Source organism: Vespula vulgaris, chromosome 10 (assembly GCF_905475345.1).
Source record: "Vespula vulgaris chromosome 10, iyVesVulg1.1, whole genome shotgun sequence".
Classification (NCBI taxonomy): Eukaryota; Metazoa; Arthropoda; class Insecta; order Hymenoptera; family Vespidae; genus Vespula; species Vespula vulgaris.
Window position 1 is genome coordinate 2778681 of NC_066595.1, and position 68963 is coordinate 2847643.

At 33.5% G+C, this 68963-nt stretch overlaps 10 protein-coding genes and 2 long non-coding RNA genes across 25 annotated transcripts in view; 7 read left to right on the top strand and 5 right to left on the bottom strand.

Annotated features, from left to right (window-relative positions):
- Positions 1-1795: 1795 nt before the first annotated feature.
- On the top strand, positions 1796-6542 carry LOC127067185 (uncharacterized). The gene is made up of 8 exons (XM_051001819.1): positions 1796-2029; positions 2858-2974; positions 4582-4779; positions 5250-5357; positions 5462-5678; positions 5782-6022; positions 6092-6288; positions 6366-6542. Exons 1-8 carry the CDS (start codon positions 2027-2029, stop codon positions 6506-6508), a joined length of 1224 nt encoding a protein of 407 aa, XP_050857776.1. The 5' UTR covers positions 1796-2026; the 3' UTR covers positions 6509-6542.
- A 277-nt stretch (positions 6543-6819) lies between these two features.
- LOC127067186 (putative E3 ubiquitin-protein ligase UBR7) lies at positions 6820-8875 on the bottom strand. Of its 2 annotated transcripts, none has more exons than XM_051001820.1 (7): positions 8515-8875; positions 8137-8328; positions 7910-8059; positions 7684-7792; positions 7456-7622; positions 7195-7354; positions 6820-7122 (listed from the first exon to the last, which is right to left on the bottom strand). In XM_051001820.1, the coding sequence occupies exons 1-7, from the start codon at positions 8653-8655 to the stop codon at positions 6971-6973; spliced, it is 1071 nt and encodes a 356-aa protein (XP_050857777.1). In that variant the 5' UTR covers positions 8656-8875; the 3' UTR covers positions 6820-6970. The 2 variants fall into 2 exon arrangements, with proteins under 2 accessions (XP_050857777.1, XP_050857779.1); XM_051001822.1 differs by having other exon boundaries at positions 8137-8344.
- Positions 8876-9028: 153 nt separating this feature from the next.
- On the bottom strand, positions 9029-15050 carry LOC127067177 (DNA-directed RNA polymerase, mitochondrial). 2 transcript variants are annotated; one of them, XM_051001799.1, is made up of 18 exons: positions 14728-15050; positions 14307-14420; positions 14061-14221; positions 13671-13879; positions 13155-13576; positions 12715-13067; positions 12324-12593; positions 11907-12254; positions 11642-11812; positions 11397-11525; positions 11129-11329; positions 10738-11013; positions 10398-10643; positions 10157-10316; positions 9833-10076; positions 9561-9732; positions 9409-9497; positions 9029-9332 (listed from the first exon to the last, which is right to left on the bottom strand). In XM_051001799.1, exons 1-18 carry the CDS (start codon positions 14852-14854, stop codon positions 9206-9208), a joined length of 3819 nt encoding a protein of 1272 aa, XP_050857756.1. In that variant the 5' UTR covers positions 14855-15050; the 3' UTR covers positions 9029-9205. The 2 variants fall into 2 exon arrangements, with proteins under 2 accessions (XP_050857756.1, XP_050857757.1); XM_051001800.1 differs by lacking the exons at positions 14307-14420; positions 14728-15050 and having other exon boundaries at positions 13671-13835; positions 14061-14297.
- A 236-nt stretch (positions 15051-15286) lies between these two features.
- LOC127067179 (tRNA-dihydrouridine(16/17) synthase [NAD(P)(+)]-like) lies at positions 15287-21986 on the top strand. Of its 2 annotated transcripts, XM_051001812.1 has the most exons (9): positions 15287-15471; positions 19758-20015; positions 20112-20271; positions 20411-20606; positions 20679-20927; positions 21073-21218; positions 21312-21409; positions 21516-21653; positions 21785-21986. In XM_051001812.1, exons 2-9 carry the CDS (start codon positions 19758-19760, stop codon positions 21899-21901), a joined length of 1362 nt encoding a protein of 453 aa, XP_050857769.1. In that variant the 5' UTR covers positions 15287-15471; the 3' UTR covers positions 21902-21986. The 2 variants fall into 2 exon arrangements, 1 of the variants encoding a protein (XP_050857769.1); XR_007782566.1 differs by lacking the exons at positions 15287-15471; positions 20112-20271; positions 20411-20606; ... (3 more) ...; positions 21516-21653; positions 21785-21986 and adding an exon at positions 15725-19589 and having other exon boundaries at positions 19758-19906.
- LOC127067191 (uncharacterized) lies at positions 21415-22135 on the bottom strand. 2 transcript variants are annotated; one of them, XR_007782568.1, is made up of 3 exons: positions 21994-22135; positions 21775-21874; positions 21415-21709 (listed from the first exon to the last, which is right to left on the bottom strand). It is a non-coding gene; the product is annotated as an uncharacterized LOC127067191 (long non-coding RNA). The 2 variants fall into 2 exon arrangements; XR_007782567.1 differs by lacking the exon at positions 21994-22135 and having other exon boundaries at positions 21415-21668.
- A 74-nt stretch (positions 22136-22209) lies between these two features.
- On the top strand, positions 22210-28107 carry LOC127067182 (actin nucleation-promoting factor WASL-like). The gene is made up of 7 exons (XM_051001816.1): positions 22210-22729; positions 23180-23460; positions 23552-23845; positions 23982-24264; positions 24340-24699; positions 24828-25081; positions 25204-28107. Exons 1-6 carry the CDS (start codon positions 22634-22636, stop codon positions 25074-25076), a joined length of 1563 nt encoding a protein of 520 aa, XP_050857773.1. The 5' UTR covers positions 22210-22633; the 3' UTR covers positions 25077-25081; positions 25204-28107.
- Positions 28108-28254: 147 nt separating this feature from the next.
- On the bottom strand, positions 28255-29128 carry LOC127067189 (ninjurin-A-like). The gene is made up of 2 exons (XM_051001825.1): positions 28811-29128; positions 28255-28628 (listed from the first exon to the last, which is right to left on the bottom strand). Exons 1-2 carry the CDS (start codon positions 29126-29128, stop codon positions 28431-28433), a joined length of 516 nt encoding a protein of 171 aa, XP_050857782.1. The 3' UTR covers positions 28255-28430.
- Positions 29129-29877: 749 nt separating this feature from the next.
- Positions 29878-32843, top strand: LOC127067181 (argininosuccinate lyase). 2 transcript variants are annotated; one of them, XM_051001815.1, is made up of 11 exons: positions 29878-30166; positions 30398-30508; positions 30583-30669; positions 30782-30865; positions 30956-31087; positions 31202-31302; positions 31424-31617; positions 31704-31903; positions 32008-32232; positions 32354-32460; positions 32548-32843. In XM_051001815.1, the coding sequence occupies exons 1-11, from the start codon at positions 30032-30034 to the stop codon at positions 32723-32725; spliced, it is 1554 nt and encodes a 517-aa protein (XP_050857772.1). In that variant the 5' UTR covers positions 29878-30031; the 3' UTR covers positions 32726-32843. The 2 variants fall into 2 exon arrangements, with proteins under 2 accessions (XP_050857772.1, XP_050857771.1); XM_051001814.1 differs by having other exon boundaries at positions 29940-30166; positions 30571-30669.
- A 141-nt stretch (positions 32844-32984) lies between these two features.
- On the top strand, positions 32985-34629 carry LOC127067188 (very-long-chain 3-oxoacyl-CoA reductase-like). Its single transcript, XM_051001824.1, has one exon. It carries the CDS (start codon positions 33120-33122, stop codon positions 34044-34046), a length of 927 nt encoding a protein of 308 aa, XP_050857781.1. The 5' UTR covers positions 32985-33119; the 3' UTR covers positions 34047-34629.
- Positions 34630-35928: 1299 nt separating this feature from the next.
- LOC127066726 (uncharacterized) lies at positions 35929-45784 on the top strand. 6 transcript variants are annotated; one of them, XR_007782483.1, is made up of 4 exons: positions 35929-36085; positions 36151-36754; positions 37201-37423; positions 37489-37720. It is a non-coding gene; the product is annotated as an uncharacterized LOC127066726 (long non-coding RNA). The 6 variants fall into 6 exon arrangements; XR_007782482.1 differs by lacking the exons at positions 37201-37423; positions 37489-37720 and adding an exon at positions 43668-45784; XR_007782487.1 differs by lacking the exons at positions 37201-37423; positions 37489-37720 and adding an exon at positions 44114-45784.
- Positions 45785-61922: 16138 nt separating this feature from the next.
- On the top strand, positions 61923-66386 carry LOC127067375 (lanC-like protein 2). 3 transcript variants are annotated; one of them, XM_051002221.1, is made up of 10 exons: positions 61923-62136; positions 62214-62393; positions 62489-62640; positions 62713-62860; positions 62959-63099; positions 63177-63359; positions 63507-63653; positions 63778-63880; positions 63962-64169; positions 65114-65377. In XM_051002221.1, the coding sequence occupies exons 1-9, from the start codon at positions 62050-62052 to the stop codon at positions 64036-64038; spliced, it is 1218 nt and encodes a 405-aa protein (XP_050858178.1). In that variant the 5' UTR covers positions 61923-62049; the 3' UTR covers positions 64039-64169; positions 65114-65377. The 3 variants fall into 3 exon arrangements, with proteins under 3 accessions (XP_050858178.1, XP_050858177.1, XP_050858179.1); XM_051002220.1 differs by lacking the exon at positions 65114-65377 and adding an exon at positions 64367-65079; XM_051002222.1 differs by lacking the exons at positions 61923-62136; positions 62214-62393; positions 62489-62640; ... (3 more) ...; positions 63507-63653; positions 63778-63880 and adding an exon at positions 65935-66386 and having other exon boundaries at positions 64030-64169; positions 65114-65378.
- Positions 66387-67424: 1038 nt separating this feature from the next.
- The window catches only part of LOC127067374 (FACT complex subunit spt16), a 5787-nt gene continuing 4248 nt past the window's right edge, over positions 67425-68963 (bottom strand). Inside the window, exons 15-21 of one of the 2 annotated variants that reach the window (XM_051002217.1) lie at positions 68855-68963; positions 68695-68773; positions 68442-68610; positions 68264-68350; positions 68061-68126; positions 67861-67986; positions 67425-67770 (exon numbers count right to left, since the gene is read on the bottom strand). The exon at positions 68855-68963 is cut by the window's right edge and continues 75 nt beyond it. In XM_051002217.1, coding sequence (XP_050858174.1) covers positions 67764-67770; positions 67861-67986; positions 68061-68126; positions 68264-68350; positions 68442-68610; positions 68695-68773; positions 68855-68963 — 643 coding nt within the window. In that variant the 3' untranslated portion in view covers positions 67425-67763. The remainder of the gene's footprint in view (positions 67771-67860; positions 67987-68060; positions 68127-68263; positions 68351-68441; positions 68611-68694; positions 68774-68854) is intronic. The other variant, XM_051002219.1, reaches the window with a different exon arrangement.

Genomic DNA, 68963 nt, shown 5'->3' on the forward strand with positions numbered 1-68963 from the left:
CTCGAATCTTCGATAGAGAGAAATCAACGATTACATTCAATTATTACAATCGATTTCTAAACTCTTTCTTAGGAGAAAGAGAAAGAGAAAGAGAAAGAGAAAGAAAGAAAATAAAAAAGAAAACGAGAAGCTCTATCAATCGTAATCGATCTCTTAGTTACATAAAGCTCATTCGAATCTTGGACGTTTAAGAAAAAAGAGAGAGACCAGCGATTAGATTTAATTATTAGAATTTATTTCTAAGCTCTTTCTCGAGAGAAGGAAAGAAAGAGACAAAGAAAACGGACGAGAAGCTTTATCAATCCTAATCGATCTTGAAACTACGTAAAACTCATTCGAATCTTGGACGTTTAACAAGACGGATCAACGATTAGATTTAATTATTATAGTATTGATTTCTAAACTCTTTCTTGAGAGAAGGAGATAGAGAGAAAGAAAATAAATAGTACATTTCGAAGATAATAATAATATTAATTAATTAGGTTCTGATCGAACTTAATGATAACCCCGCTTTAGAAATTTATTCTATTTCTACATACTACTTTCGTAATTTGCCTGACGACGCTTTTCTTGGCGCGTAATTTCAACGCGTCTGTTCGATTAGACGTATGTACGTCGAAGCCGAACAAGTTTTAGTATCACGATGAATCAGAGTAATGAATAAATCGATGGATAAATGACAAGAAAATAGTTGTCGATTGACAGAACGTATCGAAGCAATACGAGCGAACTCTCTCTTTCTCTCTTTTTCTCTTTCATCTATCGTATGCATACCTAACGTGAAGGTTTCAGTAGTCATGCTCTAACTTTAGTCAGACAGAGCGGAACTCCTTACCTAAATTCATGATAAATATCGAAATAAATAAATGTATTGTTTCATAGGATACGTATTACGTGTACCAGGTCTTTTTTTTCATTTTTTTTCTAATCGATTTTGTAATATAATGTTTAGACGTTAAAACGAACAATGAAACTTTAATGATACGTACAACCAATATTAATCATAAATTATTCGAAGAAGACAAAACTTTGGAACAATAGATAACTTATTAAGATGTAAATCATGCGGTAAAAAATACCAGGTACGAAGAGTAATAAATACATATATAATATATATATATATATATATATATATATATATATATATATGCATATATTGAAATAATGTTGTGAACATAATTATAGAATTTCTCGGAAGTGACACGCGTAGAGATGAAAATAAAAGAGAAAAAAAAAAAAGACAAAAAGAAATCTCTAATCCGATAAGTTCGATAATAATCTATAGGAGGTTTGATTAGGTAATTCAATATTACGTGATGGTTCACCACAATGGCTAATAGAAGGAACGAGATTCTAATTTCTATCCAATTTAATATCAATACGAAATACGAGATAACGGAAATTTGGCGGGAATATGACGTAGACGCGCAATTTCAAAATGAAATTGCGGAGGAAAGGATAACGAGAAAGGGGTTGAGTGAATTTCGAGTTTGTCCTCCGTTGACATCAATATGAATAATTGAATGATTAAAAAGAACGAAAGAAGTAATTAATTAATTAACAATTAATATTAACAAATTCATCGTTATTTAATATGTTTTGTCATTTTTGTTCTATTTTTATCGATTATTTTCTGTTTATTTTCGCAAAAGAATTTTGCAAAGATCATATTCTCTGACTTCTTAGAGCACGAACGCATGCACGTGTAAATATCAAGGTTATCCCAACGAGCAAGTATAGACAGAATTCTTTTTTCTTACCTGGCCGGATTGTTCGTGCCACTAGTAAGTAGTAGCGGCGTGGAAGTCGGTGTAAGTCGATAGAACTTATAGTTAGATTACACGCTTAGTAGTCTTCCTGAGAGAGTAGAAGAAGCCAGTGGTCGACAGTCGCGAAACGATCATTGTCGTCGTTCTTCCTCCATCTGAAACTTACTCGATTTGTTTCTTTTAAAGTATCAAAAAAGTTTAGTTACACTGATAAATATAAGGATTTTTCCTTACTACACTTCGGAATTCTTTTCCAAATGGTAAATATATAAATAAATGGCTTATCGCTTATGAATTTTTTCATTCTACGAATATCACCAGGATCGATGTCTTTTTAACGCTACGAGCTTTTCATTTTTATTATTATTTTTTTTGATAAAAATATATAAATCGTTATAAACGTTCATCTAATTAAAATTGCTCAAAAAAGATCAAATGTGTTAAACGCTCGTTCGTAGTTTCGAGACTACTGTCCTGCTTACTGGATATCTAAGAAGCCTGAAAAATCGATTGTATCGATCCCTTCGCATTTATATGTGTCGTCTGTATATATATTCCTTGAGAATTTCAATTTGAAATTTGAAATTCAAAATTTCAATTTAATAATTCGATCAATAAAATTTGATAGGTCTAAAAGAAGACACATGAAAATCTCATTTTTTGATATTTTTGGAAATGTGAAACTCGTGGGATAGAGAGAAAGTAATCAAGGGTATTATCGTCAGGCAAAACGTACGACGTAACTGTTCTCATTAATTGTAAAAAATTAAGAAAAGCAAAGAGAACTTAGATCAATAACAGCGACAGGTTGCGTGTTTATCAACATACATTCTCATTTGTGTGTATAGTATATCGGATTATCCATGAAGTATTATATTCTACGTCATCTCTTTATCTCAAAGCCAGACGCAATATTTTATTTAAAAAAGCAATTAGTAAAATACAACTTCTATTTAGTTTAATAATTATTATACGACATGAAATTTAACATACGATTGAAAAATTAACATACGATAATGAAACTAATACATCGCGAGGACGTTGATAAGAACGTTTTCAAAGATGTTCTCGTTTCAAATTAATTTCAGATCTCAGAGATGCAGCAACCACGTGAAAACGGTAAGGAGACAAAAGGTATTGGTAGAAGAAACGTTGTACCGATTATTCACGTTAAAGGAACTTATTATGATATTGGATTCGACATCGTAAGTTCTTTACATTTTTCTTCGATATAATATATGTATATATGCTAATTATGTTCAATAATCGTGTTTGACTTCTTTTACAACATTGACATCATTTCTAGTTTTGTTTTTTTTTTTATTATACAGCTGATAAATACGAATGAATGCACGTATATACGTACATTAATAGTGTTTTCCAGACTCTTAGATTGCAATGAATAAATCGTTGACCCGCTATAACATATAATTAAATTCTATGTTAATCATACAAGATAACTACTTTCGCACATTACGACCGCAAAGTCCGAGTTATAGATATTGCCGTTATATAAATATGAAAAATTAAATATTTTAAAAGAAAGAAAGAAAGGAAGAAAGGAAGAAAGGAAACGTGAATTCGAACGAAATAACTCCTTCATCGTCATGTCTTGCACACGCTTTACATTAATACAAGGAAAAAAAATTCTTTTTTTTTTTTAAGATCCAATTTCGAATTTCATCAAAGTTATTTCTTTACACCTGATTGATTATTTCATTTTATCCCCATCATTAATTGATTAGACGCAATCTGCGTTGCATAAATTATTACATAACTATAAATTACAAGGTGTATTAAATTTTTCCTTATCAGGTATGGCAAGTAATAGTACAATATCAAGCAAATATGTGATACGAACGATCGAGTAAGTTGTGAAAAGCGAAATGACTTGTTGCGCGTCACACGTAGAGAATTAATCGTCCGTGAAAAATTGATTGTCGTTCAGATGATAAATAATAAAAACTGATCAGAAGATAAACGATTTGGTTCAATTGAAAAAGAAATAAACCTTCGATAAGATGAAAACGTGTGTGTATGTATGCGTGAAATAAATTCCAGACTTCCACGATTTCATTTCAATCTCACAATATTTTTATTACAATCTCTTTTGCTTTTATCAAAGAACGGGAAAAAACTTTTATACTATGTATAACTAATTTAAGAGATGTCTTTGATAAACTCACATGTTCGCTCTTAATTAACGATAAGAATTGTTATTCTTCTATGACATAATTTAATGACAGTCCTTATTGTGCATCTGTATTAGAATTACACAACACAATTCTTCCATTGAAATAGACCATCTTTTATTTATTTTTTTTTACAACACAATTTATTGCAGAAGGTGATTAGATAGCACTAAATCACTACTATTAAATAACACTTCTCTGTAGATATTTTACGATGCAAGAACATTAGATAACATACGTAATATTGAAAAAAAAAAAAAATGAAAATACCGGATTTACAAGAAATCATAAGAATTTAAATAGCGAATGTATTTAGAACATTGTATGATCGATCAATGATCTTTTTACATAATTAACGTACACAATAATTTAGATGTTAACTTAGTATTCCATTAATAGAAACTATAATACTTTGCTGTAATTTTCAATTTTCATAAGTTCGACGTGAAATATTGAAAATACATAAAGGTATCATTATGTTAATATTACTAATATTAAGATAATAATACGTTATGTTAAAGATTAAACGATATACATTAATTTGGTTTAAAACCAATTTATATTAATCTTTCGGTTTTCTTTCATTTTTTTGTTTCATTTGTTTTCTCCTTTTTTTCTAGGGACGTACGTTCGCTAAATTAATTCAAGATTACATCGAAGCTTACCGACCGCTCAATGAAAGTTATATGAAACTGTATGATACCGATGAAGGTAGGAAGGTTTACGAAGAAACTTTACAATGTGTAAAAAAACAATTTCCTCAATATATCAGAGAAATTCAGGGAACCGCGGACGGTGCCAATGTTCCTTTCAACAAGGTGATTTTACATAAAAAATTCAACTTTTTATATTAATTTACCTAGTTATATTTCATAGTGGTTTGAATAATTTACTAAAGTATTTTCGTTCTTTTATTATTTAATAGTTATTATTTTTTACCTATCAGTAAATTATATACATATACGTGTGTGTGTGTGTGTATAGTTATGTGTGTTAAGTGTGTGTGTATATATATATATATATATATATATATATATATATATATAGTTTTCTGATAATTTAGTAACTTGTATTAAAAATAGATATATTTTTAATTTGACCGTTTAAATTGAAGACTTTGACTTTGACGAAGTATTACGTAGATACAATTAGCTACAGTCTATCTAATCGACAATGTAATTGCGCTTACCTTTTTAGTTTCTTATTGTGTTTTACGTATATTGTTTTGTATTTCTCGTTATCTTACTAAGAATTTAAAATATTTATGCTAATTATTTACCATTTGTAGTTATTCCTAATGCATCTAGATGATATTTTGCCAAACGTCGTTGGTGAAACATCTGGAAATACACTGCCTGTCGGATGTTCAACGATCATTTGTAATCAACCAGGACAAGTAAGAAATTATTATTATTTTTTTTTTCTCAATAATTTTTCGTATATTATCTTCGATGTTTCTTGCTAAAATGATATTGAAAATTGACTTATAAAAATAAACAGCAAATCCTTGGACATAACGAGGATGCCTTGAGCGAAACCTTGAACCATTGGTACCTCGTAGACGCTCATGTTATCGAAGATGGTTACAGAGAAGAGAAATTTATTTCATTGAGTTATGCTGGTTTTTTACCAGGATATACCATGGGTTATAACCATCATGGTTTAATTTTCACTATTAATACTCTCAGCGCGGCTACTCTTAGATCTGGCAAAACACGTAAGAGTATAATGTATTCAAAGTTGCAATATCTTATATTTCAAATGTGATGCGAAAATAAAAAATGTGCAAATTTTTTATAATTTAATAATACTCATTATAGCACGTTATTTCATTACTCGCGCACTACTCGGTGTTGAAAATTATGTGGAAGCTCAACAAATTTTAAGAAATGAAGGTTACGGCGCAGCAGAAGGATTTTCGGTAAATATGACTTTTCTCATGCAAGAAGGAGATAGAATGTTTCATAACGCTGAAGTTGGACCTGCCGAAGCTAATGAAACTCAATCGCAGCTTGCTATATTAACTGCAAGTCCGGGTGAACATATCTTTCACTGTAACAAGTAAGGATTTCTCGTCGAAATCTTTATAAAATAATGAATACCATCAGATTCAATAATGATTTATTTTAGATACTTACGATTGAAAATTCCGGAGGTAAAAGGTTTGATAATAGAAAGTAGTATACATAGAATGGAAGCAATTTGTAAACACCCACCACCTAAGTGTCTTCAAGATGTATTAGAAATTCTTAGCGATCAAACGGATTCTGAATACAGAGTTTATCAAGATATAAATCCTGACGATTATATAAAAACGATTGCTACCGGTAAATTTTTTTGATATTAGATTTTCATAATTACGCATTTAATAGTTTTTCTTTATTCTTTCTCTGCTCTATTTCAGGAATTTTTGATTGTATTGAAAAAACATGGTCTATTTATACAGATAAACCAAATTGTAACGAACCGATAGTAGTCTTACCTTTGCAATTACATATTAACAATGGTTTTATATGTTCAAAATCAATTTGTAAAACTACAAAATAATGGCGTGAACGATAAGAAAATTAATTGACAAAGATGTCCAATGCTATATTCATTATTTATTAATCTTGCCATTTCTTCGTTTGTTCTATGGCATATTTCATTTGTAGAATATCACTTTTTATGTATTTTTTATCTATGTCTAGAAACTTTATAAATTTTAAAAGAATAATCTTTTTATTATTAGTTATTCTGCGATTTTATTATTGATTTTCTCAACGTTCGATGAGTATAATTAAAAATAACATAGATAAAATCATACTACGCTTATTGGTATGATAATATCTTTACCCTTCAAAATAAAGAAAATAAAATTTAGTATAAAAAAAGAAAAATTATTATTTATTAATTATATTTCTTTTAACAGATCTTCTGACATCAATTATATTTTTTAAAGATCTCTTACGTTTAATTAGAATGTTAAAAATCTTATTGACTTAATCTTTACAAGAGAAAATTTTTATTTTAACGACAATACGTTGGGACTACAACTTTCGGACGTTTCTTTGACTCCATTTCTGAAAAAAATTCTTTAATATCTTCCTCTCGAACGACTTTTTTATTTTCCGCAAATTTTTGTAAATACTCCTTTAGTCTTTCTTTTAAATTGTTGTATTCTGTTAATATTACATTATATACAAGCTATTGCTATATAAAATATAATGATAAATACAATAAATTTTACTTACCTTCAATCGCAGTTAATTGCTGTACATGATCCAAAGATGCCAAAGCTTTCATACCTTTTTCATATTGTGATTCATGCTTAGTTATTTTACCTGCTTCCTCATAAGCCTGCACACTATCCTTTAGATCCAATAAAAATAATATATCTTGTTCTTTATACATCTGTTAAAAAGATTATATGTATTATAAAAACCATTATGCATATTTCAATAATTTACTAATTTTTTTGTAATAGAGCATTTAAATAAAATAAAGAACGATACCTTTTTACACGATTCACAACTACATAGAGAAGTTCTCCATCCTTCTAACCAAAAACAACTACCTGCTACACCTGATAAATTTTTTGGTGGCATTGTACAACCATTTGGAAGGTTTTCAACGTTCAATATTTCTTCTCCATTTTCAGAAGATATAGTATTTTGCATTGCTAAAATAATATTTTTGGTTATTAAATATAGGTTATAAAATATTAATAATTATTAACTCACTTGAATATTTTGTAGCATATCTCCAAAGAAAGTCATGCTTTTTCATACATCCAGCACATATCACTTCTTCATACGAATCATCCCCAGGTACATCTTTGCTCCCAAGATGCTGAATAGTATAAATATCAAATTAGTATTATAGGTAGATACATAAAAATTTTGTAACCATAAATACTATGAGTAATTATATTTATGATTAGAAAACAATGCATTTACGATATCTAACCTTAGAATGATACCAATCTTCACATATTATACATTGTAACATTTCATCATTGTTTTCATTTTCAAGATCCGGATATGGTCTTGCACAAGTACAATAAACACCATCAAAATTTTGATTATACATATTTTCAATATTTATTGTACTTTTGGACTATAAAAAGAAAATATGGTTATTATCTATTTTTTATAGTCTTTTTATCGTTACGTAATCCATTATAAATTTTTTACCTTTTCCAGATTGCATTCTTTATTTCCAAATTTAGAATTTCCACAATCACATCTAAAATTTCTTTTAGTATACAATTCAACGAGCTCATGTCCTTCGTGACAATGAAAACTGCATGCAAGACAAACACCTGCACGTATATTCTTTTGCGAACAGCATGTTTTGCAGGCATATAGTGCCTGTCTAATATATCCCTGTAATCTCGAACTTCTGTAATGTGGCGTATTTTTCAATACTCCATCTTTTTTTTTAAATAATGCAATTCTAAGATGTTGTATAACAACAAGACATCGAAATACATAATGTGTGACGTGTAAATAATATAACGCAATATTCCTACGACTCTTCAAATATTAATTTGATAAGTATAATTATCATACCTTGTTATAAGTACAATTTCTATCATCGGATGCACCTAGGACTGCATAAGCATCTTCTTCCAGTTGACTTTCTTCCTGGAGAACGTCTAGCATTGTTACGGAATTATCTTCTTCTGAATTCTCAACGAATTTATCGGCCATTTTAGATATTAGGTTATTAAATGCGTATTATATAAATTGTTATGAACTGGTAGATTATTAATTTAATAATACTTGAATAATATATAGAATTAAATTTTAAAAACATCTAGCGCAAAGCATCACTGACAAATTTAAATCAACTTTGTCATTATTTGCAATTAACTAAGCACCAAACACCATCAACATAAACCTCTAAATATTTTTGAACGTATAGAGTATAAAGTCTATGTAAATATTGTACCAAGATTCAACGCCATCTACATCTTTCTAAATACTACATTTCTAAATGTATACAAACATTCAATAAAAACAATATATTTTCAAACAACATGAAAACCAATAATATAGAACAAAAATTTGTTGATTTTTCTTTTTATAGCATTAAATTTATTAATTTTACAGTATTTTTTTTTTAAGTCTATCGAATAATATATTTTACATGATTTTTTGTCATAATGATCTATAATTATACGAAAATAGTAAAACTACTAACGTATTATTAATAAAATATATTTTATATTCAGATTTAGCTATGAGTGGATTCAGATAATTAACTAAAAAAATATACAGATTTTAAAACATTATCAAGTTGGAACGAACCTTTCTTTGGTACAGAATTGAAATTATTTTTTATATTTATTATTTCATTCTCACTAAATGTACGTAATACAGGATTGCTGAAAATAATTAATTAATCGATTTATATATTTATTAAAATTAGTATAAAACTATAGCATTAGAAATGTTAATTACCTCTCCTTTAAATATCTTTCATGAAGATACTTTGAGAAATTATCCAAAATAGGCTCTGAATGGAGAGCAACGAATTGTTCTCTACAAATCTATAAAAGAAAATTTTTACGTTATAAAACTAATATGTTCAGACATTTATTACAGTTAATTACCTTATTCATTATATCAATAGTACAAGGATGTGTCCAATAACAATCATGAACTGACATAAATGTTATGCCAGCTTGTTCACAAAATAAACTAGTAAGCATCATGTGACTAGAATCCAAAGAATGAATAAAATTCGGAGGAAATGAATTTTTTTGTTTAAGAGTATCTATTCTCCTTTAAATGAAAAAAAGAAAAAAAATGCATTAAAACGTAAAGCTTTTAGAAATAAATTTTCTTGTAAAAATAATGTGTAAATACGATACTATGTACTAACTCTATGTTATTTATTTGATTATTGGTTTTGTTATATTTAGAATATGGTTGTAAAACTGGAAATCCTAAAGGTGTAATCCATTCAACAGCTTCACCAAATATCGATGAAATAATATATGCACAATTTGTAAACCAATCTTGAATTGCTCTTGCACTTTTAAACATTGTTCGTAAACTGTCAAATGTTTTGTAAGTTAAGTATGTGCTTGCTTCCCAAGAATAATCTTGCGGGAACTTCTCTAAATCTTATGTAATAACAAAATAAATATTTTATTATGCTTCTTCTGAAAATGATCACAAATAATCATAAATATATTACAATTACCTGTCAACTGTTTCATAATTTGTAATCTAGCACCATACTTTGTTACTCCATAAACAGTAGTCATTACTGTTTGTTTTATAACTTTTCTACTTATATATCCTTCTAATATTTGTGCAATTCGTACATTCCTTTCTGCATCGATTGATCTTAATTTCTCAACCTAAATTACATATATAAAATAAAAATTTGATTTTTTTTTTTTTATTATGTTCTCAAATATTCTAATTCGTATATTATTTACCATATTAACGACAACGCTGTAAATATCTTGTGGTATATCAGCAGATTGTAAGTTCACACTTTCTGCTCCACTTTGATCTCGTCCGAGTGCAGCATAATGTTGAAGACCATTGCAACTTCCATCTTGATGTACTGGAAGACCACTTTCATATTTTTCTATATTTGAAGATTTTAGGGCTTTAGTTATTTCTATACATGATGCCAAGGTTTGCCAAGGCTCATCTGATTCTGCCCACCACATATCACCCTGTGATAAATAATTATTTTATTTAATTGACACATTTAATTCCAAAAAAAAAAAATCAAAATTTTTATGATATAATTTCTTCGTGTAAACATACCGTTAAGGGATGTTCTGCACTATCCACAATTTTATCTATATTTTCATTTGCAAATTTAAGCCGTTCCTTAAGACTCGAACGTTTCATTAAACCAGTTAAATTAACAGTATGAATTTTTAACCAATCCAAGCCATTTGGACCTAACGGTTTCTTCTGGGCAAATATAAGAATTGAACGTGCCAAGTCTGATCCCAAATGAGTCAAATGAGGAGGTATAGGATATACTCTTCCTCTAAAATCTAAATTATGTGGCAGCCAGAATATATCATTTCGAAACTGTTAAAAAAATAGAAATATTTTGATAGATTGTTATTATTCTTTTATATCCAGTTTTATCTTCATATTTTAATGAAGATATTCTTTATGTATCAAAAATATAGAAAGAACGTACGTGATTTGCAAGAGATAGTTTATAAAGACAGTCACACCATAATGAATACATTTCCTCTTTCTTTTTTTTTAGTTGCAGTTTTGTCTTGGAAATACAAGTGTTATCTTTTATATCTATATCTTCTGTTATATCATTTGTAATTAATAAAGTGGAAGGCGATTCTGGTACATCTAACTTCACTGATCCACCATCTTGAAATACCTAATTAATAAAAATTGCATATAAAATTTATTGTTTCACTTACTATATTTTTAATTCTAATATGTACCTTGATTAAGATATCGAGCACGTCAGTATTAATTTTCCATGGTACGGAACCTAATTGATTCAGATTATCAAATGCTGGGTAAAGTTGTTCTGAAGCTATATCTTTCAATATCTCTAGTTGTTTAGCTTTCTAAATGAACATTATACAAAATTTATATTCACATTCTGAATTGCATAATACTTGAGGGAGTCCTAATCCATTTAATACAAAATAAAAATCGAAGTTGTTTGCAATAGAAAACATACCGCATAATATGGAGTTCTCACAAAATTTGTTTTTATGAATGCATATCCTCCAGAATTTATAGATATCCAAGGACGTGGTGGACATAAAGATGGTAAAAAAGCTGCTTCAAATGTTAATATATTTGATTGTGTATCTTTATACAGCTTATGTAAGATAGGATGAGGTTTAATCTTAAATAGACATAATATTATTATTTAAAATTTAACAAGGAAAATAAGAATCAGAAGATGCAAATATATAAGGTGCATTCATTCATGAACAAACCTGCTCTACCAAGGATTTTCCTTTACTTCTGAATAGTGTATAAAATGCTGGTTTCTCACATATTGATGAATTTGTTGTCTGACAATTTGTGTTAATTTTGATATCATTTATGATGATCTGGTATAAAAATTTGCCTATATTTACACACACGGGATAAGGCCAATGTATAGATTCTCTATCCAAAGAAGCACCATAATGCTGATTTTCATATATAAGTTTACTCCATGCAATACGACTATTTACACCTAATTGAATATTTAAAGGACCAGTTTGACAGTACCAGTTTAAATACTTATCATAAATATCAGTTATCTTATTTACAACACCATTTCTTTCCTTAATATATATCTAAAATTAATACAAGCATATAAGAAACTTATTATATTTATATCCATACAATAAAAATAGTACACATACCTCATATTCCCTAAAAATTAAGAATCCTATGTTTGCATATAACACTGAAAGTGGTAGAGTATAAGATTGTGAATTTTCTGACAGATTTCTTATTTCATGTAAGATAATATTTACATATCGTTCTGTTGGAAGAACTTTTAAAAATGGATGAAGAATAAATATTGAAGAGTTTAAATCACACTCTTTTTGCTCTAAGTACTTCACATTCTTTTCAAAAGCTTTTGAAACAATTTCCCTCCAAGAAGATTCCATATCAGCCAATTTTTGTTTCTAATAAAATATTGGATAAAGAGTAAATAAATAAATCTATTTGGTTAATGTCATATTAAAGAAAATTTTATAATAAATTTAACGATTTTATGTCAAGTTATAGCTCTTTATAATCACTTACATAATATGAAAATTTATCATGACTTATTTGATCGAATTTTTCAATACTCTTTATAGATACAATATACTGACTTTCTTGTTTCATCTGCATATTTAATGAATTCTTTAATTGTTCAAATGATAATAAACCTTCCACTGGATTTTCACGTGAATTAATTTCATTAATATTGTTTAAAAGTTTACAATTATATGATGTCTGAGGCATAGTATATTCCGGTTGATACTCTGGTTGGAACATTCGTATCGTTTTCAAAATATTTTCTGGTTGATGTAATCTGAATTTTGAGTTATTGAAAATATCATGGAACGATATACCATTATTAATCATATCTGACTCAACTTTTTTAAATAAGTCTAAAAGCATAAAAATATATAGTATTTTCTTTTTATATTGAATAACATAATATTCATAACATTAACAATAACATTCACTCCAATTACCTGATTGATGTTGTTTATCTGTCATCTTTCCAATTAATTCAAAAACAGCTGCATAAGTTTGTGCATTTGGAGTTACAGAATTATTTATCATAAAATTATATGTTTGTAAAAACCTTGTCAGGTTTTTGTCTGAAGAGTACAAATCAAGAATGATATTACAAGCATCCTGAAGTATTGAATTTGATGTATCATTAACTTTTTTTATTAAAATTTGTAATAATTTTTGCACTTTCTCAAACATTTTACAAGTTAAACAAACATCTATTTGTGCTAATATAATTTGTGCATTCAGATCCATTACTTTCTTCTTTTTAATTTTTTTGAAATATGTCTTTTGAATATTCTTTCGAACATCACTATGTTTTACTATATTGTTTATTTCTGAATTATTTTCTAGTGGTATACCTTCTCCAATTTCATTTCTGTATAAAAAGATATTGTTCATAACTATTTCATAAAAAATATTGTTTATAATTAGTTACTTATTATTTTATAATTTTTTAAAAGCAAACTTACTCGTACATATCAGATTTACAGTTATCATTAATTGTTTCTATAAATTTGTTATTGTTAAATTTTTTTGAAGTATAGAAATTGTCATTGAATAGTATATGACTATTTGTATCAAGTTCTTTCAGATCTTCATAAGTAGTACTTTTTCCATTTGCATTTTTTTCCAAACTATCCAACATTTCAACATTAGTAGGAACATTTATGTGATCTTTCTAAATATATTACAAAGTATTATATCAACATTAGTAACAATAACATTAATATTATTTTTATTATTCTACGGATAAATTTAATATAAAAATAAATAATAAATAATATGAAAAGCTTTATATGATACAATACAATATTAAATGTATCATTCATTATATTAGTAATACTGTTTCTTAATAGTACCATTTTTATATTTGTTTTGTTATCCTTTTTATTAAGATCATTATTACTTATACTGTGTAACTTATCTAAAGATACATCCGATTGATTAACCAATTTAGATAGATGAGCTGCATTTAATTTCTTTACAGCAGCTTTTTTATTACTTATCACTTCTTCTGTTACTATAATAGATAATATATTAATAAAATGAGATAAAATTCTTATATAAATAAAAACAATTATAGATTACAGAAAAAAAGATATTACCTTCAAGTAGTTCCACGTATTTTTTTTTTGTTCTAAACTTTCTTTTAATAGGAATACATACCTCTGCATCATTAACTTTTGTACAAAAATAACATTTATTTGTAAACCATACAGCTGAAAGAAAATTAAAAAAGTATTTTCATAAAGAAACATTTCAATTTGGTCAATTAAAAAAAAAAAAACTATTTCGAACTTTCGATATGATGAATAATTTAAAAATAAGTTATTTAAACGAATAATTTTAATGTAAAATAATAATTTATAGTATATAGAATAATATAAAATATTGTTGTTCGATACGATCTCTTTTCATGATGTCAACATGTAGAATTAATAATTAGAACAAAAATTACGAAGTGATATTAATGTAATACATGTCTACGTTGTATTTTTTTTCATTCTGAAAAGATTTTATACATACCAGAAGATGCATTCCAATGATAGATTTTGCAAGAACACAATGATAACTGATTTATGGATGATTGTTTCGATGAAAGATTAATATTTGGTAAAGGTATATACTGTGTCTTTTTCAAAAATTTATACATATTAATATAACAAAAGCACACGAAACTATTCACATAGAAAGATTTAATCGAAATCAGCGTGTACTTGCGGTGGCTGCCATCTTGTCAGAATCAATGCTTGTTTCTATTAGCGACTGTTTTAGAAAGGAATGTACGCGATTGGTCGAGTGCCAAAGTAAATTTTGAATGATTAGTGATCGTATAGAAAAAATTATTTGTTTTAATTTTTTGTATCATTTTCGTAGAACATTTCCATTTCTATTTATTTATTAGCAATTCTTTTGAGGACATACCAGTTGTTATTATCAATTGGACATTTAGTCTAAAACAATGATGTATCAAATTAAAGACTTATACTCATCGACGAAGATGGAAAAAGATAGATATAGTTTGATTAGAGAATCTTGATTGTGGTTGAAATGTGTGTGCGCCTGCTAAATCGACATGCCCGACATGGCTGCTTTATGTCAGTTCGCGATAACGAGAAATTTATAAATGCGTTGTGACAATTAATGTGTCGGAGAAGTTCGAGAAACAAAGTTAAGAGAATTGAGGAAGATCTTTCTTATACGAGAAATAAGATTTAATGTGAGAGCAAGTGTTGCCGTTGGAAATAACAACCGAAGGAAAATAGTGAGGTTAGTCCGTTATATTCATACATACATTCCTCTCAATCGGAAATAATATTCTTTATAATAATATTCTTCGCGCAAGAGAATACGTTGCCATGCTACGATCTTCTTAAAGAAAATATTTTTCTATGAATATTATACGATATCGAATTAACTTTTAATCCTGAACATGAAATTATACAACCATATGGTTTTCATTGAAAAGAAAGCATGGCAAAAGCCTCGTCGTCGCTGTACGATCGGTAAAAAATTTTATTGTTTATTTATTCCTACGAGTAGAAAATGTATTTTCAGGAATTTGATAAATAAAACTGATCGATTATAGCGGGAAAGGTCTTTGGAAGGAGAGGAAACGAAGGGTAGGAGATGTCCGGGGGAGTTTGGGAGAGATAGAGACGCATTTGGACGCAACCCAGACGCATTCGAAATGGTTCGAAGGGCGCTTGCGCCTTCGAAGGTATTGGGGTGGCGTAGTTGACTACCTCGGGAGTTGTCGGTAGGCGATACGAGGATGGCTGTCGCCCTCGGCGACAAACGCGATGCGAAACTGGCCGAACGCGGCGAGCGGTATAATATCGCGTTGGTGCTCGATAGAGGAGAGCCCGATAGCACCCGAACGTCGAAGGTTTCGACGCGTACACGGTCTGCAATTACCTTTGCATCCACAACAAGTGGCCGGTTGGGCGATATCATTGTTCATCGGTAGCGGCACCTTCGCCGTGTCGACGCCTTTGCTCGAACCATTTGGCTTGCGTCCTCTTCTTTCGATCTTCCTGGCCACCATCTTCTTCGTTCACCTGCTTTTTCATCTCGCTGTTCTTCTTCTCGATCCGGCTGATCCGAGAGTAAGAGCGAGACCAACGAATCTCGTAGTGCCTGAATTCGATCGTAAGAAACATCCTCACGTTATCGAGAACGGTCGGTGTCATCTCTGTAACATTACAACCAGCGGTGACAGAACGAAACATTGTTCGATCTGCAACAAGTGCGTAGTACGATTCGATCATCACTGCAAGTGGTTGAACAATTGCATAGGTGCTAGGAATTACCCTTTATTCTTAGCCTGCCTGATATCGGCTATACTGGCTTCTCTCTCAGTGGTAGCCTTATCCATCGCCGAGTTATTCCTCTTCAACGTCCATCGAGAAGTTTGCCGCTCGAATGCGACGATGGAGAACGTTACTAGTTTACCTTCGACCGTTTTCCCAATACAACAACCACCCGGTACCGGCACGCTTCTTGTCATCCTGACGTTAGGCATACTCTCGGCAGTAGCGGCCATTCTCTTGATACATCTCTGTTTCTTCCATGGTTACATAGCCTATCTCGGCTTAACCACTTACGAGTACGTCAGGAATAAGAGAGAAAGAAAATTGGAGGTCGGTAAAACTAACTTAACACCGAATACCACGACCTGTCCCTCCTTTTGCGCTAGAGTCAATGTACCCTCGAGATATCGTTTCTGTGATTCACGCGTAGACGCCTCGATGGAGGTCGTCTCGCGTGAAAGAAACGGTACGAAGGAATATCCGGAGTATGGGATCGATCGACCAGAGGATATGCCTTCGGGACGAGATCGAAAAAACAACTTTCGTCTCTGCTTCACTTACGAGACCAATTCTAACGGTGCTTCGATCGAGCTATCCTCTCGATCTACTCTTGGCGAGGACAACGATGAAAAGCATCGTAACAATTCTTCTTCTTGGACCGGAAACGTCGCAATTGCCGTCGCCGAATCGCCAGATTTCAAATCGTCCACCCCTTCGCCCGTCTCTTGCTGTTTCTCCATCGTAAATCCGATCTCTTCGGCGAGACTCGAACGTAATAAGCAAACTCGATCGAGGAAGTGTCCCAAGGATAATACAGAGACTGCTGGTACTAGTATTACATCTAGGGAAAGACGGACATGTGGTACGATCGGAAGAATAAGAACTTTTCTTCGAACGCGTTTCAAAAAGAACTCTCGTCAACGATCTATTAACGCGGAAACTGCGGATAAAACGAAAAGAAGGAACAGAGTAGCACCCTCCGTCGATCGCGAAGAAGGCAACGTGGCTGAAACGAGCGTATCAACGTTCGAAAATCGACTCGAAAATGAAAACCATGCGAGAGAGGAATCTTCTTCTGTTTCGTCATCTCGTCCTCCCAGTAAATTACCGCCTTTGGATCTAAGAACAGCCAGAATTTCGTCGATCGACGAGATCGTTACCGATGAAATCGGTCCTGATCTGATACCTGTGCCTCCTTCAACAGTGACGGCGATTGTAACATCGCCAACGGTAGTACCACCGCCGATGAGAACGATACCATCTATCTCCAAGAGGAATCAATCTCATCTTCGAGCTCGAAGATCCTCCCTTCGGAAAAGGCCAAGATTTAAAATGGGTCCTCGGCTTGCTCAATCCGCTCAATTATCGCCTATTCCAGAATCAGAATTCTCCAAACCGGCTTCTCCGCGTTCTCCACCTCAATCAAATCATTTTGCCTTTCCGCCGTTACAAAATTGATCGACGTTTACATAAACCGTGATAAAAAAAGATTAGTAGAAAGATCTTGAGGATTTAAATGAAATATCGTCGAAAAAAGAGAGATGAATCTGAAAAAAATTACGCTTTCGCGTTTATAGCGGCAGAGAAACGCGACTTTTGTAATACTTCTATATCTACGTAGAACTCGCGCACTCAATGGCGAAGCCATTGTGTTATCTGTTTTTTGAAAAGCTTGATGATGGACGATATCGTACATAGGTAATATCGTACTCGAAAGAAACTCGGATTTTCTTACGGGAATTTTTTTGGAGAAATAATCGCAGAGATTTGTGTGCTTTTCCTCGCGAATCGATCTGCTGCGAAGCCATACGCTTTAGGATTCTTCGATGATATGCGCACACGCGTCGTGTCTACATAAGTAATATCGAGAGCTTTCGATCACCACGTGAAAAACAATGATTGTTCGTTCTCTACTTATTATCGCATAAAATCGAATATTCCCGCGTGATTCTTTTTTTGTCTTGTTTTCAACTTTATCGTCCAATGTAAAAAGCTTGTTTAAATAGAAAGAGTAAGATCATCGATCGCTATTGATTGTCAGGGTTGCTTGCGTCAAGGTTGCTAGATGCGACAGTTTTTTCTTATTGTAATCGTACCGACATGGAAATTAGATTTTAGAAAAGAAAAGTATAAGTTAGATATTTTGAAAATTATTAATACGAGCGATAGCTCTCTGATAAATTATTGATAAATTATTAATAAATGCGTAGAGATGATATTTTGAAATCTGTAAAATCAAATTAACCTAGAGTAAAATAACCGAGATTTTAGTACGCACGATTTTAATAACTTCGTATTTTAATAGAAACGTAGGAAATGGCTAAAAGTTACGATACGACTGTGATCTTACTCGTTCGAATTCAAATATTCGAATATATAAACGTGCTTTTCGTATTTCTATTTGCATAGTACGATATACATGCATACACATATATGTATATATATTTTCAAAAGTTACATGAATTTGATATAAAATTATAAATATCGTAAAATTAACGAGAATCGTGTATAAATCGTTAAGCAACTTCTCGTCGTCAAGTCTTAATCCCAGGCTATTTCAATTTTATATTTCCATTTTTTACGAATTTCTAAAATAACGTTAAAATAATGATACTTTGCGTACAATTCAAACATAATGCGCCTTTCACAATAAATTTTCACCGCCGTAAAAGTCCAATATTTTTCGACACGTTTTTTCAATCTCGAAGAGATTAAAGTTCAACATTTTGCAACGAACGCGCGACAATGATCGATCGATCGATCCATTGATCTTACAGAACGTTACTGTCCGACGTTTAGATAATATTTTGATACAGAAAGTGGCACAGGCTGGTACATGCTAGCAAAAAAGGAGAAGATAGAGAAAAAGTGGGAAGACATAAACTTGTCCGATTACCATCAACGAACATATTATATACTTGCTAAAGTTCCTTCCGAAGCATGTATTAAAACGAAATCAAGCGCAACATTATCGTTCTGCGACACGCAAACTTTGGACGGTGTGCCCGTTTGTTGCCTTTCTTACAAGGCTCTATAGAATATCGGTTATAAGCAGCATACATGATCTAGATTTCGGTAAGCTTTATATACTCAAACAAAAGAAAGAAAGAAAGAAAGAAAGATAATTAAAAAAAAAGTAAAGTTAAAAAAATAAGATAAATAAAAAATAAAAAAAGAATAAAAATTGTTGCCTTGTTTATCAAGCACGTTCGATATATATAATTTTTGTTTATTTTTTTTCAGATGAATATGAGCGAGAACGATGGAAGTTCGACAAAACCCGAGAAGATAAATGTTTGGAAGGATGTCCTTGGCTCTCCGAGATACGTTGTTGCACCGATGGTCGATGCAAGTGAGTTGGCATGGAGACTGCTTTCTCGACGTCACGGGGCGCAACTATGTTACACGCCCATGCTGCATTCTTCGGTTTTTTTAAGAGATCCAAAATATAGGAAAGAAGCCCTTACCAGTATACCGGAGGATCGACCCTTGGTTGTGCAGGTTAGCTTCTTTATCTTTTTATTGGCTAATCATTCAAGCATTATATCGTATTCTTTTCTCGTCTTGTTTATATATCTTCTTTTTATTTTTCCTCAGTTCTGTGGCAACGATCCAAACACTTTGCTAGAAGCAGCGCTTTTGGCAGAACCGTACTGCAATGCCATAGACATTAATATCGGTTGTCCTCAAGCGATCGCAAAGCGTGGACGCTATGGTGCTTTCTTGCAGGACGACTGGGACCTTCTTCGAGCGATCGGTGTGTTTGTGTGTGTGTTCGTATATGTGTGTTATCATAAAAAAAAATAATAACATGATTCGCCGATAAATTTATGTTTATGTACGTTTTACTTTATTAAAATCAAATGAACCGTTATGGCATTATCGATAATTTACAGTCAATACGGTGAGCACGGGACTTCGCATCCCTCTTACTTGCAAACTACGAGTATTTCCGGATATAGATAAGACGATCGAATATGCTCGAATGCTCGAAAATGCTGGTGCTAGTATGCTTACTGTACACGGTCGTACGAGAGATCAGAAGGGTCCTCTAACGGGATTAGCATCTTGGAGTCACATTAAAGCCGTTAGGTATTACGTTCTTTTCATTAAAAGATTAACGAACGAATTACACTTTTAACACTTCCCTCTTTTTTTCTATAGAGAAGCTGTTAAAATACCAGTGTTGGCAAACGGCAATATACAGTGCCTGCAAGACATCGATAGGTGTATTTCGGAAACCGGCGTTCAAGGAGTTATGACAGCGGTAGGCAATCTTTACAATCCATGTATATTCGAATCTTGTTATCCACCTTGTTGGGAACCGGCCTTGGAATATTTAGACCTCGTAGAAATTCATCCGGCACCACCTTCTTACATACGAGGCCATTTGTTCAAACTATTCCAACGCATGTACGTATCGGTTTTACATTTGCATCTTTATCTCATTGTTAATATTATTTGCAAAATTTCTATTTTATCGTACACAATGATACATAACATTAAATGAACATGAATTTGAAAATGCGCGTGCAGCATGCACTTAACTAGAGAGTAGACTTTGTTTAGCAGAAAACAAAGAAGAAAGGGATAACCTGGCTACGAATTCCACCATGGAATCGTTCAGACGAGTTGTTGAAAATGTGAGGGATCGGTATCAGCCGTATCACGAGGGCAATCGGTTATGGTGCGAAGAAAAAAGTGGTAAATTTATTAGATCGTTATAATCGTGATTTTCATCTTAATCTCTTTAAAATAATCTCTACGTAATGTTTTTTGTCCTACTCTTTGCTTTAGATTACAACTTGAACTTACCTCCATGGTTATGCCAGTCCTATGTACGTGATTCACCACAGGAACATATAGACAAAATAGAGGCAAAGAAAATGGAAATGGTCAGTTTTCTCATTCATAAGAATTTTCATTATTGGCTTATCTTTTTTATCACATTTTTTGTTTTTTTGATGATAATCAAATATTATTTACATGAATGCATTATAGAAAAATGTATCTGTGAAAAGAAAATACGAGGATGAGGAAGGAAATCAAATATCTCATAAACATTTCAAAAAATTACGACGAATAACGCTGCGTCCGTATAGGTCAACTACTCTTTGTCAGGGTTGCCCAAATCCTGTGGTTAGTATGTCGAGTCTTAAATTTTAAGTTTTTCCTAGTAATTTTATCTGTATAATCTATATAATAATTATATATATAATAATATTTATAAACTATATGTATGTTAATTATAATTTTCTACCTTCATTAAGGGTTTTAAATGTGATCACAAGTTATGTCGCCAATGCTGTAGGAAGAAATGCTTTACGGAAAAGTTGATCTGTGTCGGGCATAGAAATTTGCTGAATCAAAAAGATAAATGGCAATAGAGTATGATGCACAATGACAGAATGTTCAAAATATGAAATGGCATTGTATAAAAAAGATGTTAAATAAATTATGTAAATAAATTAAGATTAACCTCTCCGATTCTTCTTCCAATGTTATTTTTTTTTTTTCTAAATATCAGGTGATTCTATATAATAAATTTTGTAACTATTTCGAATTCTGCATTTATGATTGAATGATCACTTTTAAACAATACACAATCACTTACACAATGCACAACACTTCCGACACGATCTACTTCGTACGTACGTTCCGGCGTAAATGACGACCCTTTCAAAATTTATTACTAGGTGGCGCTTTGATCACTGGATTTTGGCTCATGGTCCTATTTCCTCTTAAATTATATACAGAAAAAGGAAACGCGGAACGTTGAACCGGATAAGTGAAAATGTCATCATCAAATATTTGAGTTTCCTGTGAGTTAAGAACATGGGAAAATGTCACAGATAAAGCTTTTTGTAGGTAATATTTAATCGTTTCTTTTAACGTTGTAATTAGTGGCTAGGTTATCAATTCTGTGTCGTGAAAGATGAAATTCAAGAGTACATATTGATTGATCTATCAGAATTATTTAGTTTCGTTAACATAATACACGGCATGTGAAAAATTATCGATACATAATTGTAACCTTAACTTTCTTTATACAAAAATCCTTTCATGTGAAATAAGGTGTAATAACACATTTTATTCCGAGAAACCTAACCTATTCAACAATGAAATCGGGTACAACGGACAAGCATACGGGATCTATACTCTTGAAAACAGAAGAGAACGAGCAAGTCTTTCAATTAATAGGAAATCGATGTCAGGTAAGTAGATTCTTTGTAATTTGTAATTATTTTTATTAAAATTAATACTGCCTTTCTCATTGTATTGTTTTCTTTGACCTATATGATTACATGATCGGTAAAATCACGTCATCCAACATTTTATATGTTTTTCGATTTGCTATAGTTTTTATAACTAAATGGGTACTTACAATAGAACAATTTCGATACAGTATATAATCTAGAAATGTATTACATGCATTACGTATTTTAATGCCATCAGATATAAACCTATATAATTATATTCACAAAAGGCATTTCATCTGCCCCACCCTTATCGCGTAATTCTAATTTAGTTAACAAATGAAAAAAATTATTAACACTATAAAGATAAATTTTTTTAGATATTATATTACTTTTATTATGATATGTATCATTTTACTTACTAAAATCTGTTAAAATGAGAACATGTATATTTCTTTGACGTTTTAGTGCTTGGCAGCTGGAATTATACAGTTATATTTAACTGAACCACCTTTTCATAAAGAATGGGTAAAAAAGAATACTGGTATAATAACTTTAATCAGAGATAATCCAAGACGTAGTTTTTTCTTGCGATTATATTGTTTACAAAGAAGAGCCATGTTGTGGGAACACGAAGTTTATAATTCTATGGATTATAAAACACCTTTAGTTTATTTTCATACTTTTGAAGCTGAAGAGTGCATGGCAGCATTCAATTTTGCAAATGAAGTTGAAGCTATCACATTAAGGTAGATATATATTGTTATGATTTTATTTTATGTATATTGCAAAATTGTTAATTCATTTATCTAATGATAAAAACTATGGTTTTATTTTAAGAGATATTCTTCTTGATAAATTGAATGCTAAACGACAAAAAAGGCAAGAAAAGCGATCAAAAATGGAAATGGAAACACAACATGTGGTAACCTTACCACGAAAAAGCAGAAGTAGCACATCATCATTTGCATTTACAACCGGTGCTACATCAAATACATTAAATGGGCAAACTACAGTTGGTGTTAACAGAAGTGCTTCTAGTAGTTCTATGTATAAAAGTAAAAAAAAGAAAGGTGACAAAGATTCAAGAAGAAAATTGACTAAGGATGATATAAGTTTACCATCTAATTTTAGGTTGAATTTTTAATATATCGTTATTTATTTTATTTCTGATAATACATAGAACACATAAATAGACACTTAAAAATTTATGATACCTTATTAGATATTTTTCTAACTTTTTGTATAATATTCAATTTTCATTTTGTAGACACATAGTGCATATGGGATGGAATGCTGAAAATAAAGGTCTAGAATTTGATGCAGTTAATCCAGAATTAAAAAAGTTTTTTGATATGGTAGGTGTTTCTGAACACCAATTGAGAGATCAAGAAACGCGTGAGTTTATTTATAACTTTATTGAGTCACATGGTGGCATGAATGCTGTTAAAGAAGTTGTTTTACCATCAACTAAATCAAGAAACACCAACCAACCTCCTGTATTACCACAACGTCAAGAATATCCTCCACCAGTACCAGCTAGAACAATAACTGTTAGTAATGCAATAATTTTTTGCATATCTCAATTTTCTTATGTTTAATGCAAAATTTTAATTTTTTTGCATCAGACAAGGAGTGCTCCACCATTACCTCCGACTCGGTTCAATACCCCAATTACTTCTCCAAATACATCAACTACTGCTCCACCAGTACATAGATCAGCACCATCGCGTCCACCACCACCCTCTGTAACTCCAGCACCTTCTCTACCACCCCCACCACCACCACCCCCACCTTCATCTGCTCCAACACCTCCCTCAAGAAATATCTCAAGTGGTCCAGTTCCACCTCCTCCACCACTGCCTAACAGTATTGATATGGATATTGCAAAGGTCAATGCAAATACCACAAATAACAACAATGAAGAGATCACTGATCTCAGGCCAATGCTAATGGAGTCTATTAGAAGCGGCGGTACTACATTGAGAGTAAGTACAGTTTCTTAATTCAAGGCTTATACCATTAAAAATAATATATAGAGATATACATCATATATTATCTTTTTGTAAAATCGAAAGATGTGTTCTTAAAAAGAAATATGTTGAATTTTTTGCAGAAAGTTAGTAAAACAGAAACAAAACCAGCTCCAGTCAATGATTCCAGAAGTGATTTATTAGAACAAATTCGTCAAGGAATAGAATTAAGGCCTGTTCCTAACGAAGTTAAAGCTACTCCACCACCAGCATATCAAGATGGTTTAGCTAGTGCACTCACCAGAGCTCTAGCAGAGCGATCTCGTGCAATTCACAGTGAAAGTGATGAATCAACTAGCGATACAAGTGAAGATGATGATTGGGATGATTAAGTCAGGTAAATTACAGAATACAAATAAAACATATTTGTACGTGATATAAATGTTTGCAATTGTTCTTGGTATCTATTTATATTATTGAATAATATAATTTTATTAATAGAGATACCATATATTTCAGACAAAAGTCGTTTTACTGAGAAGATACAATAATATACTACTGTGATAAATATACTATTGATTAACATTTAGGAGATTAGGAATTATGTAAATGTGTATCATAAATGACTTTTACTTTGAACATCCAAAGAAGAAAAATCAGATGTTTAAAAACAGGAGCCTTTTAAGTATATATTAGAATGTATAAAGGTACAATTTGGTTTGCATGGATAGGGCAGGTAAGGGCAGGCTAATTTAGATGTTATCTTTAAAATAATTGGTTTATTCAATTATGAGCAATAAGAATAAAATGCTATCAAAATAGGGAAATAGTGAGCACATGTGATATAAAATAAAGATAAACAGGAAGTGGTATTCATGATAAGAAAACTGCTATTATTATACTTCTTTTGACATGGCAGTTGTGCCTAAAAAGATATTCTCTCGTTTATCTCTTGTTGTTAAAAGTTAGTACAAAGTTTATATATGACTACATATACATACACTTTTTTGATGTTACCATGTATTCCTATATATTCCTTTTCTACCCTTTATATATATATGTATATATATATATATATATATATATATATATATATATATATATATTTAATATATATATGATAGAAATTTATCCAATTATCAATAAAAGATTTCATATCTTCTGTAGCCTTAGAAAAAACAAAATGAAAATGATTATCATAAAAAAAACAATCAATAAACATTAATAGCAATTCTTTTATTTGAGAATATATTTTTTCAAACAATAATTTTTCACTTAATTTAGGTATACGAATTTTCTACTTTTATTTCTATTATTATTCCCTATATTATCATTGCTAAATTTATTGTAAAAAGCCTAAAAGCCTTAATTTGCCCTTTCTAATTCTTATAGCATTAATTTCATATTCATGAAACTACATAGTTGAGGTCTTTTGATATATTTGTACATTAATATAGAAACAAATTACGAATGTATATGTGTGCTAACATACACATGTGAAGATATAAAAATTAAAAAAATTTGGAATAATGCAATAAAAATATTGCTCCATTATATGATTTTCATATAATTACAAAGATATAGTATCAAGCTTATGAAAGAATCTTAAGATATATACCTGCTTACAATAATACTGTAACTACACAATATTTTGCGTATATGACTTAGGTTTAATAATCATGGACATCTAATACTAATGAAATATGATCAACAGGATGATACGAAGCAGAAGGTATGCTTTACCACTACGGAGAAATCCTAGTCAGAAATGAAAAAACCTGTTACTGATTATTGTATTATGTTATATATTATGCAATATGAGATATATAATGTATTTTCTTTTTCTTTTATTCACACTTTCTGGCTAAATCCCAGTGTTATCTAAAAATATTATCATATGCATGAATAGAAAAAATATACTACTTGTTAGTACAATATAAGTGTATTATAAATAATGTTTTACTAAACGTTCTTTAATAAATGAAATAAATACGGTTATGTGTTTCAGAAAGATTTCACTTGCGCACATAAAAGTCACATGTATAGATACTGATAGTAATTAATACAAAGACTATGTAAATAAGCTGTTTTTTTCTCATATATATATATTTTTTTTAACATGGTAAAAAAAAAAAAAAATTGAAAAAAAAAAGAAACAGGAATTTTTCGTTGATGGTATATTCATTTAAAAATTTTCTGAGTTATCAAGCTTTATACTATCACTAATTTTTACAGGAGATTGTACAAATATCATCAAATCTGAAAATTCTAGATTATTTATTTCGTAGTAATAATATTATAAATTAAGCGATGATTTAGTAACAGTATATAACTTTTATTTTTAATAATATTTATGACTTAACATATCAATGATGATATGCCTTAAATCAAAAGTATTTAATTGAATATATTGTTATTAAAGATTGCAACATGAACCAGTGTAGCGATTACTGTGAAATTCGTGCTATTGCGAGAAAATGATACGAGGGAATAGAGAAAGAAAGAAATAGAGAATTCATTACCACATTAATTGAACTTAATAAATTACGTATTTTCCAAAAGTGATAAAGGAAATGATACACGAAAAGATACTATATTATATATATATGTATTTATATAATTCCTCATATAAATATTGTATTAGGTGTTACAAATAATTTAGTAAAAAATATATCTTCTATAAGCAAGATAAATTAATTACTTCATATATTTGCTTTTTTAGTATTGAAAATAATGTATGTTTAATATTACTCCATATTATATTAAAATGTATAGTTTAACTATAAGCGCAATGTAATCAACAATAATGTAATGTTGACACGCGACAAAGCTCTTAAGGTACAATAATGAGTCTTTTTTTAATATTATTGATTAATATGAGAAAAAGAATTTTTTTTTTTATGTTTAAAATAATCCTTTTGTCGTATTACGATGAAATAGATTTTAATAGAATCTTCACATTAAAAAGTTATTACGATTAAATAATATGAATATACAATTATATTTATGAATTATTCTTCAACAATGAAATATATATTTGTATTTTTAGTATCTCATATTTAAAGTTGGGTATAAAATAATAAATACATTAAGACATATTTGTTGTTTCGTGTTTACAAAAATGTTCTGTATTTTTTTTATAAAAATTACTGTGAAAAATTATTTTTAACTTTTTACTATTAATAGACTATGCACTTAAAAAATTCTTTAAAAGAAAAAGTATTAGATAAGTGATATTGTTATTTATCTAAGTAGTTAATTTCAATGAAATTGTTCATGCGCCCAAATAGATTAGTTGCACTCTTAAAGGGAAAAAAGAAAAAGAAAATAAAAAACGACGTACGAATATGACACGTAAATGAGAATAAATTATTCGTTTTACTGTTATATTTTGAATGAATAAATGTAATGTTAAAAATTAGATTAATTTCTTTTGCAGTAGCTAATACTCTATACGATTTTATTAATATAATTATTGATAATATATAAACAAAGAAATATTGAAAAGTATTTGTTATATGTACAAGTTTTAAATCACGAAATAATCACAAGCATGATATATCAATAATTGATAGTTATAAATACGAGACTCGAGCGATATCAAAAAATATGTAAATACTGTTTCTAGTGCATTCATATTATTTGCAAAGTATTGTTACAAACAAACAGGGTATAAATTAATAAAATTATTATGGGATAATCTGTAATGTTGAAAATGAACATTATATGTTTTGCATGAGTAATATCTACGTAGCCATAGACGTAGATGATACATCCATGGTAGCCGGTGTAGTTATACTAAATGCAGCGACAAAAACGTTAATAATAGTTATAAGAAACACACCAACGACAACATAATTATTAATTTTTCGTGCATTAAGTGATTTTGATTGTCCTTTCATATCGAATCTGCCTTTAAAAATTAAACTTACACCAACGGCGATCTAAAAGAATAATAACAAAGAAAAACTCCTTTAATCGCGTCATTCTGATTTCGCAAAAAGTTTCATAATAATGTATAGCTCGTCATTATTATATTTATATCTATATATATATATATATATATATATATATATATATATATATATATATTGCGTATAGGAAAAAGAAAAAAAAGACGTCATACCTGTAGCAAAAGACTGATGACAATGAGAATCAGAATAACGTAAAAGGTAGGACTATTTCGTTGATATTCAATAAGGTACCTTAACTGATTAGCATTAGCTGTAATCAACGCTACGTCCATCATACCCTGGGCTACAGTTTTCTTCGCTGCAAAAGTATTAACAGCTCGTGTGTTGTAAGCTTGCGATCTTTTGTCCGTCGTATCAACAGATACAACAATATCCTTTGATGTAACAATTTTTTCAACATCGTTCGCATTATCGTGTAATCCTTTATTATTTAATTCCACTTTATCATTATTCAGGCGAGGTTCTTCCATGTTGTCCTTCGTACGATCGATCGTTTGACAAATTTGTTTAACCGTCAAGAAGAAAACTTGTTATTGTTAGGAGACCCGAACGAACGAGCGAGCGAGTAGGTAAGAAAAGAAAACATTCGCGAACGGATCGATCAAGATTACTGCGGAGCTTTGTCGATGAATATTTAGATAAGCGCTCAAGTATATATTAACGATCTTTCGTCTTTTACAGTGCGTGTGACAATTATCCAACGTCCTTTCTTAACTTTCTGTCAAGAGAATACATCGAGTTGACCTGTATTTTTGCGAATGTGTATATATATATACACACACACATATAACAAATATATAATGAATTTATATTAGTACACAATTTTACGAATTGTATCAATAATGATGAAAAACAGATACTCTATCTCTACCATTAGATTGCTATCTTACTTTGTATCAACCTTCTACGGTATTAGAATATCCTCTATACTCTATTGTAAAAATAATATTTACAAAACAAACTTCACTAATCATTGCACCGAACGACTTGTAATACACACGACACGCTAGTCAAAGTTAAACTGTTAGTATTATTTTATAGAAAGGAATCAGATAGGATGTGATAGGAAACATATACAGTGACGGCTATGTTCTATCAGTTTTGATAGCATCATTAAAAACGGAAAAAGTAAAGCCACAAGTATGACGCATGTTAGAGAAAGGAAATATAATGTTATAAAGACACACTGATATGCCTATACACGAAAAAGTAGTTCCTGTTTAAGTTTTGTTTCTACTTCCTTCGGAGATAAGAAATATGTATTTTCTATATACATTTAATTTTCCATATACATTTGATATTTGTAATTCGCTTTCATGTATTTAGATATTCATACATTCGTTTAATTTACTAGCATCAGTGGTTATCTTTTAATGATAATGCTATGTTTTTATGATACGCTATACGAAACTTGCGTAATAAATGATATTAAAAGGCATTCGATAGAAAACATCGAGTCGTATGTTTGCGTATCAGTCAGAATTTACAATTTTACCATGTCGGCACGGGTAAGAATTATTTTTTATAAATATTTCATTACCATTAATAAATGAGCGAGTGTAAATGAGAGAGTAAAAAAATGAAAGTATTTGTGAAAATATGTAAGGTAGTTTTGAATAGATTTGGAGAAATATTTAATTTTACTGATAACAATAATAATAATAATAATAATAATAATAATACTAATAATAATAATAATAGTATAATAACAATTCTTTAATTCGCATAAATATAAGCAGGATTGTCAAAAATTATGGGGTGGTCGTTTTACAAAGGAAATCGATCCTGATTTTCATGATCTAAACGCATCCATTAAAATCGATAAACGGTTATATGCAGAAGATATAGAGGTAAAGTAAATGATGATAAGGAAAATAAATGATCTACGTATGTATATATAATATTACAATAGTTATATTTTCAGGGAAGTATCGCTTATGCAACTACACTATGTAGAGCTGGATTTTTAACGGAAGAAGAAGTACAACTTATTGAGAATGGTTTTAAAAAGGTTCAATGATTAAAAAGATAAAAAAGAGCGAAAGTATTTGAAATTCATTTAAATAAAATTACTTGATTAAAAAATAAATAAATAAAACGTGTTATAAAACAAATGTTAATAGATCTTGGCCGAATGGAGGGATAATCTTTTTGTTATCATTCATCAAGACGAGGACATTCATAGTGCAAATGAGCGTAGATTATCGGTAAAATTTTAACGAGTAATAAACAGAGAGGTCATTATTAAAATGGTGCTTTGATATGATTGATAAATCGATCAATATTTGCTATCACAGGAATTAATCGGTGACGTAGCAAAGAAATTGCATACTGGTAGAAGTCGTAACGATCAAACAATAACGGATACTCGACTTTATCTTCGAAAGTCGATAGATAAACTTCATTTAAGAATTAATAATTTTATCGAGGTATGTATATATTTTATATTTTATTTTTGAAAATTAAACTTACTAACGATATTATTATGAAGCTGATTTATGCGATACTAAATGGAATATCATTTGAAAATCAATTATTTTTAGACACTTATAAATCGTGCTGAGAAAGATAACGATGTGATTATGCCTGGCTATACTCATATGCAACGTGCACAACCGATTAGATGGTCACATTGGCTTCTTAGGTTTGAATATTAAAATGAATTGGTTACAGATAACTAAATAAGTAAAAATGATATATTAAAAAGACTAAAAAAATAAAACAAAAGAAAATTTATATAATAATAATTCTTTATGATAATTCAGTTATGCTTGGTACGCAAAAGCTGATGTTGAAAGATTACAAGAAATTCGTAAACGTGTGAACGTATTGCCATTAGGAAGTGGTGCCATTGCTGGAAATCCATTTGAGATAGATCGACGATTTTTAGCAACTAATCTTGGCTTTGAAGACATTAGTTGTAATAGTATGTACGCGGTTTCCGATAGAGATTTCGTTGGTAAGATTTTTGTTTGTTTCCAAATATTTCTTTATATAATATATATATAATAATATCTTAGAGTAAAAATATTTTTCAATATACAGCTGAATTTCTTTTCTGGTCATCTTTAACTACGATCCACTTGAGTCGATTGGCCGAAGATTTGATCATTTATAATACCAGTGAATTCGGTTTCGTAGAATTTTCCGACGACTTTTCAACCGGCAGTAGTTTAATGCCACAAAAACGTAATCCTGATTTAATGGAAATAATCCGTGGAAAAAGTGGCACTTTACTTGGAAAGGTTTTTTTTTTGCACAATATCAATTCGATAAATATTTATATCTTACTTTATTGAAATTATAATATACACGATAAGAAAAGATAACTAATAATATATGATTTCAGTGTATGGGCTTCATGACAACTCTTAAAGGTATTCCATCAACTTATAATAAAGATCTTCAAGAAGACAAAGAAGCATTATTTTCTGCGTTCGATACATTAGATAATATATTTTTTATTATGGAAAAAGCATTAGGATCTTTAACAATAAACAAAAAAAAATGCAGCGATGCTTTAACAACCGATATGCTTGCCACCGACTTGGCATATTATCTTGTGAGGAAAGGGGTAAGCAATGGACGTTTATATACATCATAGATTGAAATATAAAAAATGGAGAAAGAGGGAAGTAATCTAAATAAATAATCATAATTGATATTAATGATTTTGAAAAATTTGAACGTTTTAGTTACCGTTTAGAGAAGCACATCATTTGGCTGGCAAAGTTGTAACTTTTGCCGAATCTGAAGGTTTATCATTGTGCGACGTACCATTAGAAAAATTACAGGAAATAAGGTAAATTATTTTATATCGAACATAAAAAGAGTCTACTGTATATAAACTATTCACGTTTCTTTTTCATATAATATTAAAAATTTTTAGTCAAATTTTTAAGAAGGACGTGGAATATATTTGGGATTTTAAAAGAAGCGTTGAACAGTACAAGGTTATAGGTGGTACCAGTACGTTTGCATTATGCCATCAAATAAATTCTCTTCGACATTGGTTACGAGAATCGAATATACAGTCTCTTGTTGTGGAAGAGCATGTGAAAGTGTAGATTAATTGTTCGTTTTCTTTTTTTTTTTCTTTCGAAATGAGTTAGACGACGCTAATATTTCGTTTATTTTATTTGACTTCATATAATAGAAAATAACCAATAAAATTATTCCTGATTATATAGCGTTATGTTGTATATTATTTATCGATGCAGTGCAAACTCACAATTTCATGAAATGACTATCTCTTCTTAAAACGATATAATTAATGCGATAAAAGTGCAGCTTTAACGGACACGATTTTATGTTTCCTGAAGTTTAGAGGAGCTATTTGAACATTCGTAAAGATCTTTCGTTTTGAATCGAGGACATGTTTGACATGACCGAAACTAGAAATCATCGAAAAATGAATGGACGGATGCGTTATTTCGCTCTGTAACTGACATCTCATTCGCAATGGGTATTATAGAAAAAATAGGTTATATAGCGATCTTTTACTGGAGCTACAAAATCTATCACGGCATAATACGTAAACTGATCAATGGCTTTTCGAACGACAAGAAAATTGATTTATTATCGATGGGTAAATGGGGAATGGTAACTGGTTGTTCACATGGTATTGGGAAAGCATATGCCGAAGCACTTGCAAAAGCAGGATTAAATGTTGTCCTAATAAGTCCCGATACTGAAAGTTTGAAAATATTTGCCAACGAAATAGAAGCTCTCTGCAATGTTAGAACGAAAATAATAAGATTAGATTTTTCCGAAGGAATGGAAACTTACCGTGCAATAGAGAAGGAAATATTAAATTTAGAGGTGGGCGTATTGGTGAATAATCTCGGTATTTCTTATCCTCATCCTGAATATTTCCTGGATCTACCACATAAGGATAAAATTTATATGAATATTATACATTGCAATATCGTTGTTGTGACGAACATGTGTCGAATAGTCTTACCACAGATGGTTTTACGTGGTAAAGGTGTTATAGTAAATATTTCATCTAGCGTGGCTCTAATGCCATGTCCATTATTGACTGTTTTCGCAGCAACGAAAGCCTACGTTTTAAAATTCAGCAGAGATTTGCAAATCGAATACGGCAAGCGTGGTATAATCGTGCAATGTCTTTTACCTGGAACTGTGACCAATCACACGATGGATTCTCCAAAAGCTGGCTGGATGATACCAACTCCAGATGAATATGTTCAAAGTGCTATAAAAACGATCGGAAAGGAAATCGTCACAACTGGCTTCATTCCACATTCCTTATTGATTGGAATGGTCAAACTGATATATCGTTTTTCCCCAAAGTTGATACTTATATGGATGATAAGCGTTATGGAGAATAATCGTAACAATATGTTACAACGATATCTTGCTTAATCTCATAATCTTCATATTCGCTTTTTCGCTCATCGCTCTTTTGAATTTTGTTTGCCGCGCTCTTTTCATTTTGCCAATCAAACACTATCAATAAATTAGTTAGTGCATATTAGATCGTGTTACTAAAGAGAAATTACATAATTTGTATATATTTCTCTTTCAAAAAGAAAACATTTTTATGATTTTTTATGAAAATCTACATTGTTTATTTTTTCATATTTAATTATCTAATTAACAACGCATATATAATATATTTTTTATGTTACTATTCATTTCTATAAGAGAACGTATTGTAAACTGAACTAATGGAATATATCCGAAGTTGCGTAATAAATTATCAATTAGTTCGTTTATATAAACATTCATTTTACGTATTAAAACGATATATTAATAAATAATACAAATGGAACATATAAAATTATTCACATATATTCGTTAAAATCATGCATGGCGTTTTGCATGTTGTTACATAACGAAAATTAATAGAAACAGCAAAAAGGAAATCTATGTAGGTATATATGTATCTATGTAGCTGTAGATAACAAAATATTTATAAAATTAATATACAAATGTTTAAATTTAATACTGTTTTCTTTTTTGCCGATCATTTAATGTCAAAAGAAAGGAACATTGTATTAAGGTTGTTCATTATTCCTGGCTTTAAAATAGTTTACGTCAACAATAAGAACTGGCGTAATTCTTGACCAATTTTGATGAACAAAATTTCACTTTAAAAAGGGAGATATAATCTAGGACCACTCTTGCGAAAAACTTTATTTTCTTTGAAAAAAATCGCTTTAAACTATTGTGTTCTTTCGAGAATAATTTATGCATGAAAAAAGCTTCTCCAAAACAAAATTAGAAATTAATATTCTCGATAATTTTACAATTGTTTAAACAGTTTTTAATGTACGCGGAATACAAAAAAATTATATTTAAACAATAGTACATTAGTTTAATATCACAATGATCGTAACGCGAGAGAAACTTGAAATAATTTTAATATAAAATACCAAGACTTAAATATCTTATTATCGAGATCATTGGCCTTGCGAAATATAAACATATACAACTTCTACTAACTTTGACTTTTGTCGAATTAGTTTCTTTTTGTACTCCGACGAGCGCGGATCGCAGCTCACCCATTCCGGACGCGAATCTTAGAAATTAATATTCTCGATAATTTTACAATTGTTTAAACAGTTTTTAATGTACGCGGAATACAAAAAGATTATATTTAAACAATAGTACATTAGTTTAATATCACAATGATCGTAACGCGAGAGAAACTTGAAATAATTTTAATATAAAATACCAAGACTTAAATATCTTATTATCGAGATCGTTGGCCTTGCGAAATATAAACATATACAACTTCTACTAACTTTGACTTTTGTCGAATTAGTTTCTTTTTGTACTCCGACGAGCGAGGATCGCAGCTCTCCCTTTCCGGACGCGAAATCTGAGAAATCAATACTTTCGATAATTTTACAATTATTTAAACATATATTGGTACAGTTTTGCTTTGAATTTCGATGAGTATAAATAGATGAGTCCCATAGTACGCGTTCTTCGCTAGTAGTAACGAAGAGTTAATGTAAATACGTAATTATATCATTAACCCTTCCAATATTTTATGCAAATTATTTTATTTTAGAATTAAATGATGAAGTGGGGAGACTTTCCCACTCGTGGCGACAACAAATTCGGTCCTTTGACCGACTTTTACAGTTACTGGTTCAGTTGTGTTTCGGCCTTCGATGAGGTAACTTAGAAATTTTCGCAGATGCCATGCATGTAAGTATTAAGGAACAGTGAATTCAAATTTCGTTTTGTTTCACTAAATTTTTACAATATTCTATACAGTTTGTTGGATTTTAGACAAAAGTTGCGAAGTGGGGATAGTCGGCCTGGAGGGAGGACAACAAAGACGGTCCTTTGACTTACTTTTACAGTTACCGGTTCAGTTGTGTTTTGGTCTTCGAGGAGAGAACTTAGAAATTTTCGCGGAGGCCGCTCGTGCGATTATTAACGAACAGGTAGTTTAAATATATATCTGTATCACTCATGCGTACAATATTCTATACAGTTTGTTGGATTTTAGACTAAAGTTGCGGAGTGGGGAGAGTCGGCTTGGATGGACGACAACAAAGACGGTCCTTTGACTTACTTTTACAGTTACCGGTTCAGTTGTGTTTTGGTCTTCGACGAGAGAACTTAGAAATTTTCGCGGAGGCCATTCGTGCGATTATTAACGAACAGGTAGTTTAAATATATATCTGTATCACTCATGGGTACAATATTATATACAGTTTGTTGGATTTTAGACAAAAGTTGCGAAGTGGGGATAGTCGGCCTGGAGGGACGACAACAAAGACGGTCCTTTGACTTACTTTTACAGTTACCGGTTCAGTTGTGTTTTGGTCTTCGAGGAGAGAACTTAGAAATTTTCGCGGAGGCCGCTCGTGCGATTATTAACGAACAGGTAGTTTAAATATATATCTGTATCACTCATGGGTACAATATTATATACAGTTTGTTGGATTTTAGACAAAAGTTGCGAAGTGGGGATAGTCGGCCTGGAGGGACGACAACAAAGACGGTCCTTTGACTTACTTTTACAGTTACCGGTTCAGTTGTGTTTTGGTCTTCGACGAGAGAACTTAGAAATTTTCGCGGAGGCCATTCGTGCGATTATTAACGAACAGGTAGTTTAAATATATATCTGCATCACTCATGGGTACAATATTATATACAGTTTGTTGGATTTTAGACTAAAGTTGCGGAGTGGGGAGAGTCGGCCTGGAGGGACGACAACAAAGACGGTCCTTTGACTTACTTTTACAGTTACCGGTTCAGTTGTGTTTTGGTTTTCGACGAGAGAACTTAGAAATTTTTGCGGAGGCCATTCGTGCGATTATTAACGAACAGGTAGTTTAAATATATATCTGTATCACTCATGCGTACAATATTCTATACAGTTTGTTGGATTTTAGACTAAAGTTGCGGAGTGGGGAGAGTCGGCTTGGAGGGACGACAACAAAGACGGTCCTTTGACTTACTTTTACAGTTACCGGTTCAGTTGTGTTTTGGTCTTCGAGGAGAGAACTTAGAAATTTTCGCGGAGGCCGCTCGTGCGATTATTAACGAACAGGTAGTTTAAATATATATCTGTATCACTCATGGGTACAATATTATATACAGTTTGTTGGATTTTAGACAAAAGTTGCGAAGTGGGGATAGTCGGCCTGGAGGGACGACAACAAAGACGGTCCTTTGACTTACTTTTACAGTTACCGGTTCAGTTGTGTTTTGGTTTTCGACGAGAGAACTTAGAAATTTTTGCGGAGGCCATTCGTGCGATTATTAACGAACAGGTAGTTTAAATATATATCTGTATCACTCATGCGTACAATATTCTATACAGTTTGTTGGATTTTAGACTAAAGTTGCGGAGTGGAGTGAGTCGGCTTGGAGGGACGACAACAAAGACGGTCCTTTGACTTACTTTTACAGTTACCGGTTCAGTTGTGTTTTGGTCTTCGAGGAGAGAACTTAGAAATTTTCGCGGAGGCCGCTCGTGCGATTATTAACGAACAGGTAGTTTAAATATATATCTGTATCACTCATGGGTACAATATTATATACAGTTTGTTGGATTTTAGACAAAAGTTGCGAAGTAGGGATAGTCGGCCTGGAGGGACGACAACAAAGACGGTCCTTTGACTTACTTTTACAGTTACCGGTTCAGTTGTGTTTTGGTCTTCGACGAGAGAACTTAGAAATTTTCGCGGAGGCCATTCGTGCGATTATTAACGAACAGGTAGTTTAAATATATATCTGCATCACTCATGGGTACAATATTATATACAGTTTGTTGGATTTTAGACTAAAGTTGCGGAGTGGGGAGAGTCGGCCTGGAGGGACGACAACAAAGACGGTCCTTTCACTTACTTTTACAGTTACCGGTTCAGTTGTGTTTTGGTTTTCGACGAGAGAACTTAGAAATTTTTGCGGAGGCCATTCGTGCGATTATTAACGAACAGGTAGTTTAAATATATATCTGTATCACTCATGCGTACAATATTCTATACAGTTTGTTGGATTTTAGACTAAAGTTGCGGAGTGGGGAGAGTCGGCTTGGAGGGACGACAACAAAGACGGTCCTTTGACTTACTTTTACAGTTACCGGTTCAGTTGTGTTTTGGTCTTCGAGGAGAGAACTTAGAAATTTTCGCGGAGGCCGCTCGTGCGATTATTAACGAACAGGTAGTTTAAATATATATCTGTATCACTCATGCGTACAATATTCTATACAGTTTGTTGGATTTTAGACTAAAGTTGCGGAGTGGGGAGAGTCGGCTTGGAGGGACGACAACAAAGACGGTCCTTTGACTTACTTTTACAGTTACCGGTTCAGTTGTGTTTTGGTCTTCGACGAGAGAACTTAGAAATTTTCGCGGAGGCCATTCGTGCGATTATTAACGAACAGGTAGTTTAAATATATATCTGTATCACTCATGGGTACAATATTATATACAGTTTGTTGGATTTTAGACAAAAGTTGCGAAGTGGGGATAGTCGGCCTGGAGGGACGACAACAAAGACGGTCCTTTGACTTACTTTTACAGTTACCGGTTCAGTTGTGTTTTGGTTTTCGACGAGAGAACTTAGAAATTTTCGCGGAGGCCATTCGTGCGATTATTAACGAACAGGTAGTTTAAATATATATCTGTATCACTCATGGGTACAATATTATATACAGTTTGTTGGATTTTAGACAAAAGTTGCGAAGTGGGGATAGTCGGCCTGGAGGGACGACAACAAAGACGGTCCTTTGACTTACTTTTACAGTTACCGGTTCAGTTGTGTTTTGGTTTTCGACGAGAGAACTTAGAAATTTTTGCGGAGGCCATTCGTGCGATTATTAACGAACAGGTAGTTTAAATATATATCTGTATCACTCATGCGTACAATATTCTATACAGTTTGTTGGATTTTAGACTAAAGTTGCGGAGTGGGGAGAGTCGGCTTGGAGGGACGACAACAAAGACGGTCCTTTGACTTACTTTTACAGTTACCGGTTCAGTTGTGTTTTGGTCTTCGAGGAGAGAACTTAGAAATTTTCGCGGAGGCCGCTCGTGCGATTATTAACGAACAGGTAGTTTAAATATATATCTGTATCACTCATGGGTACAATATTATATACAGTTTGTTGGATTTTAGACAAAAGTTGCGAAGTGGGGATAGTCGGCCTGGAGGGACGACAACAAAGACGGTCCTTTGACTTACTTTTACAGTTACCGGTTCAGTTGTGTTTTGGTTTTCGACGAGAGAACTTAGAAATTTTTGCGGAGGCCATTCGTGCGATTATTAACGAACAGGTAGTTTAAATATATATCTGTATCACTCATGCGTACAATATTCTATACAGTTTGTTGGATTTTAGACTAAAGTTGCGGAGTGGGGAGAGTCGGCTTGGAGGGACGACAACAAAGACGGTCCTTTGACTTACTTTTACAGTTACCGGTTCAGTTGTGTTTTGGTCTTCGACGAGAGAACTTAGAAATTTTTGCGGAGGCCATTCGTGCGATTATTAACGAACAGGTAGTTTAAATATATATCTGTATCACTCATGCGTACAATATTCTATACAGTTTGTTGGATTTTAGACTAAAGTTGCGGAGTGGGGAGAGTCGGCTTGGAGGGACGAAAACAAAGACGGTCCTTTGACTTACTTTTACAGTTACCGGTTCAGTTGTGTTTTGGTCTTCGACGAGAGAACTTAGAAATTTTCGCGGAGGCCATTCGTGCGATTATTAACGAACAGGTAGTTTAAATATATATCTGTATCACTCATGCGTACAATATTCTATACAGTTTGTTGGATTTTAGACTAAAGTTGCGGAGTGGGGAGAGTCGGCTTGGAGGGACGACAACAAAGACGGTCCTTTGACTTACTTTTACAGTTACCGGTTCAGTTGTGTTTTGGTCTTCGAGGAGAGAACTTAGAAATTTTCGCGGAGGCCGCTCGTGCGATTATTAACGAACAGGTAGTTTAAATATATATCTGTATCACTCATGCGTACAATATTCTATACAGTTTGTTGGATTTTAGACTAAAGTTGCGGAGTGGGGAGAGTCGGCTTGGAGGGACGACAACAAAGACGGTCCTTTGACTTACTTTTACAGTTACCGGTTCAGTTGTGTTTTGGTCTTCGACGAGAGAACTTAGAAATTTTCGCGGAGGCCATTCGTGCGATTATTAACGAACAGGTAGTTTAAATATATATCTGTATCACTCATGGGTACAATATTATATACAGTTTGTTGGATTTTAGACAAAAGTTGCGAAGTGGGGATAGTCGGCCTGGAGGGACGACAACAAAGACGGTCCTTTGACTTACTTTTACAGTTACCGGTTCAGTTGTGTTTTGGTTTTCGACGAGAGAACTTAGAAATTTTTGCGGAGGCCATTCGTGCGATTATTAACGAACAGGTAGTTTAAATATATATCTGTATCACTCATGCGTACAATATTCTATACAGTTTGTTGGATTTTAGACTAAAGTTGCGGAGTGGGGAGAGTCGGCTTGGAGGGACGACAACAAAGACGGTCCTTTGACTTACTTTTACAGTTACCGGTTCAGTTGTGTTTTGGTCTTCGAGGAGAGAACTTAGAAATTTTCGCGGAGGCCGCTCGTGCGATTATTAACGAACAGGTAGTTTAAATATATATCTGTATCACTCATGGGTACAATATTATATACAGTTTGTTGGATTTTAGACAAAAGTTGCGAAGTAGGGATAGTCGGCCTGGAGGGACGACAACAAAGACGGTCCTTTGACTTACTTTTACAGTTACCGGTTCAGTTGTGTTTTGGTTTTCGACGAGAGAACTTAGAAATTTTTGCGGAGGCCATTCGTGCGATTATTAACGAACAGGTAGTTTAAATATATATCTGTATCACTCATGCGTACAATATTCTATACAGTTTGTTGGATTTTAGACTAAAGTTGCGGAGTGGGGAGAGTCGGCTTGGAGGGACGACAACAAAGACGGTCCTTTGACTTACTTTTACAGTTACCGGTTCAGTTGTGTTTTGGTCTTCGACGAGAGAACTTAGAAATTTTTGCGGAGGCCATTCGTGCGATTATTAACGAACAGGTAGTTTAAATATATATCTGTATCACTCATGCGTACAATATTCTATACAGTTTGTTGGATTTTAGACTAAAGTTGCGGAGTGGGGAGAGTCGGCTTGGAGGGACGAAAACAAAGACGGTCCTTTGACTTACTTTTACAGTTACCGGTTCAGTTGTGTTTTGGTCTTCGACGAGAGAACTTAGAAATTTTCGCGGAGGCCATTCGTGCGATTATTAACGAACAGGTAGTTTAAATATATATCTGTATCACTCATGCGTACAATATTCTATACAGTTTGTTGGATTTTAGACTAAAGTTGCGGAGTGGGGAGAGTCGGCTTGGAGGGACGACAACAAAGACGGTCCTTTGACTTACTTTTACAGTTACCGGTTCAGTTGTGTTTTGGTCTTCGAGGAGAGAACTTAGAAATTTTCGCGGAGGCCGCTCGTGCGATTATTAACGAACAGGTAGTTTAAATATATATCTGTATCACTCATGCGTACAATATTCTATACAGTTTGTTGGATTTTAGACTAAAGTTGCGGAGTGGGGAGAGTCGGCTTGGAGGGACGACAACAAAGACGGTCCTTTGACTTACTTTTACAGTTACCGGTTCAGTTGTGTTTTGGTTTTCGACGAGAGAACTTAGAAATTTTCGCGGAGGCCATTCGTGCGATTATTAACGAACAGGTAGTTTAAATATATATCTGTATCACTCATGGGTACAATATTATATACAGTTTGTTGGATTTTAGACAAAAGTTGCGAAGTGGGGATAGTCGGCCTGGAGGGACGACAACAAAGACGGTCCTTTGACTTACTTTTACAGTTACCGGTTCAGTTGTGTTTTGGTTTTCGACGAGAGAACTTAGAAATTTTTGCGGAGGCCATTCGTGCGATTATTAACGAACAGGTAGTTTAAATATATATCTGTATCACTCATGCGTACAATATTCTATACAGTTTGTTGGATTTTAGACTAAAGTTGCGGAGTGGGGAGAGTCGGCTTGGAGGGACGACAACAAAGACGGTCCTTTGACTTACTTTTACAGTTACCGGTTCAGTTGTGTTTTGGTCTTCGAGGAGAGAACTTAGAAATTTTCGCGGAGGCCGCTCGTGCGATTATTAACGAACAGGTAGTTTAAATATATATCTGTATCACTCATGGGTACAATATTATATACAGTTTGTTGGATTTTAGACAAAAGTTGCGAAGTGGGGATAGTCGGCCTGGAGGGACGACAACAAAGACGGTCCTTTGACTTACTTTTACAGTTACCGGTTCAGTTGTGTTTTGGTTTTCGACGAGAGAACTTAGAAATTTTTGCGGAGGCCATTCGTGCGATTATTAACGAACAGGTAGTTTAAATATATATCTGTATCACTCATGCGTACAATATTCTATACAGTTTGTTGGATTTTAGACTAAAGTTGCGGAGTGGGGAGAGTCGGCTTGGAGGGACGACAACAAAGACGGTCCTTTGACTTACTTTTACAGTTACCGGTTCAGTTGTGTTTTGGTCTTCGACGAGAGAACTTAGAAATTTTTGCGGAGGCCATTCGTGCGATTATTAACGAACAGGTAGTTTAAATATATATCTGTATCACTCATGCGTACAATATTCTATACAGTTTGTTGGATTTTAGACTAAAGTTGCGGAGTGGGGAGAGTCGGCTTGGAGGGACGAAAACAAAGACGGTCCTTTGACTTACTTTTACAGTTACCGGTTCAGTTGTGTTTTGGTCTTCGACGAGAGAACTTAGAAATTTTCGCGGAGGCCATTCGTGCGATTATTAACGAACAGGTAGTTTAAATATATATCTGTATCACTCATGCGTACAATATTCTATACAGTTTGTTGGATTTTAGACTAAAGTTGCGGAGTGGGGAGAGTCGGCTTGGAGGGACGACAACAAAGACGGTCCTTTGACTTACTTTTACAGTTACCGGTTCAGTTGTGTTTTGGTCTTCGAGGAGAGAACTTAGAAATTTTCGCGGAGGCCGCTCGTGCGATTATTAACGAACAGGTAGTTTAAATATATATCTGTATCACTCATGCGTACAATATTCTATACAGTTTGTTGGATTTTAGACTAAAGTTGCGGAGTGGGGAGAGTCGGCTTGGAGGGACGACAACAAAGACGGTCCTTTGACTTACTTTTACAGTTACCGGTTCAGTTGTGTTTTGGTCTTCGACGAGAGAACTTAGAAATTTTCGCGGAGGCCATTCGTGCGATTATTAACGAACAGGTAGTTTAAATATATATCTGTATCACTCATGGGTACAATATTATATACAGTTTGTTGGATTTTAGACAAAAGTTGCGAAGTGGGGATAGTCGGCCTGGAGGGACGACAACAAAGACGGTCCTTTGACTTACTTTTACAGTTACCGGTTCAGTTGTGTTTTGGTTTTCGACGAGAGAACTTAGAAATTTTCGCGGAGGCCATTCGTGCGATTATTAACGAACAGGTAGTTTAAATATATATCTGTATCACTCATGGGTACAATATTATATACAGTTTGTTGGATTTTAGACAAAAGTTGCGAAGTGGGGATAGTCGGCCTGGAGGGACGACAACAAAGACGGTCCTTTGACTTACTTTTACAGTTACCGGTTCAGTTGTGTTTTGGTTTTCGACGAGAGAACTTAGAAATTTTTGCGGAGGCCATTCGTGCGATTATTAACGAACAGGTAGTTTAAATATATATCTGTATCACTCATGCGTACAATATTCTATACAGTTTGTTGGATTTTAGACTAAAGTTGCGGAGTGGGGAGAGTCGGCTTGGAGGGACGACAACAAAGACGGTCCTTTGACTTACTTTTACAGTTACCGGTTCAGTTGTGTTTTGGTCTTCGAGGAGAGAACTTAGAAATTTTCGCGGAGGCCGCTCGTGCGATTATTAACGAACAGGTAGTTTAAATATATATCTGTATCACTCATGGGTACAATATTATATACAGTTTGTTGGATTTTAGACAAAAGTTGCGAAGTGGGGATAGTCGGCCTGGAGGGACGACAACAAAGACGGTCCTTTGACTTACTTTTACAGTTACCGGTTCAGTTGTGTTTTGGTTTTCGACGAGAGAACTTAGAAATTTTTGCGGAGGCCATTCGTGCGATTATTAACGAACAGGTAGTTTAAATATATATCTGTATCACTCATGCGTACAATATTCTATACAGTTTGTTGGATTTTAGACTAAAGTTGCGGAGTGGGGAGAGTCGGCTTGGAGGGACGACAACAAAGACGGTCCTTTGACTTACTTTTACAGTTACCGGTTCAGTTGTGTTTTGGTCTTCGACGAGAGAACTTAGAAATTTTCGCGGAGGCCATTCGTGCGATTATTAACGAACAGGTAGTTTAAATATATATCTGTATCACTCATGGGTACAATATTATATACAGTTTGTTGGATTTTAGACAAAAGTTGCGAAGTGGGGATAGTCGGCCTGGAGGGACGACAACAAAGACGGTCCTTTGACTTACTTTTACAGTTACCGGTTCAGTTGTGTTTTGGTTTTCGACGAGAGAACTTAGAAATTTTTGCGGAGGCCATTCGTGCGATTATTAACGAACAGGTAGTTTAAATATATATCTGTATCACTCATGCGTACAATATTCTATACAGTTTGTTGGATTTTAGACTAAAGTTGCGGAGTGGGGAGAGTCGGCTTGGAGGGACGACAACAAAGACGGTCCTTTGACTTACTTTTACAGTTACCGGTTCAGTTGTGTTTTGGTCTTCGACGAGAGAACTTAGAAATTTTCGCAGGAATCCACTCTAGCAAGAATTAACGAAGAGTTGACGCAAGTATATTTTCTATCACTTATATTTTCATAATTCTGTACTGTTTCTTTTGTTTCAGACTTAGATTCTGCACTTCCAGGGACTTTGACACACTATCTCCAAAATTGGACTTAGAATTTTTCTCACCTTCGTGCTACTTTGACAATCTATCTGCACGAATGGACTTAGAAGTTTTCGCACTTTCGGAAGACTTTGAAAATCTATCTCCACGAATGGACTTAGAAATTTTCGCAGGAAGCCACTCTAGCAAGAATTAACGAAGAGTTGACGCAAGTATATTTTCTATCACTCATATTTTCATAATTCTGTACTGTTTCTTTTGTTTCAGACTTAGATTCTGCACTTCCAGGGACTTTGACACACTATCTCCAAAATTGGACTTAGAATTTTTCTCACCTTCGTGCTACTTTGACAATCTATCTGCACGAACGGACTTAGAAATTTTCGCACCTTCGAGATACTTTGACAATCTATCGCCACGAGTGAACTTAGAGATTTCTGCACTTTCGGAAGACTTTGAAAATCTATCTCCACGAATGGACTTAGGAATTTTCGCAGGAAGCCACTCTAGCAAGAATTAACGAAGAGTTGACGCAAGTATATTTTCTATTACTCTTATTTTCATAATTCTGTACTGTTTCTTTTGTTTCAGACTTAGATTCTGCATTTCCAGGGACTTTGACAAACTATCTCCAAAATTGGACTTTGAAATTTTCTCACCTTCGAGATACTTTGACAATCTAGCGCCACGAGTGAACTTAGAAATTTTTCCACTTTCGGGGGACTTTGACAATCTATTTCCACGAGCGGACTTAGAAATTTTCACATGATACCATTCGAGCGAGTATTAACGAAAACTTAAAGTAAGTATATTTCTCTATCATATATTTCTTGAATTAGTTATACAGTTTTCATTATAACAGTGATACTAACAATTTCGTTTGTATTTTTGTTTCAGAACCCGTTACAATCACGCACGTTGCAATGATGTAATCGAGTGTTAGTACCGCTAAAATAAATTTATCGTGAAATAGAAGCAGTGTTTGTTCGTTCGCGTTTCGCGATTTAAATCATAAGTGTTTTTGCACAGACTGCGTGCAATGCAGTCTTTAGAGTCAGTGTTTGTTCGCGTAGTTTTTTGATTTTTTAACAGTCGCACAGACTGTACTTATAAAATATAGTAGAGTGTCGTTAAGTAAATTCAGTGATCGTTCGTTAATAAATAACTATCGCGAGTTAGAGTCAGTGCATCACTGAAGAGGATCTCAACCAACTTCGATGTCGACCTACCTCATTTTCAACCAACTACAAATCATCCACCCTCAATTTCGACCTAAGTCGCGGTCCAGTGTTTTGGAGCCGTCGCAGAACTTCTTAAGTAGTAAGTTAATTTTTAAGTCCCTCCGATCACTCAATCATGTCGAGGACGAAAGGTCCGAATCGGCACGAGTGATTGGTTGTAATTAATTAGTAGAAGAGCAATGAGTGACCACGAGTAAATTTATCCGGAAATTTACTCGTGAATGGTTCGTTATTTTTTGATTTATTTATTAGATCAGGATAGAGTCTTCTTGCTTAAACGCGTTAATTATAATTATTTGAAATTTTGAATATTTAAATGCATTTTTAAATAATTTTCTCTCGTGAAAATAGTAAAGTATCGCGATATTCACAAATTTTAATAATGAATAAGCAAGAAGATATTCGCGATGGATAGTCTCTGGATTACAAGTAAAGTTTTGTAATTTAATTTCCAATAATTAGAATAATTGCTTGTAAGAAGGAGCGTCCAATGATTTTTCATTACATTTTTAAATAAAGATTAATCAATTTTATTAATAAAAGAAAAGTCTCGATAGAGTCATTGCTTTTGAAAGAATCAAGTAGAGTAGAGTCGTTGATAAAAGATAAAGAGACTTGTAGAATCACAACGCGTAGAGCATAGAATAAATTAATCAATTTTTAGCTTAGGATTTTCAGCAATTAATATATTATTTCTCGTTTCTTTTCCGATGCTTTTTCGATTTTTCGTTTCAGGTTTGGTTTAGAGTTGCTTTAGATTTATTAGTTTTCTTCTACGTTTTAGTTTAAGGGTTGGTGGTAGTTCTTTAGTATCGACGATAGTTATCGAATGTGTTCTATAGTTGTGGTTAGGGCATGAAGCAAAGAAGAGGCCATGTGCCGAAGAGGCCCCCACAAATTGTGGCTCAAGAGGGCAACTATTAGATTATAGAGTTATTTTCGAAGGTTCGACAGAACACTTCGAGAATCACTCTTAGTCATATTTTAATTATACCATGTTGTCACTCAAAATGCTCTTATATAATAATAATATAATTTTCAGAAACTAAGGACAACTATTCATTCCATGTCCATCTCACATTGCCACGCGTTCGCGAATAGAATTTTTACGTATTTTAAACACTTTTATTATTAAAGTCGTGCAATAAATTTTTCGCATTTTTCTTTCCTAAAGTTCAATTAAATCCGTAATTTTTGTATTATAAAGTTAAGTTTTGCATTAAAGTAATAATTTCGAAACGTATAAAATATGGCAATTGTGAGGACCACAGAAAGTGCATATGAGGATGAGATAAGAAAATCTAATAAATGCATAGCACATTCTCCGCTCACTTTTACAGGAAGGATCCCCAACAGGATTCCAGTATCACCCAGCGCATAGCGGCATACTTTAGATTAAACAATTATTTCCAACTCAGACGCAACCCAGAGGCAACTCAAACGCAACCCAGATCATAGTTGCACACTTTAAATTAAACAATTATTTTAAATAGTTGATTAAATTGTTGATTAACTCCTCTATCTTCTCTCGGGTGGGACCCTTGGGAGGGGCCCTCGGGTGAGGGCCTTAGGCAGGTTTCGTTCTTTCACTAATGAAAAATCGAATACACTTTGGTATTCTGATTTTCATCGAGTGAAACGTTCTTCGAAATGCATTTCCATCTTTCGGAATTCTATTCTTGTCACGCACACTTACGCAAATACTTCCTTCTTTTCGTTTTTCTGTTTTTCTCTTTTCTCTTTTCTTTATATCTTTCTCTCATGTTTCTTGACCATTGATTTTTTTCAGGATAGATCATCGAGGGACCGGTCATCATGAAACTAAATTTTTACAGGGAAATTTTTGAATATAAATATCTTTTTGCATATAATTTTGTATATAATATTTGCTCTTATATTTAATTTTTATTATCTTTTTAATTTTTCTGTTATATTTAATTTTTATCATTTTAATTTTTCTGTTATATTTAATTTTTATCATTTTAATTTCTGCTCTTACATTTAGGTTTTATTATCTTTTAAATTTTTGCTCTTAGATTTATCTCTTCTTTTATTCCTCCTCTGTTTCAGATTAGGTGATCGAGGGACGGATCATCGTGGGATTTTTACACGGAAGTTAATGGAACCTCTCTGCATATAATTTTTATTATATGCAGGAAGGGTATGTCTCCTTGCTTCCGTACGCGAATGATAGAGAAAACACTCACGTGCGTGACGGCCGGCACGCGCGTGGGTGTTCGCGAACGCGAGAAAAAGTCCTACCGAGGACTGCGTTTTGATTTTTGAAATCGAAATATAGACACGACCGGTCGTGTCTCGAGATGTCTGAAGCCGACGGTGTGGACAGTGGAGCAATCTGTAAGCGGGGTTTTATACATCTCCAGTTTGCTGAGAAGCCCGAAGCTCCCGAAGCGGAAAGGCATCTCGGATCGTGGATTTTAGAGTAGAGTCCCCGTTAGACCGTGGGTCTCCAAGTGCAGCAACCTCCACGCGGTGGGACCTGGGTCGGAATTACTTGTGTTGTTTCAGAAACCTATGAAATGCAAGTATTGCCGAGCGAATGGCTGCGTTTTCGAAGAGTTCTTTTTCCAAAATATTTTCTTTGTAATTTCAAATTAAACATCGAAGTACGTACATTTTGCATAGGTTCTTACATTTTCCGTATATTCGGCAATAAGTGCACGGTCATTTCTTTTCATTAAAATGCATAGATACGTAATAATTGAACAATTATTCTCTCGGGAGGGTCCCATGGGTGGGGCTCATGGGCGTGGGCTTCTGTGCGGGTCTCCTTCTTTCAGTATCAAAAAATCCAACTCGATTTTGGTACTCTGGTTTTGGTTCGGACCATCTTTTCTAATTCAATTTCATCGTTCTCGCAGGTGTTTCCTTATAACTTCCGGATATTCTTTCTTTCTATTCTTCTGAGTTTTATCGGACTCACGTGCGCGCATGTTCCGGCTCTCTTTCTCTTCTTCTTTTCCTCTTCTTCGCGGATTTCGATACATCGGCGAGGTTCCGATATATCGTCCAAAGGTCCGTTTCATAATCGATTGCTAGACGCGAATACGGGTAAGATAGGAAGAACATTAACGTCTGTGTCGGCAGGCACAGACGTGGTGTTCTCGGGCGCGAATAAAAGTCCTACGGTAATGGACTTCGTTTGATTGCTAAACCGAATAATGACCGGTCGTGTGTCGGTTCGTGTGCTGCCGAGCGGTATGGATTGCTATCCGTAAGCGTGGACTGACCCTCCTCCAGTTAGCCGCCTGAATTCTCGGTTGGTGCGTGGACGCCGCGAACGCGAACTTAGAGTAGAGTCACCGATATTATAACACTCCCGGGAGTGTCGGGCGCGATTAAAAGTCCTACCGGGGACTTCGTTTTATAGAACGCCGATTATTTGATCACGCCGGTCACGCGAATTTTAGAGTAGAGCCCCCGTTAGCCCGTGGGTCCCCAAATGCAGCTACCTCCACGCGGTGGGACCTGGGTCGGTAGTACTTGCGAAATATCGAAATCTATGTCTTCATTATGTTTAAAGTCTGTAACTAAATTACACATATAATTTTAAAACGCAAGTACTACTGGGCGAATGGCTGCATATTTCAATGTTTTTCCAAAATCTCTTTTTAGTTTCAACTAGACGTTAAACTAATAACATTTTAAGTTCTTAGTTCTATTTTTACAAATGAATAAATCGAATATATCAAAATTCTTAAAGAATATTTTAAGAGAACGCACAGAAAACGTTTCTGACGGAATTATATTCACTGTCATTTTTATTATATACTTATTCACTTTTATTAATTATATGCTCCTTTAATTATATTAATTATATACTTTCATTAATTATACAATTTTATTAAATATATGCTTTTATTAATGATATTAATTATATACTTTTATTTATTATATTAATTACTTTTATTAACTTTTATTAATTTTTTTTAATTTGTTAATTTTTATTTATTAACTTTTATTAATTATTAATCTCGGGTGGGACCCTTGGGAGGGGCCCTCGGGTGTGGGCCTTAGGCGGGTTTCGTTCTCTCACTAGGGAAAAATCGGACTCAATTATGATATTCTGATTTTCGTCGACTGAACCGATCTCCGAGATACACACTCATCGTTCGGAATTCTATTTTTCTCAAGCGTACATACGCAAATTTTTCTTTATTTTTTCCTTTTTCTATTTGTCTTTTCTTTTCCTGTCTTTTTTATATCTATTTCTCATTCTATTTCATACTTTTTCTGTTTCAGGTTAGATCATCGAGGGACCGATCGTCGTGAAATTAAATTTTTACAGGGAAGCTTTTGCATACAATTTTACATATAATTTTTGTTCTTATATTTAATTTCTATTATACTTTTAATTTTTACTTTTGAATTTAACTTTTATTAACTTTTTAATTTTTGCTCTTATATTCAATTTTCATTAACTGTTTAGTTTTTGCTGCTATATTCAATTTTTACTGTCTTTTTAATTTTTATTCTTGCATTTATCTCCTTTTCTTTTTCTTCTGTTTCAGATTAGGTGATGGAGGGACGGATAATCGTGGGATTTTTACACGGAAGTTAATGGAACCTCTCTGCATATAATTCTTGTTATATGTAGGGAGGGTATGTCTCCTTGCTTCCGTACGCGAATGATAGGGAAAACACTCACGTGCGTGACGGCCGGCACGCGCGTGGGTGTTCGCGAACGCGAGAAAAAGTCCTACCGAGGACTGCGTTTTGATTTTTGAAATCGAAATATAGACACGACCGGTCGTGTCTCGAGATGTCTGAAGCCGACGGTGTGGACAGTGGAGCAATCTGTAAGCGGGGTTTTATACATCTCCAGTTTGCTGAGAAGCCCGAAGCACCCGAAGCGGAAAGGCATCTCGGATCGTGGATTTTAGAGTAGAATCCCCGTTAGTCCGCGTATTTCCACGTGCCGCAAGCGTTTCATCGCCCAAGGACCATCGAGGGACTTAGATTTTTATACGGGTGTTTAAAGAATCTTTCTACCTCTGGCGTAGAAGGATTTCTTTTCTCCCGTTCGGGCAAGATAGAAGGACACTCGCTTATGTCGGCTGGCAAAGGCGTTGGTGTTCTCGGGCGCGATTAAGTCCTAAATTGGCTCTAACGTATTCAACATATTCGCGTGAGTGTTTCCGGAATGCTCGCGTAAGTATCGTGACTGCGGTAGATTCAATTTTGGATTCCGGCGTTTGTCGCGAAAGCACAACCGGTCGTGCTCAAGTGGTGATCGAAGCTTCCGATGTTGGATAGTTGAGCTATGCGTAAGTCGGTTCCCAAATGCGGAGACGCATGGGGCTGCAATTTTAGCGTTTGGAGGCTTGAATTCGTCGGGAGTGGAGGTCGCCCCGTTGCTTTGCTTTCTTGATAGTAGTGTAGTAGTAAAAAGTAGAGTCACCGTTAGTCCGCGGGTCTCCAGATGCAGCTACCTCCACGCGGTGGGACCTGGGTCGGTAGTACTTGCGAAATATCGAAATCTATGTCTTCATTATATTTAAAGTCTGTAACTAAATTACACATATAATTTTAAAACGCAAGTACTACTGGGCGAATGGCTGCATATTTCAATGTTTTTCCAAAATCTCTTCTTAGTTTCAACTGGACGTTAAACTAATAACATTTTAAGATCTTAGTTCTATTTTTACAAATGAATAAATCGAATATATCAAAATTCTGAAAGAATATTTTAAGAAAACGCACAGAAAACGTTTCTGACGGATTTATATTCACTGTCATTTTTATTATATACTTATTCACTTTTATTAATTATATGCTTCTTTAATTATATTAATTATATACTTTCATTAATTATACAATTTTATTAAATATATGCTTTTATTAATGATATTAATTATAGACTTTTATTTATTATATTAATTACTTTTATTAACTTTTATTAATTATTAATCTCGGGTGGGACCCTTGGGAGGGGCCCTCGGGTGTGGGCCTTAGGCGGGTTTCGTTCTCTCGCTAGGGAAAAATCGGACTCAATTATGATATTCTGATTTTCGTCGACTGAACCGATCTCCGAGATACACACTCATCGTTCGGAATTCTATTTTTCTCAAGCGTACATACGCAAATTTTTCTTTATTTTTTCCTTTTTCTACTTGTCTTTTGTTTTCCTATCTTTTTTATATCTATTTCTCATTCTATTTCATACTTTTTCTGTTTCAGGTTAGATCATCGAGGGACCGATCATCGAGGGACCGATCATCGTGAAATTAAATTTTTACAGGGAAGCTTTTGCATACAATTTTACATATAATTTTTGTTCTGATATTTAATTTCTATTATACTTTTAATTTTTACTTTTGTATTTAACTTTTATTAACTTTTTAATTTTTGCTCTTATATTCAATTTTCATTAACTGTTTAGTTTTTGCTGCTATATTTAATTTTTACTGTCTTTTTAATTTTTATTCTTACATTTATCTCTTGTTTTATTTTTTTTCTGTTTCAGATTAGGTGATCGAGAGACGGATAATCGTGGGATTTTTACACGGAAGTTAATGGAACCTCTCTGCATATAATTCTTGTTATATGTAGGGAGGGTATGTCTCCTTGCTTCCGTACGCGAATGATAGGGAAAACACTCACGCACGTGACGGCCGGCACGCGCGTGGGTGTTCGCGAACGCGAGAAAAAGTCCTACCGAGGACTGCGTTTTGATTTTTGAAATCGAAATATAGACACGACCGGTCGTGTCTCGAGATGTCTGAAGCCGACGGTGTGGACGGTGGAGCGATCTGTAAGCGGGGTTTTATACATCTCCAGTTTGCTGAGAAATCTGAAGCTCCCGAAGCGGAAAGGCATCTCGGATCGTGGATTTTAGAGTAGAGTCCCCGTTAGCCCGCGGGTCTCCAATGCAGCAACCTCCACGCGGTGGGACCTGGGTCGGCAGTACTTGTGATGTATCGATATCTTATAGCCTGCAAGTATTTCCGAGCGAATGGCTGCATATTTGAACACTCATCCAAAATCTTTTCTATGTAATTCCAAAGTAAATGCCGAAGTTCATACATTTTACATTGATTCTTATATCTTTTGTATATTCGGAAATGAATACACCAGATTAATTATTATAGTTTCTCTCGGGTGGGTCTCATGAGTTGGGCTCATGGGCGTGGGCTTCTGTGCGGGTCTCCTTTCAGTATCGAAAAATCGAGCTCGATTTTCGTACTCTAGTTTTGGTCAAGCGTACCTACATTCTATGTCCATCTTCTCTTTTCAATTTCATCGTTCTCACACATGCATGTGTTACCTTCTGGTTATGCTTTCTCTTTTCTTCCGAATTCTATCGTTTTCACGTGCGCGCATGTTTCGGCTTTCTTTTCTTTTCTTTTCTTTCTCTTCTGCTTTTCCTCTTCTTCATGGATTTCAATATATCGGCGAGAGTCCGATATATCGTCCAAAGGTCCGTTTCATAATCGATTGCTAGACGCGAATACGGGTAAGATAGGAAGAACATTAACGCCTGTGTCGGCGGGCACAGACGTGGTGTTCTCGGGCGCGAATAAAAGTCCTACGGTAATGGACTTCGTTTGATTGCTAAACCGAATAATGACCGGTCGTGTGTCGGTTCGTGTGCTGCCGAGCGGTATGGATTGCTATCCGTAAGCGTGGACTGACCCTCCTCCAGTTAGCCGCCTGAATTCTCGGTTGGTGCGTGGACGCCGCGAACGCGAAGTTAGAGTAGAGTCACCGTTATTATAACACTCCCGGGAGTGTCGGGCGCGATTAAAAGTTCTACCGGGGACTTCGTTTTATAGAACGCCGATTATTTGATCACGCCGGTCACGCGAATTTTAGAGTAGAGCCCCCGTTAGCCCGTGGGTCCCCAAATGCAGCTACCTCCACGCGGTGGGACCTGGGTCGGTAGTACTTGCCATATATATTGAAATCTATGTTTGAATTATATCTCAAATCTGTAACAAAATTATATATACTAAAATCTATAACTACATTATACATATAATTATAGAATGCAAGTACTACCGGGCGAATGGCTGCGTATTTCAATGTTTTCCCAAAATCTCTCTTCTGTTTAATTATAATCAGACGTCAAATTAATTACATTTTAAATTGTTAGTTATATTTCCACAGATGAATAAATGGAATATATCAAAATTATAAATTAATTTTCTGAAAAGAAAACGCAGAGAAAATTTTTCCGACATACTTATGTTTCCTGTCGTCCCCATTTATTCGAAATTTACTTTTAATAATTAGATACTTTTCTTAATTATTAGAATTATATCCTTTTCTTTATTATATTAATTAGTTTTATTAACTTTTATTTATGACTAGTTTTGGGTGGGACCCTTGGGAGGGGCCCTTGGGTGTGGGCCTTAGGCGGGTTTCTTTCTTTCAATACAGAAGAATCGAACTGAAATGTGGTACTCTAATTTTCGTCGGGTGCTATGATCTTCGAGATACTTATCCAAGTGTTCCGAGTTCCATCTTTCTCTCGCGCATATTTCGTGTATCTTTTCTTCGTTTCTCTTTTTCCTTTCTTCTTCTGGTATCTTCTTTCTTTTACTTTTTTACTGTTTCAGGTTAGATCATCGAAGGACCGATCATCGTGAAATTAATTTTTACAGCGAAATTTTAATCTTATTTGTTTTTTTTTTATTTTATTTAATCATTAATTTATTTTTTAATTATTAATATTACTGTTTAATTGTAATTTGATTTTAAATGTATATTTATATATAAATGGCTTTTTGCATATAATATTGCATATTATTTCTGCATATAATTACCTATTTTTCTGTTTCAAGTTAGGTGATCGTCGGACCTAACATCGCGGGATTTTTACACGGAAGTTAATGGAACCTCTCCACATATAATTTTTATTATATGCTGGGAGGGTATGTCTCCTTGCTTCCGTACGCGAATGATAGAGAAAACACTCACGTGCGTGACGGCCGGCACGCGCGTGGGTGTTCGCGAACGCGAGAAAAAGTCCTACCGAGGACTGCGTTTTGATTTTTGAAATCGAAATATAGACACGACCGGTCGTGTCTCGAAATGTCTGAAGCCGACGGTGTGGACAGTGGAGCAATCTGTAAGCGGGGTTTTATACATCTCCAGTTTGCTGAGAAGCCCGAAACTCCCGAAGCGGAAAGGCATCTCGGATCGTGGATTTTAGAGTAGAATCCCCGTTAGTCCGCGTATTTCCATGTGCCGCAAGCGTTTCATCGCCCAAGGACCATCGAGGGACTTAGATTTTTATACGGGTGTTTAAAGAATCTTTCTACCTCTGGCGTAGAAGGATTTCTTTTCTCCCGTTCGGGCAAGATAGAAGGACACTCGCTTATGTCGGCTGGCAAAGGCGTTGGTGTTCTCGGGCGCGATTAAGTCCTAAATTGGCTCTAACGTATTCAACATATTCGCGTGAGTGTTTCCGGAATGCTCGCGTAAGTATCGTGACTGCGGTAGATTCAATTTTGGATTCCGGCGTTTGTCGCGAAAGCACAACCGGTCGTGCTCAAGTGGTGATCGAAGCTTCCGATGTTGGATAGTTGAGCTATGCGTAAGTCGGTTCCCAAATGCGGAGACGCATGGGGCTGCAATTTTAGCGTTTGGAGGCTTGAATTCGTCGGGAGTGGAGGTCGCCCCGTTGCTTTGCTTTCTTGATAGTAGTGTAGTAGTAAAAAGTAGAGTCACCGTTAGTCCGCGGGTCTCCAACTGCAGCAACCTCCACGCGGTGGGACCTGGGTCGGAACTACTTGCGTTTCGTCAAAATCTTGTGGTGTGCAAGTATTGCCGAGCGAATGGCTGCGTTCTTTAAGGCTTTTCTAAAATTTCCTCTATGTAATTCGAAATTGAATAACGAAGGACGTACATTTTACATTCTTTCTTACACTTTTATATTCAGTAATAAGTTTACAGTCATTCCTATTCATTGAAACGCATAGCTCTATAATGTAATAATTAATCGAGATTGATTATTATGGTTTCTCTCGGGTGGGTCCCATGGGTGGGGCTCATGGGCGTGGGCTTCTGTGCGGGTCTCCTTTCAGTACCGAAAAGTCGAGCTTGAGTTTCGTACTCTGGTTTTGATCGGATCCATCATTTCTTTTCTTTTCTTTTCTTTTCTTTTCTCTTCTCTTCTCTTCTCTTCCTTTCAATTCCATCTTTTTCACATACGTGTTTCATTCCATCTTACAGGTATTCTTTTCTCTCTTTTCTTCCAAGTCCTATCGTTTTAACATGCGCGCACGTTCCGGCTTCCTTTTCTTCTCCTTCTCTTCTTCTTCTCCTCTTCTTCACAGTTTTCGATATATCGGCATAAGTCCGATGTATCGTCGAATGGTTCGGTTCATAATCCATCGTTAGGCGCGAATACGGGTAGGATAAAAAGAACATTTGCGCGTGTGTCGGCGGGCACAGGCGTGCTGTTCTCGGGCGCGATTAAAAGTCCTACGATAATGGACTTCGTTTGATTGCTAAAACCGAATAAATGACCGGTCGTGATACGGTCACCGGATGACTGTAGAGTGAGACGGTCTATGTGCTACTGAGGAGGATGGTTTATGTCTATTTGTAAGGATGTTCAGTCCGTTGACTGACCCACCTTATATCTATAGTCACCTGAGTCCATGGTGAGGTGTATGCAACCCCGCGGGACCGCGAATTAGAGTAGAATCACCGTTATTTTAACACTCACGTGGGTGTTCGGGCGCGATTAAAGGTTCTACCGTGGACCTCGTTTTATTGTTCGAAATGCGAAAGGCACGGACGGTCGTGCTTAAAGGCGGGATGTGGGCATCCGAGGCTGACGGCCTCAACGTCATCCCTAGTAGGATACCGTTGCGGACTCGATGTCTCTGTTCGCTCATGTTACCTCGCGAACGCCGGGATCGCGTATTTTAGAGTAGAGTTACCGTTGTACTAACACCACGTGAGTGTTCGGGCGCGAATTAAGTGTCCTACCGTGGACTTAGTTTTACTTGCTTAATATATAGATAAGATTACGCCGGTAATGCGTATTTTGAAGTAGAGTCATTCGGACACTCACGTGAGTGTCCGAGCGCGATTGAAAGTCCTACCGAGGACTTCGTTTTATTTGTTCGGCGATTATTTGCTCACGCCGGTCTCGCGAATCTTAGAGAATAGAGTCAGCGTTAGCTCGTGGGTCCCCAGATGCAGCTACCTCCACGCGGTGGGACCTGGGTCGGTAGTACTTGCGAAATATCGAAATCAATATCTAAATAAAATGTAAAATCTATAACTAAATTATGTATGTAATTATACAACGCAAGTACTACCGGGCGGATGGCTGCATATTTCGATGTTTTCAAAGTCTCTTTTCTGTCTAATATGAATTAGATGTTAAATTAATTACATTTTAAATTGTTAGTTAGATTTCGGCAGATAAATAAATTGAATATATCAAAATTCTAAGTTAATTTTCTAAGAAAACGCACAAAATACTTTTCTGCCGCACTTATGTTCTCTTTCGTTCTTATTCATTCTTATTTTCTTTTATTAATTACATACTTTCATTAATAATATTATCCCGTTATTCATTTTATTAATTACTTTTATTAATTTTTATTAATTACTGATCTCGGGTGGGACCCTTGGGAGGGGCCCTCGGGTGTGGGCCTTTGGGCGGGCTGCCGTCTCGGCATTTTCTACAGCTTTTTCTCGCTTTTTCTTTTCTTCTCCTCTTTTCTTTTTCTTTCTCTTCCATTTCTCTTTTTCTTTCATTATTTATCTATTTCAGGTTAGATCATCGAGGGACCGCTCATCGTCAAATTAAATTTTTACAGGGAAGTTTTTGAATATAAATGTCTTTTTGTATATAATTTTGCATATAATTTTTACTCTTATATTTAATTTTTATTATCTTTTTCATTTTTGCTCTTATATTTAATTATTATTATCTTTTTAATTTTTGCTATTATATCTATCTTTTACTATTATATCTAATCTTCTCCTGTTTCAGGTCAGGTGATCCAGAGGCCGATCATCGTAAAATTAAATTTTTACAGGGAAGTTCTTGAATATAAATGTCTTTTTGCATATAATTTTTGATCTTATATTTAATTTTTACTCTTATATATATCTCTTCTTTTTGTACTTTTTTTCTGTTTCAGATTAGGTGATCACTGGACCTATCGTGGGATTTTTATACGGAAGTTAATGGAACCTCCCTGCATATAATTCTTGTTATATGTAGGGAGGGTATGTCTCCTTGCTTCCGTACGCGAATGATAGAGAAAACACTCACGTGCGTGACGGCCGGCACGCGCGTGGGTGTTCGCGAACGCGAGAAAAAGTCCTACCGAGGACTGCGTTTTGATTTTTGAAATCGAAATATAGACACGACCGGTCGTGTCTCGAGATGTCTGAAGCCGACGGTGTGGACAGTGGAGCAATCTGTAAGCGGGGTTTTATACATCTCCAGTTTGCTGAGAAGCCCGAAACTCCCGAAGCGGAAAGGCATCTCGGATCGTGGATTTTAGAGTAGAATCCCCGTTAGTCCGCGTATTTCCATGTGCCGCAAGCGTTTCATCGCCCAAGGACCATCGAGGGACTTAGATTTTTATACGGGTGTTTAAAGAATCTTTCTACCTCTGGCGTAGAAGGATTTCTTTTCTCCCGTTCGGGCAAGATAGAAGGACACTCGCTTATGTCGGCTGGCAAAGGCGTTGGTGTTCTCGGGCGCGATTAAGTCCTAAATTGGCTCTAACGTATTCAACATATTCGCGTGAGTGTTTCCGGAATGCTCGCGTAAGTATCGTGACTGCGGTAGATTCAATTTTGGATTCCGGCGTTTGTCGCGAAAGCACAACCGGTCGTGCTCAAGTGGTGATCGAAGCTTCCGATGTTGGATAGTTGAGCTATGCGTAAGTCGGTTCCCAAATGCGGAGACGCATGGGGCTGCAATTTTAGCGTTTGGAGGCTTGAATTCGTCGGGAGTGGAGGTCGCCCCGTTGCTTTGCTTTCTTGATAGTAGTAGAAGTAGTAAAGAGTAGAGTCACCGTTAGTCCGCGGGTCTCCAGAAGCAGCAACCTCCACGCGGTGGGACCTGGGTCGGCAGTACTTGTGATATATCGATTTCTTTCTAACCTGCAAGTATTTCCGAGCGAATGGCTGCATATTTCAAAATTTTTCCAAGATCATTTCCATCGAATTCCTACTAAATTTCAAAGTACGTGCAATTTACATTCTTCTTGCATGTTCCGTATATTCTGCAATAAAGTGCACGGTCATTTCTATTTATTGAAATGCATACATCTATAATAATTATTCGAGATTAATTATTATAGTTTCTCTCGGGTGGGTCCCTTGGGAGGGGCCCTTGGGCGTGGGCTTCTGTGCGGGTCGCCTTCTGTGGGATCTGGGTCGGTAATGATTGCGATTTGTCGAAATCTTTTGTGATACAAGTATTATCGAGCGAATGGCTGCATGTTTCAAAGAATTTTCCAAAATCTTTTCTATCTAATTCCAAATTACATTTCACATGGTTTCTTACATCTTTCGTATATTCAGCAATAGGTGTACCGTCATTTCTATTCATTGAAGCGCATAGCTCTATAATAATTGAAGTAATTTGATTAATTACTATAGTTCCTCTCGGGTGGGTCCCATGGGATGGGCCCATGGGCGTGGGCTTCTGTGCGGGTCTCCTTTCTATATCGAAAAATCCAGCTCGATTTTTGTACTCTGGTTCTAGTCGGGTCTATCTTTTCTTTTCCTTTTCATGTCCATTTTTTCTTTTCAATTTTATCTTCTTCACATATGTACTTGTTTCATTCCACTTTACAGATATTCTTTTCGCTTTTCTCTTCCGAGTTCTATCGTTTTAACATGCGCGCACGTTCCGGCTTCCTTTTCTTCTCCTTCTCTTCTTCTTCTCCTCTTCTTCACAGTTTTCGATATATCGGCATAAGTCCGATGTATCGTCGAATGGTTCGGTTCATAATCCATCGTTAGGCGCGAATACGGGTAGGATAAAAAGAACATTTGCGCGTGTGTCGGCGGGCACAGGCGTGCTGTTCTCGGGCGCGATTAAAAGTCCTACGATAATGGACTTCGTTTGATTGCTAAAACCGAATAAATGACCGGTCGTGATACGGTCATCGGATGACTGTAGAGTGAGACGGTCTATGTGCTACTGAGGAGGATGGTTTATGTCTATTTGTAAGGATGTTCAGTCCGTTGACTGACCCACCTTATATCTATAGTCACCTGAGTCCATGGTGAGGTGTATGCAACCCCGCGGGACCGCGAATTAGAGTAGAATCACCGTTATTTTAACACTCACGTGGGTGTTCGGGCGCGATTAAAGGTTCTACCGTGGACCTCGTTTTATTGTTCGAAATGCGAAAGGCACGGACGGTCGTGCTTAAAGGCGGGATGTGGGCATCCGAGGCTGACGGCCTCAACGTCATCCCTAGTAGGATACCGTTGCGGACTCGATGTCTCTGTTCGCTCATGTTACCTCGCGAACACCGGGAACGCGTATTTTAGAGTAGAGTTACCGTTGTACTAACACCACGTGAGTGTTCGGGCGCGAATTAAGTGTCCTACCGTGGACTTAGTTTTACTTGCTTAATATATAGATAAGATTACGCCGGTAATGCGTATTTTGAAGTAGAGTCATTCGGACACTCACGTGAGTGTCCGAGCGCGATTGAAAGTCCTACCGAGGACTTCGTTTTATTTGTTCGGCGATTATTTGCTCACGCCGGTCTCGCGAATCTTAGAGAATAGAGTCAGCGTTAGCTCGTGGGTCCCCAGATGCAGCTACCTCCTCGCGGTGGGACCTGGGACGGTAGTACTTGGAATATATTGAAATCTAATATAATGTAAGTACTACCGTGCGAATGGCTGCTTATTTCATTTAAATTCCAAAATCTTTTCACTCTAATTGTAACTAAACATTAAAGTACATTTTTCATGTCTGATAATATCGCTATTAATAATTAAAATTCTAAAATAATTTTTTAAAAAGACTCAGAACATTTGTAATTTTTTTATTGTTCTTATATATTCTTATTGGTTTTTTTTTATTATCACTTATTCTCATTTACTTTACTTAAATAAAATACTTTTAATATAGTAGAATAAGTTTCCAATACTGCCGAGCGAATAGCTATGTATAATTATTTTATATTGCTAATAATATTTAAAATATTTAAATTAAACGAGTTAAATAAATAAATCAATTAAATATATTAGAATTCTGTGGACAAATGCATATAAAGTATATAAGTTTGTGACTAAGTTTAAGGTTTTATCTATTATTTGGTGAAAAATAATAATTGAATATATTATATAGTAATTTTATTAAAATTTACATTTAATGTACTTATAGATAGGATGATTTTATAATTATTTAAACAATATAGAATATACTCGGAGTACGATGTGGTAATATTATACAATAGTATATGCTATTATAATAGAATATTTTTTTTTATACGCTAACTCGATTATTAGATTACGTTCGATAAATATATAATTTATACAAGCTTATACATTCATACAATAGTACGAGAGTTTTTCTATATAGTTCATATGCTGCCTCTATAGTTCATATTTTAACCGTACTGTCGCTAAAATCGTATACGCTATAAAGGAGAAGTGGTGAACAGTCTTAAACATAATATTTTCAAAGGAAGTGGGTAAAATTGAAAGAGTCGCAAGAAATTCTGTATTTTAATCCAACTTATAGCCGGTAAAACTATAATGGATACTTCCCGAAATTATAAAAATCCTTTTCAAGATTATTCAAATTCATCTTGTCTTACCATATTGAACCCTGAAGAGAATACTGTAATAAACAAATTTTATAATCATGCTTAGTAATGATAATAAAAACGCAATGGGCATTTATTATTATTGATTTACAGATAACAAACAATTTTAAAATTTTGCTAATTACAAATACCAAGAAATTGTTACAAAAATTAGAAGAAAATAAAAATGATTGGACTTATCATGACGATCATTCTATTTACACAGGAAGTGCTGGCATAGCAAATATGTTTCAACTTTATGCTGACTATTTCAATGAACCAGTATATTACTCTGTATGTTATATTTTATAATTACCGAAAAACAATATCTTTATTCATTTAATATTACCCTTTTAATAGCAAAAATTCATGTTTGTCTTTTTTTTTAGAAAGCAATAGAATTATTACAAAACTGTATCAAAAAATTTAAATGGAAAAGGGAAATAACTTTTTTAACTGGCTTATCAGGGCCATTAGCACTTGGAGCAGTTATATTTCATAAACATGGAAATAAAAATGATTCACAAAATGCAATATCTAAGTATGTATAATATTGAACATCAAAAACTAATTATTATATATATATATTTTAATAAAGTGATATTGTTTTTAGATTGATATCTTTATCAACCCATGTTATAAATGAACATAGTGATATACCAGATGAACTACTTTATGGTAGGGCTGGATATCTTTTCTCTCTTCTTTATATAAATACAAATATATGTCCACCTCCTATAGAAAGTGATATTATCAAACAGGTAATGCACCACAATTCTTTTTATATTTTTTAATTACTTATGTATATGAAATAATACTGCTATAAATATTTACTTTGATATCACAAAATTTTCATTAGGTTATCTCTAGTATAATAAAATCTGGAAATATATACTCTACATCGAGACATTGCAAGTCTCCATTAATGTATTCATGGCATGATACAGAATATCTTGGTGCAGCTCATGGTCTGGCTGGTATTCTCTACATACTCTTACAAGTATATTACACTGAAGATGATATTAGTTATAATTTTATTTATCATTTACTATATTTTATTCTGCTCCTTTTTGGTAGGCTCGAGATTATTTACATGAAGGACAACTGAAAAATTATATATTACCAGCTTTGTATTACCTTCAAGATCTAAAATATCCATCAGGAAATTTTCCTTCTTCGATAGGAAGTAATACAGATAAATTAATACATTGGTGTCATGGAGCTCCAGGAATGACTATGTTATTTTGCCTTGCTTATGAGGTCCTTACATATGTATCTCAGATAATTTACATAGGAAGAAATATACTTTAGAAATTACTTTAATTTATATAGAAAGATAATTATATATTAGAAATATAATTATATAGAAGAAATAATTTTTTAATTTAATTATATTTCTAATCACAGATATATTCGGATAAGAAATTTTTAGAAACTGCTATACAATGTGGAGAAGTAATTTGGGCAAGGGGTTTGTTGAAGAAAGGATATGGAATATGTCATGGGGTTTCTGGAAATGCATATACGTTTCTACATCTATATCAACAAACAAAGGTTTCTACAATAATTAATTTTTAATTTCTTATATATAGAATATCCGAAATATCTTTAATATCAGCTATCAGTATTTTACTTATTATAATCATGTTTAATAAAAAATAAAAATATTTTTTCTCAGGATCTAAAATATCTATATAGAGCTTGTAAATATGCAGAATGGTGCTTTAATTATGGAGTAAATCAAAATAGAATTCCTGACAGACCATTTTCTTTGTTTGAAGGTATGTAGTAGATTCTTAGTTTTTAAATAACTAACACCCACACACATGTACTAACAGTCTTCTGTATATGTATTATTTCAGGTCTTGCTGGTGTGATTTATTTTCTTATAGATATGCAACAGCCAAATATGGCCAAATTTCCAGCATATACTTTATAAAGTTAGCATTTTTGGATTATCATATTTATTACAACACAATCTTCTATGTGACTACTTTTAAAAAGAAAGCTTTTAATAATAAAGCTTTCTATTTAAAATTGGATGAGACAGTACCGCAAATTGTTGTCAAGGTATACTAATTTTGATGTATAATTATTAATTATTCATTGATATAAATGATCACACACATATATTCACATAATTTTTTAGTAGCTACTTAATATATTTTCCTCCAAATGACTTAATATATTTTTCTCAAAATGATAAATTATCGAAATCTTTTATATTCATCGTAAAACATACTGTGTATTATTTTAATATGTTGCAGTGCATTCATTGTTGAAATTGCTTGTACTTTATACTTGTTATACTATAGAACCCTTATGAAAAAATCCATGAAAGAGAGAAAACATGATGATATATTATGGATATAAACAAGATTCGTATAAAACAAATTTATTTAAATTATTTATTATATTGTTAAATTATGTAATACATAACGTAACATAATACACACACATACGCATACATACATAATTTAAATATATTTAAATTAAATATTTTCTTTTTGAAAAGATTAAAATTACAACATAACAAAAATTCTTTCTTTTATATACGCCGTGACGATTGAAGAGTAATCGAATGAAAGTCTAAAATGTGAGTTGTCTCCGTCTTCTTTCGTTGCGTCACTTTCTACTTCGTCCAAATAATACACTCTTCCAATGTGTATATATATATATACACAACTACATAAAAGTACAGTATATATATATATATATCATAACAAGTAGCAATGCAAGAATAAACTTCAACTTTTAATAGATTTGTAAAAACTTTAAAAAATAAATTTAATAAAAATATATTCATTCATTTAGTTAAAAAGAAAATGATTTAAAGAAGTAAATTGAAATTTTACAATTTATCATAGGAACAAGTACTAATTATAAATAATTACTTAACTGCATATTTTTGGTATCATATAATATATTATTATCAAAACATTTGCATTATATTTTTGTATGTATATTATAACATCAAAATGGAAATATATTTTTTTTCTTATTAAATAATTAAGGAAATAGGCATTGAGATGTATAAAAGCTGACCGATTTTGCTATAAAAGCAATGTTCTTGAGATTCGAAATAGTTAGAATGGGTTGATCCGGTTTTAAATCAAAGATTAAAACGTTCATTTCTCATTAACCATTGATGGGAGTGGCGTTCACCTGTTTTACCTGAGGCTTCAAGTATATAAGGCACCTTCTACCATCGCTCCGCTTAGTTTCGCTCATCTGGAATCGTTCGTGAAACAGCATTTTGCTTCGACGTAAATACCAACCGTGAGTGTGCATTATGTTGTGATAAAATATCATTGGTTTTTTTTTATGATGTTATATTTTATATTTCTTTTTCTGAATAGAGCATGGTAAACTCTCCTTTTCGTAATATATTTAGATTATCTTTGAAACTTAAAATAATGTTTCTTTTTACAAATAACATACATTCAAGTTTAATACCAGATTTATTGTTCTCTCTTATAAATTTCTACTTAAAAAAAAATTATTATGAATCAAATAAGTCTAATATACTATATTTTTTTTATTTTATTAAGAAATTTTTGCACTTCCGAACTTCAAGTAACGTATGTTAATTTCAACGTATAACGTAATATAAAATAATTTATTGGTAAATATACACCAGGTATGATATAATTAGAAACAAAAAAGAATTTTTTTCAATTTATTTAACGATTCAAAAAAGAATAAGGATGTACATCAAACTTAATATTTATTTATTTTCATTGGATTAAACATTATGTTTAACTATGTTGAAAATATTAACATATTGCCATGTATAAATATATATTATGAAATATATTTTAATGTTCATTCTCAGATGAGATTTCACAAGACAGCCACGATCCTTCTCGTTGTAATAACGATCGCATCGGCATATCCGCAAAAAGATGGTCAAATCTTCAGTAATGAAGCGATTAGGCAAGCTCAAAACACCTATCTTATTCCCAAAGATGCGACGATACAAAAGGTTCAAGAAGGAATAGAGTTGGCTGCATACGAATCGATTCCTGGAGATCAAAGGATAAATCTTTTTGAAATACTTGGAGAGCACGTACCACCAGAAGTTGTTAACAATCTGCAAACTCAAATTGATCAAATAGGACGAAATTAAAATTTATTATTCAACATTAATGTACTGTCGATTTTCCGTTGTCTTCCTGTACAAAGTACTTATAAAAGTATTTATAAATGAGCGATAAATCATTCTCTCGTGAATTATAATATATTCAGCTTTTACATTTTTATAAATAAACGCAAAAAAATAATCAATGACTGATTTTCATTCGTGTGTGTGTATATATATATATATGTATGTATGATGCATGTATATATTATATATACATATGCTTACTTTTGAAGAACTTTGGGATATTGTAATCAATATAACCACCGTAGAAATGACTTCCCCGTCAGTTTCTTCAGTTATGTATACGATGGTGAAACATCGCGCGGTGAAAGCAGCAATACCACTTGCCAGAGAGGACTTTCACTTATATCCTACATTTACCTTATTAATAGACGGATCTTCTTCAGTGGATTTTTGTTGCGTGCCATACTTGGAACTTGAGTGTTTCTTTATGCAAAATATATCGACAATATGTATACACGTGCGCGTGTATACGTATACAAAACACGCGCATAAATATACTTAAAGTGTATATCAACATTATCTAAAGTTTACCTAAAGTATATTAACGATAAATATTTTAACAATGTATCGATGTAAAAAAAATCACTTGTTAAACATATATCAGCGATTTTAAATATTTCATATTTGTATGGAACGTTTATCTTATAAGTGACATTACTTCATTCATTAATGATAAATATCTTATCGTTTATTTCTATCGCAAAGGTACAAATTTCATTAAGCAAAGAAAACTTGAAACTCTCTTTTACTTCTTTTATCTTTCTGAATTTATATCTGAATCCTTGCATACCTGCACATTATAGATAGATCATTTTCTTGCATGAAAACACTTGCTACATTCAACTATATTAAATGTCACATACAACGTACATTGTCTCCCTAATATTATAGAGGTATATATATTTCACTATGTCAAAAAATAAAAATTACATGTTGGATCAGCCAAGGAAGATGGAAACAAAAAAAAACTAAAAAAAAGTAAATGAACTACATGAATCAAAATATTGGCTGCAAAATTACTATTTACACAAAATAATCTCAAAATATGCTTACAATAATATACAATAGTAACATGACAACAGTGAAGAAAAATAATTAGGGAACACAAAATAGTACTGTAATTATTATTTGTAGGTCGAAAATGATAATACCAATAGTTGAGGTACGATGTATACATATCTGACTGTATATGTTTATTAGAGGTAAAAACTATACTTTTATGTACAATTGTTGACCAATAACAAAAATTTGTTTGCGTATAATTTTACATCAATTGGCTTTCATTATACTGTTGCTGTTGCATATGTTGGATTCAACATCAGCACGTATACATGTATTCGGACACCTTAAAAAGGTGTTTTCAATGCAAGAAAATGTACTATCTCTATAGGCATACTGTCTACTTTCCAAACCAGAGATGATAAAGCTTCACTTAAGTCCAACACGTATGTGAGTTCATACAAGTGTCATTTTCAACACACAATCCCCTTCCAGATTCACTTCCTATAATAAATTTTAATAAATAATTAGAATGATAAATTAAATCACCTAGTATTAATTGTCATGTAAATTTTTATCTTCACAAATACTTACTTAGATTTTTTGGACCCCCTATCACTTCTGTCCACACTGTCTTCGCGTGACCGCTTTTTACTGTTAGAAGAAGAATGCGATGACTTGTGCTTATCATGTTTATCATGCTTGTCACTTTTTCTGGGGCTATGTGACAAAAAGTAAAAATAAAGCATCATTAGTATAATAATTATGGAACAATTAAAATCGGTGGTAATCACCTGTGTTTAGATGATTTGGAAGGAGAAACTTTCTTGTGTGATCCTCCACTCCGCGATCGATCCGTTCTTTAATTATTAAATTATCAACTCAATATGATCGGAATATGTATATGTGTGTACGCGTGTATGTATATATCAGTAGAAAATAACGCAGAATATATATTGTCTATATATATTTCTTATAATACAAACAACTATTTTACCTGTGTTTATCTGATGATTTTCTATCTTTACTGCTCGATGAACTTTTACTTTTGGAATTGCTAGAACTTTTATGTTTTGAATTGTGTCTGAAAATAATAATAAATACGATATTTTAAAACACATCACGTTGCATGTAATACTCTATCAAATTTAGTAACAATTTTTTTATTTCCATACCTGTCTTTTGCTGGTGAAGGTGATTGTCTACGACTCGATTTCTTCTTTTTACTTGAATTGTAATCGTCACGATAGCGTCCCTCTCCTCTTTCTTTATCTTCTTCAGCTGCTTCTCGTTCCAGATCTGACCAATCTTTACCAGATTCTTCTGAACTACCCAGTTCTTCCTCTGTAAATGAAATATAAATTAATTATAAAATAATTCTATGCAAATAAATTTTTTTAAAAGAAAATATTTTCTTTCTCGAATTACCTTCACTATCGGAATGTTCAGATGCTTCTGAATATTCTGAATCGTCATCAGATTCTTCTTCGCTGTCTAGATCAGATGGCTAAAAGAAAATTCAAGTTTTTCTTCATAAGATAAATCACTTAATTTTCTTATTAATTATTAATAAATGAGTATCACAAACCTCGTAAGCATCATCTTCTTCTTCTTCTTCGTCTTCTACCTCTTCATTTTCAGCATCACTTTCTGGATCTAAAAATGTCCAACCACCGCTATCGAAAAATCCTTCTGGA

Coding starts and splice junctions, on each gene's coding strand:
- LOC127067189 (XM_051001825.1), bottom strand. CDS start 29,128: ATGGAAGAACCTCGCCTGAATAATGATAAAGTGGAATTAAATAATAAA. Junction 28,629..28,810: donor TCATCAGTCTTTTGCTACAG/GTATGACGTCTT, acceptor TTATTCTTTTAG/ATCGCCGTTGGTGTAAGTTT.
- LOC127067182 (XM_051001816.1), top strand. CDS start 22,634: ATGAAATCGGGTACAACGGACAAGCATACGGGATCTATACTCTTGAAA. Junction 24,265..24,339: donor TACCAGCTAGAACAATAACT/GTTAGTAATGCA, acceptor TTTTTGCATCAG/ACAAGGAGTGCTCCACCATT. Junction 24,700..24,827: donor GCGGCGGTACTACATTGAGA/GTAAGTACAGTT, acceptor AATTTTTTGCAG/AAAGTTAGTAAAACAGAAAC.
- LOC127067185 (XM_051001819.1), top strand. Junction 4,780..5,249: donor CCAATGTTCCTTTCAACAAG/GTGATTTTACAT, acceptor TACCATTTGTAG/TTATTCCTAATGCATCTAGA. Junction 5,679..5,781: donor TCTTAGATCTGGCAAAACAC/GTAAGAGTATAA, acceptor TACTCATTATAG/CACGTTATTTCATTACTCGC.
- LOC127067177 (XM_051001799.1), bottom strand. CDS start 14,854: ATGTATAAATTTTTGAAAAAGACACAGTATATACCTTTACCAAATATT. Junction 13,068..13,154: donor AGATAAACAACATCAATCAG/GTAATTGGAGTG, acceptor TTATGCTTTTAG/ACTTATTTAAAAAAGTTGAG. Junction 12,255..12,323: donor TAATTTTTAGGGAATATGAG/GTATGTGTACTA, acceptor TATTAATTTTAG/ATATATATTAAGGAAAGAAA.
- LOC127067181 (XM_051001814.1), top strand. CDS start 30,032: ATGATAATGCTATGTTTTTATGATACGCTATACGAAACTTGCGTAATA. Junction 30,509..30,570: donor TATATGCAGAAGATATAGAG/GTAAAGTAAATG, acceptor ATATTACAATAG/TTATATTTTCAGGGAAGTAT. Junction 30,670..30,781: donor TTGAGAATGGTTTTAAAAAG/GTTCAATGATTA, acceptor AAATGTTAATAG/ATCTTGGCCGAATGGAGGGA.
- LOC127067188 (XM_051001824.1), top strand. CDS start 33,120: ATGGGTATTATAGAAAAAATAGGTTATATAGCGATCTTTTACTGGAGC.
- LOC127067186 (XM_051001820.1), bottom strand. CDS start 8,655: ATGGCCGATAAATTCGTTGAGAATTCAGAAGAAGATAATTCCGTAACA. Junction 7,355..7,455: donor GTTGTGAATCGTGTAAAAAG/GTATCGTTCTTT, acceptor TCTTTTTAACAG/ATGTATAAAGAACAAGATAT. Junction 7,123..7,194: donor GCAATTAACTGCGATTGAAG/GTAAGTAAAATT, acceptor TAATATTAACAG/AATACAACAATTTAAAAGAA.
- LOC127067375 (XM_051002221.1), top strand. CDS start 62,050: ATGGATACTTCCCGAAATTATAAAAATCCTTTTCAAGATTATTCAAAT. Junction 62,137..62,213: donor TGAACCCTGAAGAGAATACT/GTAATAAACAAA, acceptor ATTGATTTACAG/ATAACAAACAATTTTAAAAT. Junction 63,100..63,176: donor TTCTCTACATACTCTTACAA/GTATATTACACT, acceptor CCTTTTTGGTAG/GCTCGAGATTATTTACATGA.
- LOC127067179 (XM_051001812.1), top strand. CDS start 19,758: ATGAATATGAGCGAGAACGATGGAAGTTCGACAAAACCCGAGAAGATA. Junction 20,607..20,678: donor AGTCACATTAAAGCCGTTAG/GTATTACGTTCT, acceptor TTTTTTCTATAG/AGAAGCTGTTAAAATACCAG. Junction 21,410..21,515: donor AGGCAAAGAAAATGGAAATG/GTCAGTTTTCTC, acceptor AATGCATTATAG/AAAAATGTATCTGTGAAAAG.